This window comes from Acipenser ruthenus, chromosome 55 (genome assembly GCF_902713425.1).
Source record: "Acipenser ruthenus chromosome 55, fAciRut3.2 maternal haplotype, whole genome shotgun sequence".
Lineage (NCBI taxonomy): Eukaryota > Metazoa > Chordata > Actinopteri > Acipenseriformes > Acipenseridae > Acipenser > Acipenser ruthenus.
In genome coordinates, this window is record NC_081243.1 from 5,745,449 (window position 1) to 5,817,537 (window position 72,089).

General features: G+C 42.5%; 1 protein-coding gene across 1 annotated transcript; it reads right to left on the bottom strand.

The window, feature by feature from the left end:
• Window positions 1-40,463: 40,463 nt before the first annotated feature.
• Window positions 40,464-54,719, bottom strand: LOC117401655 (uncharacterized). Its single transcript, XM_059017116.1, has 2 exons — window positions 54,609-54,719; window positions 40,464-41,421 (listed from the first exon to the last, which is right to left on the bottom strand). Exons 1-2 carry the CDS (start codon window positions 54,626-54,628, stop codon window positions 40,464-40,466), a joined length of 978 nt encoding a protein of 325 aa, XP_058873099.1. The 5' UTR covers window positions 54,629-54,719.
• Between the last annotated feature and the right edge of the window lie 17,370 nt (window positions 54,720-72,089).

The following is a 72,089-nucleotide window of genomic DNA, read 5'->3' on the forward strand; positions in this document are numbered from 1 at the left end:
ATACAAAAGGTAACTGGCTTAACCCCCATATATAAAGGCCTAGCTTTTAGTATCAGGGCAGTTCCAATGTTTATAAATATATTAATTATATAGCATGGTTCAACCCTTACATTTAAAACACAATTTTGGATATATTTTCCAAATCGGGTACCTGTTGTAGTCTTTTGCAAAATGTTCGTGAAACTACGGAACCCAGAAAACAATGCACAATTCAACAAAAAAGGCTCTTTAGTGTGACGTCACATCAGTGGGGATTGTTGCAGGGAGCTAACTTTAATAATAAATACATCCAATAAAAGCGTGAGCTAAATAAATAACACTGAATAATCCATTGCTTTTTAAGTTAGTGCAGAAAAGTAACATTGAGAAAGCCACGCTGTTTTGAAGGAGTAGCAACAATCGCTAAGGAAGTGACGAAAGCACTAAAAATATTATTGTAACGTTTTCACGTTGGTGAAGCAGGAGTCGGGAAACAGTGTTGAGTTCTCAAAGGTTCAGTTTATTGAGAACTAAATTAGGAACAGGGGATTCCTGTGAGGCCAGAATCCACGCCAAAACAATAACAAACTCGCTCATAATCAGACACTCCACACTGCAGTCCTGTCCAGCGCGTCACTCCCTTTTACACCGCCCCGTCCTGTCCCGGCTCGACCAGTCAAGACCCTGCTGTGCACCCCACCCCCCTTTCCTGCCACTGACCAGGAGCGCGAGAGCAGGGCTCAGCGCGGGAAGCCCCGGACAGCAGCCACTCACTCATTCAGTCCCCCCTCCTTCCCATTTAACTACTGCCGTGGCCTGACCCCAGAATAATACACAGAACATATAAGGCAGGCAAGACAAACTAGACAGTCGTTACATTATTATTATTATTATTATTATTATTATTATTATTATTATTATTATTATTATTATTATTATTATTATTATTAATAAACAAAACACAACTTACTGAATCCTATAACTGGCATAAAGAGACTTTTAATTTAATCTACTACAATTATTCCTGCTTAATCAGCAAATAAAACACTAAATGCATTTAACAAATGTTAATTTGTAGAATAACTTTAATTTAGCTATCCATTTTGGGAATAGTTTTTTTCCCTCTTGCTTCATTCGCGTCCGATGTGCACCTCAACTGTCCAATTCACATAACGTTAGGTTACTTACCGTAACCCTGGTTCCCTGAAAGAGAAGATGGCCACCAAACATTGTTTATGGGATATACGCCTGCCCATTGGTAGGTGTCACTGAGCTCCTATCAAAGCTGCCTCCTCGGTCCCGCCCACCGAGGGGATAAACCCGTCACGCAGGGAAGGCTCGACCTCTTTTCGCGGTGAGACCATGATGATGACTGACGTGACCTCGCGGTTGGTGACCATATTCTCTTTCAGGGAACCAGGGTTACAGTAAGTAACCTAACGTTCCCTTTCAAGTCGAAGATGGCCACCAAACATCATTTATGGGAAAATGAATACCAGAGCCGTCACGAGGGAGGGAAGAACGGCAGCACACGAGGGACGCCTCAACCCCGCCTTACCAAAGGTCAGCGGTGCGAGCGTGCAACCTCAAGGACCCGCGTGCCCAATGAAGGCACTGAGGGATCTATCACATTAAGGCAATAGAACCTGGTAAAGGTATGTGGCGTAGCCCAGCTAGCCACATTACAAATCTCAGCCATGGAGGCACCTCTAAAGAGGGCCCATGACGTAGCCACACCTCTAGTGGAATGTGCGGCTACCCGCCCAGGCGGGGGCAAGCCAGCACCATCATGCACAGTGGAGACCGTGTCCGCAATCCAATGCAACAGTCGCTGCTTCGAGAGCTGTCCCAGGGTCCGTGTCCCATGGCAGACAAAGAGCTGGTCAGAATGATGGAATGCTCTCATCCTATCCACGTAGCATCTCAACGCCCGAACCAGGCAGAGGAAATTCAACTTCCTATCCTCCTCCGAATTAAATGGTGGAGGATGAAAGGACTCCAGTTCCACAGACTGATTAATGTGGAAAGCTGTAACCACCTTGGGGAGGAAAGCGGGGTTTGCACGCAGTGACAGTCTACTACCATCGTCCCAAATACACATGCAGGAGCTATGCACAGATAGCGCCTGCAGCTCACTAACCCGCTTTGCGGAGGTGATAGCCAAGAGGAAGGCTGTCTTCATAGACAGATGCTTCAACTCAATGGAGTGTATAGGCTCAAACGGGGCCTGCGTGAGAGCCTCCAGTACAACCACAAGGCTCCATTGGGGGAGAGCCACCCTCTAGGGGGGCGCAACCATCGAGTGCCTCGGAGAAACCGGGTAGCCAAAAAATGCGCACCCGGGGACCAGGACCCGCTGACTCCTCTGCCGTCGCAGACTGCACCCCAACCCAAGTTGGAGGCGTCCGTTATCACTACCCAACGTTTGGAATTCACTCCTATTCGGACTCCTTGGTGCAGGTGAGAGGCCGTCCTCCACCAGCGCAAGGCCGCCGAGCACGCAAGACACACTGTTAGCCGACGGTGTCTGTCGTGCCTGGGATGCAGCTGAAACGCATTGAGCCACGCTTGTAGCGGGCACATGCGCAGTAAGTCCAGCTTGATGGCTGATATCGCTGCGGCCATCAGACCCAGTAGTTTCTGGCACAAGACAAGGGGCACCCTCGATCCCTGTAAAACAGCGAGAGATGGTGCTGGAGAGCTGCTACCCTGTCATCCGACAGGTACGCGCGCATCATAGTGGAGTCCAGCCGGAGTCCCACATACGTTATGCATTGCACAGGTGTCAGCTGACTCTTGGCATCGTTGATGGTGAGGCCCAGCCGCACCAGATGCTCCGCCAGAAGCGCTGTGTGGGCCACCGCTTCCTCCCGCGACTGGGAACAAATCAACCAGTCGTCGAGGTAGTTCATCACTCTGACCCCTTGCAGCCGCAAGGGGGCCAGGATAGCGTCTACGCACTTTGAGAACGTACGGGGAGCCAGGGAGAGGCCAAACGGCAGCACGGAAAACTCGTACACGCTGCCTTGAAAGGCGAAGCGGAGGTATTTCCTGTGCTCTGGATGAATGGGAATGTGAAAATACGCATCCCGCAAGTCCACCGTGGTAAACCAGTCGCCCGGCCGGATAGACTGGAGTATGTGACGATGAGTCAGCATTTGGAACCGCCTCCGTTTCAAACACCAGTTGAGGAACCGCAGGTCCAGAATGGGGTGAAAGCCGCCGTCCTTCTTCGGCACCAGAAAGTATCTTGAGTAGAACCCCTCCACTTGAGAGGTAGGGTCCACGAGACGAATGGCGCGCTTGCGCAGCAAGGCTGCCACTTCGGTCTGGAGCACAGAGGCCTGGAGCGGGTCCGTCACGAACGTAGTTGTGATGCCTCAAAAAGGAGGAGGTCCCAAATGAAACTGAAGAGCGTAACTGTGTTGTACGGTCGCGAGCACCCAAGTGTCTGAGGTGCACTCGCACCAGTAGTGCAGCTGTTGCGCCGTAAACTGGGTCCAAGGCCACAAGCATTCAGGGGCCTTGGCGGGGCTGATTGAGGAGGCTGCCTAGGGCGATTGCCCTGGAACCGCCTTCTAGGGCGCTGCTCCGTGGACTGGCCACGGCCTGCGTGCCCCCTGCTTTGCGGGAAATTCCCGCCCCTAGCCTGAGATGAAGCCTGTAGGCAACGTCTAAGGTCACCCAGTGGGGCTGTGGGGACAGGCACCATCCTAGTGACTGTTTGCGCTGGAGGTGCGCGCCAGAGGCTCGACCCGCCCCGCGCCGGAGCGGGGGGAGGGAGCAACGTGGCCACCTGCTTAGATAGTTTTTGCTCGCGGAGAGACCGCTGCAGGATCTCCTACACCGCTGGGCCAAAAGTATGGCCTGGCGATATAGGCTCGTCAAAAGCGCAGCCTTATCCGCATCAGACACCCGCGCCTGCGACAGCCACAGCTGTCTGCGTGCGACCACCAGGCCAGCCAGGTTCCGGCCCAGGGCCTGCCCTTGCAGGCCGGATATCTGGAACAGCGTAGAGGATAACAGGCGCAACTCCGTGGCCACATGCTCTGGGAGCAGGGCATCATGTAAAATACCGTCCATGTATGCGACCAGCATACTGGACGTATTCGTCAAACGGGCACCCTGACCACCCGCTACGTACCCGCTACCTACAGGCTGGAACCCGGGCTCCGCTTTGACTTCCATCTCCTCAGGGAAGGCGGACTCCCCCCACAAGGCCGCAATGGAAAGTGCGTCCTCATCAGAGCACAGAGCTCGGTCCTCCTGCTCAGAGTACGGCGTGCACTGAGTACTGTGCAGCACCGGCGCACTTGCCTTGTAGCGGTACTGCAAGTCAATAAGCACCGTGGTACCTAAGTAGCACTGGCTGAGTCTTACACAACGCTGTATTAAAAAACACCGGGGCAGCTATGCACGGTGCCTACCCTAACCACGTGGTCACACACCTGAGCAGTGCATAGCGTACAACAGGGGGACGGGGCCGAAGCCGCGGCGGGCGATTGACTTTAGCAAGCACAATACAGAAACAACAATAATAGATAACAATATAATACAGCACTACAGATGGGGGAGAGCACTCTGTCTGTCGAATTGAAGGCCTACACCGGTGGTGAAGGCTGACACAGCCTGTGTAAGTCTCGACTCAACAAGCACGCCTTGGTGAGGAGTATACAGCTGGTCCGGCTGTAAGTAGCCACGCTGCGGCTAGTCCTCTGCGCAAGCACGGGGACGCGCAGCTACAATCAAAACAACAAGGCCTGACCGGTGGCCCGCAGGCGGCTGGAGGTAACTCTACAGCGGGGACAAGGCAAACCTCACCCCGTGCGCTCTCCCAAGCAAGAAAAGGGTGAAAACACACAGTTCTTAGCAAGAGTACTTACCGTATTACCAGTCAACTAAAAGGCGACAGTAAAGAGAAGCAGCCTGACACGCAGAGCGAGCAGGTGCTGATAGAGGGAAAAAGAAAGGCTACGAATTAAGAGCTACTGATTCTGGGAAAGCGGCGGAGCCAGCTTTCAGCACGAAGTGCAGGGGAACTAGCAGTAACTCAATGCAGCACTTTAAGAAGAAAAAAGGGCTCAGTGCAACACAGAGAGGTCTTACCGTACCAATCTTGAGAAGCGAAAAGAGGTCGAGCCTTCCCTGCGTGACGGGTTTATCCCCTCAGTGGGCGGGACCGAGGAGGTCACTGGGGGAAGGGGGCCTATCGGCGGCTTTGATAGAAGGAGCTCAGTGACACCAACCAATAGGCAAGCGTATATCCCATAAACAATGTTTGGTGGCCATCTTCGAATTGAAAGGGAACTGTGTTTTGTTTACTAATAATAGCGTACATTTGAACAAAATCCAATATCATAACCTTTAAAAAAGATGTATTATAGCTAGGGACCTACCTAAATCTCGATTTCGCGGATTTCGCGGAAATCGTGAAATTGAGGGGTCACCGCGAAATTCACCTCTTAGTGGCCAATGCATACAAACAAGTACGGAGAGGAAATAAAAGAAACCTTGTTTAAATGAACTACTGCACAACGCAAACTACGTGTCTTCCTTCTGCAGATAGCCCTTTTTTATTATTATTTATTTCTTAGCAGACGCCCTTATAAAGGGCGACTTACAATTGTTACAAGATAACACATTATTTTTACATACAATTACCCATTTATACAGTTGGGATTTTTACTGGAGCAATCTAGGTAAAGTACCTTGCTCAAGGGTACAACAGCAGTGTCCCAGACCGGGGATTGAATCCATGACCCTCCGGTCAAGAGTCCAGAGCCCTAACCACTACTCCACACTGCTGCCCTTTATTCCTTCGCCGTCCCGTGTGCATTGCACTTAAGGAAAAAACAAACAAACAAAAAATGTCCACAAGTAACATTTACAAAATAAATTCTCCAAAGCAGTTGTTTACTATTCAAATGACAAAGTTTTAATCAGCCTATCAGTGCGTCTTTACTGCTTTTATGTGACCTGTACTGTGCAGTAGGGGGTGGGACAAAGTTGGTGCTACATTGTTTTGATTTAGGTTACTAAAATCTAGTTTTCAGCATTGGAGGGAAAATAGTAGAAATGGACGACAAAAAAGCAAAGTATATTTCGGCTGATGATCGTTTTAAGATATTTCCCAAAGAAACTACATGCAGACTGAGGTAATTGTTTTCCATATCTTAATGTGTATTTGGAGAAAATACAATCAATCGCTATTTAGCTTCAGAATCACACATTAAACAAAAGGCTACCACAGAGGCTGCTGAACAGAACGTAAAATAAACAGCTTTCAGAAAACAAAGTGGAAAGTCAGCGCAGACAAGAAGTATCCCTGTCTGCAAGTTAAATAAGTACTAAAACGATCCAGCACAGCCACCTCGCTTCAACCTGCTGCTTACAGTTGGAATTTTAGACCCGAATAGCCACGTCTTCTTTGTTTTGACTCGGTACTAATAAAATAAATTATTGGATGGGACAAATAACATGACAACGAACGTGCCGCATACATTGTCTTTATTAAAGTATGCCAGATGCCCTTGTGTAACCGAGTTTTTGGGCTGTTTCTAATCGATTTCCACATCTGTATAACTTGGCAAAGCTTTGCCTTAACTTCCAACCAATTCAGTGGATGCAGACGTGCAGTCTCAATGTATGGGCAAGTCAACTGCAGGGGGATGCTGCATACTCGCCTTTAACAAATGACAGCACTCTGTTTTAGTAAGGAAGCAAGTACCACTATTTTTAGGCTTTATAGTGTTCTGAAATACTGTCTACTTAGGTGTATTTAATGTTTAAACAGGTCCCAAAAAGTTTGTTTAAAATGACCAAAAATGCAGTGAATAATGATGCACCACTACTCTCAGCAAAGGAAGGCTCTGAATTACACTTGCTCCTCACTTCCTGCAACCTGCCAATGATACCGTACTAGTACGCATGTGTTATAATTAGTACTAGTACGCATGTGTTATAATTAGTACTAGTACGCATGTGTTATAATTAGTACTAGTACGCATTTGTTATAATTAGTACTAGTACGCATGTGTTTTGATTAACCATTGAATGAATGATAATGACCTGCTAAACCAGCTGGTAGGCTTAGTAGGAACATACTGCCTCATTTAAATGGGACTGATAAATACTGATAATGTTCATTCAATGATTGATTACAATCCTATCGGGTGGAGATACTGTCGACTGATGTTAATAATGTTAAAAATAAAACAGACCCAGTAATAGCCTTCGATTGATTACGCCCTCTAGTCCCGTGGGTGGAACACGGAACTGCACGTAAACATTATATTTCATAACTCATTTGTAATATTATTACAAAAGCAAAACAGAAAAAAGCTGACTCAATATCAAAATCGTTGTTTTTCTACCGTCAAACCGCGAAGGAATTTTTCGAATCCGTCATTTCACCGCTGAGATATTCCATTCGCAATGTGTCTAGTACCCCCATGCTTCCAAAACAAATGCGATTGACTAGTTTGCGTTTTGCTGCTCTGGTCTTACAACCTTAATGACGGTAAAGTCTCCCTGATCACGTTGTAGGGGAGGTCACAAGCTTTCCATTCATACCTTTACTTTGTTTGTAGCCCAATCCATTACAGAGTAATCGATGTGCAAACAAACACACCCACCTCTTGAATGAGATAAGGGAAGAAAAAAAAAAGCCTTTCAAAGGCAAATGCATGAGGCAATGGATAGCATGTGAGGTGCCAGAAGACAACATCCCTTTTAGAACTTAGTGTATCACTGGACATAAAGATTTACAAAATGTTTATTTTTGGAGAGGTTTGGGGACCCTTGGGCTTAGCTTTGTAAAAACTCCTGTAGAATTTGATCCCTTTGTTCAAACAGTTCCAAATTTTTACCCAGTATAGTAGACATGTTGGTGAAGCACTGGAAAAAAATCTGGCTCTTTTCATATGCTACAAGTTGAAGAAATGACTATAGAACTTAAAAAAATGAAAAGCGTTTGTTGTTTTTTTATGTATTTTTTCTGGATATCTCCTTCCAGTGTGGTACTGGGTAAGACTTTTATCACACCTGAGGTTTTAGTCTTGATGCCCAAGGGGTTACCTTGAATTCAAGCCCTGAACCATGCCTGTGCTGTCTATACTTTGGAAGATATTGTGATTTATTTAAGGGCACAGCTGGGGTTTTGACAGGTTAATACAAAATAAACAATTCATTTTATACATGATCTGTCAGTGATGTTTCAGAAAAGGACACTTAAAATAAGTGTCTGGAATTCATGATGAATTAGGCCTACATATGAACAGACACAAGTGTTACCCATATGTGTAGGACTGGCAGAGATCAGCAACATGGCAGAAGAATCATAACTGGACTGATATGCAGGTTCACTTTCAAATCAGTGTATCAATATGGTAACATGTGCAGCAGTTTATAAAATTATATTTTGGGATATTTTTTTACTGCTTTAACTTAACAAACGTTATTAAATGCAAACAACATGAATGTAACCTCTTCCCTATCCTCTCTGCTCTGTGAAACGTCACTCCTTTATTTAAAGGCAGGATTCTTAAAGTTGTTTCAGTGACGGGTTTATCTGAATGCTGTCAATGCCTTTGATTTTCAAAGAGGTGGCTAATCTCGTATACCACTTCATGAACAGCTTTTGTTCTTTTGTGGTTTGGAAAAAAAAGTGTATGAGGCTTGAAAGTGTATGATGGGGAAACACCTTGGCTTTAACATTGAGGTCTATGAGAGAGAAACACCCTGGCTTTAACATTGAAGTCTATGAGAGAGAAACAGCCTGGCTTTAACACTGAGATCTATAGAGAGAAACAGTCTGGCTTTAACATTGAGGTCTATGGAGAGAAACAGTCTGGCTTTAACATTGAGGTATAAGAGAGAGAAACAGCCTGGCTTTAACATTGAAGTCTATGGGAAAGAAACAGCCTGGCTTTAACATTGAGGTCAATGGAGAGAAACAGCCTGGTTTTAACATTGAGGTCAATGGAGAAAAACAGCCTGGTTTTAACATTGAGGTATATGAGAGAGAAACAGCCTGGCTTTAACATTGAGGTATATGAGAGAGAAACAGCCTGTCTTTAACATTGAGGTCAATGGAGAGAAACAGTCTGGCTTTAACATTGAGGTCTATGGAGAGAAACAGTCTGGCTTTAACATTGAGGCCTATGGAGAGAAACAGCCTGTCTTTAACACTGAGGTCTATGGAAAGAAACAGCCTGGCTTTAACATTGAGGTCAATGGAGAGAAACAGCCTGGTTTTAACATTGAGGTCTATGAGAGAGAAACAGCCTGGCTTTAACATTGAGGTATATGAGAGAGAAACAGCCTGTCTTTAACATTGAGGTCAATGGAGAGAAACAGCCTGTCTTTAACATTGAGGTCTATGGAGAGAAACAGCCTGTCTTTAACATTGAGGTCTATGGAGAGAAACAGCCTGGCTTTAACATTGAGGTCTATGGAGAGAAACAGCCTGTCTTTAACATTGAGGTCAATGGAGAGAAACAGCCTGGCTTTAACATTGAGGTCTATGGCGAGAAACAGCCTGTCTTTAACATTGAGGTCTATGGAGAGAAACAGCCTGGCTTTAACATTGAGGTCAATGGAGAGAAACAGCCTGGTTTTAACATTGAGGTCAATGGAGAGAAACAGCCTGTCTTTAACATTGAGGTCTATGGCGAGAAACAGCCTGTCTTTAACATTGAGGTCTATGGCGAGAAACAGCCTGTCTTTAACATTGAGGTCAATGGAGAGAAACAGTCTGGCTTTAACATTGAGGTCTATGGGAAAGAAACAGCCTGGTTTTAACATTGAGGTCAATGGAGAGAAACAGCCTGGTTTTAACATTGAGGTCAATGGAGAGAAACAGTCTGGCTTTAACATTGAGGTCTATGGGAAAGAAACAGCCTGGTTTTAACATTGAGGTCAATGGAGAGAAACAGCCTGGTTTTAACATTGAGGTCAATGGAGAGAAACAGTCTGGTTTTAACATTGAGGTCTATAAGAGAGAAACAGTCTGGCTTTAACATTGAGGTCTATGGAGAGAAACAGCCTGGCTTTAACATTGGGGTCTATGGCGAGAAACAGCCTGTCTTTAACATTGGGGTCTATGAGAGAGAAACAGCCTGGCTTAGCCTGGCTAAGTGCCTTAGCTGGATGTGCCACTCAGGAGCTCTTTCCAATTCTTTCTGATATCTAAAAAATAAAGCACAGCACAACACGTTTTTTCTCACTACATTTGTACTGAAATTTCAAGTTTATTTTTTGGCTGGATTTTTTCCACATTTTTTTTTTTAGATATGTCAGGAACTTGTTGGAGGGACTTGGTTTGCGCTGTATTTGAAAAATACCACAATTGAATTCATTGGTAAGCTGACTCGTATACAGTACTATATACGAAACCCTGTTATGTGATTTTCATTCTAAAATCCAATTCAACGAATGCTCACTATTATCTTATAACAAGCCTTCATGTAGGTTAATCCCAATGTATAGTTTTCATTTTTATCTCTTGCATGAGGTTAGAGATAAGCGTCACTCATTTATTGTCTACAAAAAATGTGATATCCATTAAAACGGATGCAGAGGTTGAGAAGGTAATTTACATTAGAAATACAAAAGCTAAACACACCTGACAATCCCCTCAGACCCACCATGTAAACTCTGTACTCTTAACACACCTGGCACTCGAATGCACAGGATCTGGGAATGGCCAGACGTTAACTCCTTTTGGAGCCAGGTGATATCTATACTGTCTGGGACAATTGAGAGAGACATACCATTAGATCCAGTTGTACTATTACCTAATGATGATACAAAACTTCAGTTACTGGAGCGCCAGTGGTAAATTTGGCTTGCTGGTTTAACAGCGGCAGAGAAAATGATAGTACAGTGCTGGCTCCCTCCTCATAGACTACCTATTCGGCAATGGTTGTCATATTTCACCAACAGCCATGTTAGAACTATCTACAGCCAGAATAAATAGAGCAAAAAACTAAACTACTGTCTGAAGATTGTCATTGCATTGGATAAACTATGTGACTGTTGCGATGCATTATCCATCAGCTAAATTCTGTGTCCGGAGGGGGGGGGGAATGAGGGTAGCCGCTAGGGGAAGGAGGGAGGAGGGAGGGAGGGAGAATGTAATATGTTATGTAATATTGTTTTTTTTTGTTCTGTGTAAACCAATACAAATTTGATCGCAAAAAAAAATACAAAAGTGCATGTATTTCAGTGATTGCAAATGAATATTTTCACCGTCCAAGAAATCATTAACAAAACGTATTAAGACGCACCCAACTCTGACTAGTTACCTCTGATAAGCTATTATTCCGTAGAAATAAAACAAGTTAGTGACAGATGGCTAGTGACACATCCAGTAAAAGTGCAGGATGCGCCCTGTAGCCCAGTTATTACTGGTTTGAATCTGGGCTATTCCACTGTTGGCTGTGGATGGGAGTTCTCAAGGGGCGGTGCACAATTGGCCAGTAGTCTAGTTGGCTGGTCCTGGTCTGACAGCGCACCAGCGACTCCTGTCACCTGATCTGTGTTGTCCTCCAGTACGATAGGTCTGGTGGCTGAGCTGTGTGTTACAGTGTGATCTCAAAGTCAATGAAAAGAAACATGTGTGCTTGTCTTCTTTTCTCCCGAGTCAATAGAGGAGTTGCAGTAGCGCTGAGACAAGGTCTTAAAAACAACTGGATATTACAAATTGGGCCAAAACGGAGGTACAAACAATTGCCGATTATAAATAATTAAAATAAGTGAAGACAAAATAGGTAGAAAAAAGCCCCATTAGGAGGAGAAAAAAAGCCTTTCAAAGGCTGTCAGAGAACAATGATGCACAGCAGCAAGGCAATTGGAGGTAGATAAGTGACTCGCTGAGGTTTGCCAGGTTATATAGAGGTAGCATATATAGTTGCACAATTGATCTTAGTTAAGTGCCGTTTCTGGTTTCAGGTTATGCCTTGCAAATGTACTGTGTGTGTAGCCATGGAGTCCATGTCAAGCCAAACCAAGGAGGTTATCCGGGAAAACACAAAAACAAGAGAGGTATTTTAAAGGGGTAAATAATAAAAATAGATTTTCATACTGGAAAAAAATTTGTTAGAAGGGCCCATGCAACTGTGCTGGACTGACCTTTACCGTCAGTCCATCGCTGGGCTTCTACCAGCAAACAGAATATTTCTTACACAGCCACTGACCTGCAAACACACCAAGAAGAAGAGGTAGAAGAACTACAAGCCATATGAGTTGGTGTTGTGCTGGTGTTGTGCTGGTGTTGTGGGTTCAGCTGGAACCAGGATTAACTCAATCAGACCCCAACCAGGCTGTTTAGGAGCATAAACATCACAGCACTACATCCTGGCATCTTCCATTGTGACTCTCCTCAGCAGCAGTGATGCATCCCCGTGCTGCAGCTCAGAATCAGACATACTGAGGGGGCTGATTGGCAAGCCAGTGCTTACCATTTGCATAGATGTGGACCTCCTTGTGTGTGTCCACTCTTCTCCAGATCACAACTGACCTCTCACCCCAGCCTCCTCCAGCTGTGACATTGAAAGTGCAGTTCAGGATGCAGTCCTGCCCCACAGTGCAGTTCACAGAGCTCGGGACTTTCACAAACTCACTGACGACAACCAGCATGAGGACTGACAGCACCCCGGTAACCATGGTAACAGGGGAGCCCCGCCTCTTCCTGAACTCCATCCTGCTGCTGCTCCTTCTCTTCAAAGAGATGAACAGAGAAACACAAACACTTCAGAGACATGGAGAGAGATACAGAGAGAGTACCTACCGATTCAGACACAGACAGACAGTGTGTGCAAACTATTCTGCAAAACCACACCACATTGTGGCAGGATGACAGAGGTTGAGGCTCAGAAACAGTGTGAAGAGTTCAAAATAAAGCTTTTATTACACAAACAATACAAAATAAACCGGCACGAGGGCCAAACAAAAGGGTTTTAAACAGAAATAGATAAAGCAAACTTACAAATAAACGGTAATGCCACCAAGGCTCTTCAAACAAAAAAACAAACAGCAAACCTAAAACCTTCCTCTCCTTCTGGAACTCTTCCCCTAATGGGAGGATTAGGCCTCCTTTTATGTCAGTGGCTGGGACTGATTGTAGCAATGAGCTCAATCCCAGCCACCGGAAACCAATCTGTAGGCATGAAAGGGGATTTAACCCTGTCCCTGCCGATCTAAACTAAAACTGATAGGCAGGGCCTCACTCACCCTGCCACACGCATTTATTCAATAACAATAATGAATAAATAATAATAATAATGACAACATAAATATTACTTACAAACATATAAAAGCTATAAAATAAGGTTTTGCATATACAGAGAGAGGAAGGCCTTACTACTCAGAGAAGTCATTATTATCCGCCCCACACCCACTTCCCCTCCGCCAAAATATTGTTTGAACACGCGCAGCCAGCAAATAAATGTCTGAATAGTTTATATTGTGAACGAGCTGCATCTCACTCAGGTTCATGCCCCTTTAAAAACTATGACCCAGCACACAGAAATGGATTATTTTCGCGCTGTTGTGCTATTTTTAATAAAACACAGAAATCAAAACAAAACACAAACAAACGCCTAACTCCGTTTTTGGAGCGCTTACTATACACACTGGAACCTGACTCACTAGCAGGACGGCTAAGCCGTTTACCTGCCCCAAAACTTTTCAAAACCACACAGGTTTAAACTGTACCTCTTTTTCTCCCGACTGCTCGGAAGCAGAGCACCTCTCCTGCCTCCTTCTACTCAGCAGCCTTGAGCACACTGGCTTCCCTCCTTAAATACCCTGCACCTGGTCCTAATTTAATAGCAACCACCAGGTGCAGGGGATTAAACAATAAAACAATTAACCAATTTAAATTAAACAATAAGCAAAACAATACAACAATCAATGAACAATAAACAAATACAATTAAACTAAAACCAGTGTGCATTTTCACATGTTTTTTACTGCAGGGAGGATTAACCCTCTCCCTGCTGTCTCACAATATACACACACAGTATATATATATACACTGTACAAAACATTAGGAACACCTTCCTAATATTGAGTTACACCCCCTTTTGCCCTCAGAACAGCCTCAATTCGTCGGGGCATGGACTCTACAAGGTGTCAAAAGCGTTCCACAGGGATGCTGGCCCATGTTGACTCCAATGCTTCCCACAGTTGTGTCAAGTTGGCTGGTAGTGGATCTCTACTCCGAATAGCTCGTTCCATCTCATCCCACAGTTGCTCAATTGGATTGAGACCTGGTGACTGGGCAGGCCACTGCAGTAAGCTGAATTCACTGTCATGTTCGTGGAACCATTCCTGGACAATCCTAGCCTTGTGGCATGGGGCATATTCCTTCTGAAAAAATCCATTAGCAGATGGATACACTGCTGCCAGGGATGCACCTGATTGGCAATGATGTTCAGATATCCTGTGGCATTCAAATGTTGCTCCACTTTTATCAAGGGGCCCAATGTGTGCCATGAAAACACACCCCACATCATCACACCACCACCACCAGCCTGCAATGTTGACACGTGGCATGATGGATGCATGTACTCATGTGGTTTTCTCCATACCCTAGTCCTCCCGTCAGCATGAAACAGCAGGAACCGGGATTCATCAGACCAGGCAATGTTTTTCCAATCCTCCAGTGGTCAGTGTTTTTGTTCCTTAGCCAACTACAACTGCAGTTTCTTGTGTTTTGCTGAAAGAAGTGGAACTCTGTTAGGTCGTCTGCTGCCATACCCCATTCGTGTCAAGGTACGACAAGTTGTGCATTCTTTTATGGGTCTTTCGGCACCAATGTTGTACTGGACTGTCAGTTGACTAACTGTAACCCGTCTGTTGCTCTGCACAATTCGTGTCAGCCTCCTTTGGCGTCTTTCATCAATGAGCCGTTTTCGACCACTGGCCTGCCGTTGGCTGGATGTCCTTTGGGTGGTGGACCATCCTTGATACACACGGGAAACTGTTGAGCGTGAAAAAACCAGCAGCGTTGCAGTTCTTGACACTCTCAAACCGGTGCGCCTGGCACCTACTACCATACCCCGTTCAAAGGCACTTAATTTTTTTTCTTCTATTCTAACTACTGAATAAATGTTGACAAAAGTTAACAAAACACATTCTTCAAAGTCAGACTGATACCAAGCGTGTCAAATTCAAATGCGGTACCGATGAGTTTTGAAACAGCCGAGAAAACATAGCCTATAGGCTTCCCCTGAAAAATCACGTTTAAACTCTAAAAAAACTTTTGTAAAAATAATGTGATGTAACAATTGTAAGTCACCCTGGATAAGGGTGTCTGCTAAGAAATAAATAAATAATAATAACAATAATAATAATAATAATAATAATAATAATAATAATAATAATAATAATAATACTCTACTGCAGTGATAGTTGTGTAATACTGCGTTAGAGGCGACCATCTCTTGTTTTAGAATAATGTCAATATAAAACGTATCTATCTGTACTAAGCAATAATAACAAACAAATAAATAAATAGACGCCTTCAGGAATTTAACGAAAAAGCGCCAGAAAGTAATGAGAAATGTATTTGTCAGTACAGTAGGCTAATCTCCAATCCTATACCAATGACTTTTCAAGGTGGCATGAAAATATACCTTCTCTTTCCTCTTCCATCCTTAATTCTAACCTTATTTTGTCCCGTTTATAAAAAAAATCCGTCCCCTTTTTCTTTATTCCATACATTCTGCCTTTCATTAACTTTAAAACATGAATTTGTCACACTTTTCAAACATGTCACTGCATTTATAATTCTAAATATGTTTAGGATTTAAACAACCTGAGTAAACACTTTTCTTTTTAAACAGCTGAAGATGGGCTTTTGCCCGAAATGTCCTGAAAATAAAATATATTTTTTTAATCTTTTAAAATATGATATACATATAATTCGATTGTTCAGATGTTTATTTGACACTCAGTAAAAATAATAACTGACTGTTTCTCCTTTCATTATACTATTTACAGTGTTTTGAATACAGTCGTCAGAAAGACTGCTGCGGGGCTTCTAGGTATGAGTATATCTCCGGTCCTTCTAGTGTTAAGCCACCCCCTACCCAGGCTTGAAAAGTAAGCAAATATAATTATTGCAACCGGAGCTATATTTCAAGACCGACCTGGGGGTGGATTTCAAGTCCGACTTGGGAGGTAAGTCTAGCTTACTTGTTTATTCAAACCAGTCACAAGAGACTCAGTCTCATGAGAGAAACTTTACCAGATGAACGTTTCTGCATGTCTGCTTTCTAGGTGGGATTGGGAGGGGGATTGGGGGGTCTTACTAAACGTGAGAGTGAGATATAGTTGAAATGCATGAGATTCAGCCTCAGGATTTTAGTCAATCTGACAAATCTAAACTCACCTTTACTTTTTACTTATTAATGACATTTCCCTCGTGGTGGCCTGAACACTACCATTCCTGGTTGGGGCGGAGCGGAGGGGGCAGAATGACGCAATAGGGAGAAGGTGGAGCATGTATCAAGTTTAAAAAATTGTAATAGACATGTATCATACATACTATAACATTGACATCTGTATTATTGGATTCCTGGGTTATGCCCTGGGTGGGTGTTATAGCAAATGATAAGGTACATGTTAAGATTTTTGTGAGGACTAATTAACTGACCTGCCATGAAGTGGAGATGAGATAGTGCAGTACCACTGGTGTGATTGTGAGTGTCATCTACAAATAATATAGTGTAGCTGATGTTAAGATTTCTTACAGAGCAGACGAGCTGATAGGTGGCTTTGACATCTATTTCTGGTTGTGACTTGTAATATGATGTAATATGATGCATACTATTCACATTTCTGAAAAAAAGAAAAAAACTACATATTTCTTTAAATAGCATGATAGAAACCACAACCAAATTGCATTACTCATGTTGCCATAGTGAATATATTTTAAGTCTTCTTTTTGTAGCTTATATATTTGATGTATTAGATCTGCTCCGAATCATACACCAAGTTAATGTAATACTGCACTAAATAGCATTTGATTTTTATGCAAAATATATCAACTTATCATGTCTCTTTATTCTAACAGTAGTTTTCCACTGTTTGTATGCTATATGATATGATTATAAAGACAAAGATTATGAATGTCTTTGATAATGTAGGATAAAGGGTATTAAAGGATTGTGACAGGATAGGCGTAGTGTGGTGTAAAATAACTAGACTCCAGTCCTTTTGTAATCAAGCGCTTGGGTTTTATTTCCTTTGGAACTCCGGTTACCAAACGCACTCAAAAATAATAGGGGAAAATAAACAATAGGGACACAACATAAAGAGAAAACGGGGTTGCAATCCCAAATAAACAAACAACAAAAAAACAGTCTGTTTTCCAAGAACGGGCAACCCAGGGGAGTAACAGAACCAGCACTTCCGGGTAGTCGCTCCTCCGTTGTAATCCCGGAGCGTCCCATTAGTGCTCTAAAATACAAAGAACAGATGGGTTAGCAACAGTCCACACAACCAAACAACCCGTCGTCAAAAAACCCTTCCTCTGTTTCTCTGTTTGTTTGTTTTTTCTCTCTCTCTCTCTCTCTCACACGCACTGTACCTTGCCAGAAGGAACAGAACCCCAGACCACGCCCCCTTTTGTACGCCCCGTCCCGTCCCCATTGGTCAGCGAGGGCAACCACCGTCAACCAATGCGTGATTGCCACCGCGCTTCCCGTCCGGGTCTGTGACGTTGCGCATCGCGGCTCCACCTGCTCCTCCTCCCCAGAGTCCTCACCTGTCTGAAGGGAGATCTAAAACAAGAGTTCACTCGCTCTTTGGAACATATCCCACCACTCAGAGTGGAGCCGAAGGAACATTCGGCCAAATCTACCATTCCCATTACTCCCCCCTCCCGGGAAAAATAATCCGCATTTTGGTGATCTTTCCCTGCACGATGTACCATACGATACATGTAAGGTTGCAATGCCAAATACCACCGAGTTATTCGGGCATTGCTATCCCTCATGGTGCTTAACCATCTGAGTGGGGCGTGGTCCGTGACTAGATCAAATGAATGTCCCAGTAAGTAATACCTGAGGGAGTGAGTCACCCATTTAATGGCCAGGCACTCCTTCTCCACAACCGAGTAATTGCGCTCCTGAGGAAGCATTTTTCTACTAATGTAGAGAATGGGGTGCTCCACCCCATTAACCCTCTGGGACAAGACCGTCCCCAAACCAACCTCTGACGCGTCGGTATGGAGGAGGAATCTCTTGCTAAAGTCTGGTAATATTAGCGCAGGAGCCTGGCACAGTTTTTGCTTGATGGTCTCAAACGCCCCCTGACACTCTTCTGACCACTTGACTAAATTTGGCACACACTTCTTAGTGAGGTCTACCAGGGGATCAACCACGGTGGCATACTCTGGGATAAAGCGGCGGTAATAACCAGCCAATCCCAATAGTGACCTCACCTGGGACATGGTTTTGGGGACAGCCGCGTCCACCAAAGCCTGGACTTTGGTGGCTACGGGTTTCACCCGTCTGTTTCCCATGATAAATCCTAGGTACTGAGTTTCTAATTTAGCAAACGCAATTTTGCTAATTTTCTCAGGTTGGCTGTCAGCCGGGCAGCCCTTAGAGACTGAAGGACGGCTGTAAGTCGATTTACATGCTCTCTCCAGGTGGAGCTATATATAACCACATCGTCAATATACGCTGCTGCATACTCACGATGGGGATGTAACACCTCGTCCATCAGTCTCTGAAAGGCGGCGGGCGCACCATGTAGCCCAAACGGCATGGTTTTAAAATGGAACAGCCCACCCGGAGTTGAAAATGCCGTTTTTTCACATGAATCGCGGGTCAAAGGGATCTGCCAATATCCCTTCGTCAGGTCCAGAGTTGAGATAAACCTGGCCGTCCCCAGTCGGTCGAGGAGTTCGTCGATCCGAGGCATGGGGTATGCGTCGAACTTGGCGATAGCATTGACCTTTCGAAAGTCGACACAGAAGCGATTAGTGCCGTCCTTCTTGGCCATGATAACAATGGGACTGCACCACTCGCTTCTGGAAGGCTCAATGATCCCAAGTTCAAGCATCGCCCTCACCTCGTTCTGGACACCACTCTGCCGGCTTTCTGGGATCCGGTAGGACCTCTCCGGAACAGTGACCCCTGGCAGAGTAATAACAGCATATTATGTAAGGTTAGTCTTGCCGGGCACATCAGAAAACACATCCCCAAATTTCCCGATCAACACACGCAATTCTACCTGCTGATCCGGAAGCAACTGTTCCCCCATTGAAATCTGGCTGGGGCTAGGGGCCTCTATGCAGGGTCCTAAGTCATCCTCCAGCTCGCCTGGGGCTATGAATAAGACCTCCCTTGCCTTCCAGGGCTTTAATAAGTTGACATGGTACATTTCTGTTTTATTTCGGCGATCAGGCTGTCTAATTTCATAATTTACTAGTCCTACTGCCCACATCACTTCATATGGACCCTGCCATTTAGCACACAGTTTTGACTCCAATGACAGAAGAAGCAGCATTACTTTATCTCCTGGCCAAAAGGTTCGAATTCGCGCATTAGTATTGTAATGCTGCTGTTGCCGATGTTGAGCCGATCTAAGATTGTCTTGAGCCAATCGACCAATTAAATCAAGGCGATCCCGCAGTAGGAGCACATGCTGCACTACATTTTTAGAGGAACTTTTGTGTTCTTCCCAACCCTCTCTCAACAGGTCGAGGATGCCCCGTGGCTGCCGGCCATACAACAGCTCAAAGGGGGAAAATCCCGTTGAACTCTGAGGCACCTCTCTCACTGCGAAGAGAAGGTAAGGAAGAAGAGTAGCCCAATGTTTCTGCTCCTGACTCATAAACCGTCTCAACATTTGCTTCAATGTTTGGTTAAAATGTTCCACCAATCCATCCGTTTGGGGATGATAAACAGACGTCCTGATGGGACGTATTTTTAGGATTTTGTACACCTGCTGTAGCTTTTTTGACAAAAAGTTTGTTCCGTGATCAGTTAATATTTCTTTGGGAATCCCTACTCTAGTCATAATCTGACTCAATTCTTTCGCAATCGCAGTGGTACTAGTGGACCGCAACAGAACTGCTTCCGGGTACCGCGTTGCATAATCCACCATCACTAATATGTGCGTGTACCCGGAATGAGAAGGCAGCACTGGCCCAACTATGTCCATTGCAACACGTTCGAAGGGAGTGGATATAATAGGCAATGGGACCAAAGGGGTAGTCTAGTCTAGCTTCATCACATATCCTTCCCCCCAGCTTCAATGCCATCGGCTTGGAGCGGCCAACTCACAACCCGCATGTACCCTTGACAGGCCGTCTGCGTTTGCGTTTTTAGCTCCGCTTCTGTGTTTTATGTTAAACCTGTATTGTTGTAAGGTCAGGAACCACCTGGTAACCCGTGCATTTGTCTCCTTGTTATCTTTCATCCACCTCAAGGGTGAATGGTCAGTAACCAGGACAAATTCTCTCCCTAACAGGTAGTATTTTATGGTGTCAATAGCCCACTTTATGGCTAAGCATTCTTTTTCTACTACAGCATAATTTTTTTCTCGAGGCATTAATTTCCGGCTCAAGTACATTATGGGGTGTTCTTCTCCCTCTATTTCCTGAGATAACACTGCACCTATGCCAAATTCTGATGCATCCGTTTGCAGGACAAATGGCCTAGAGAAGTCGGGAACCCTTAGGACAGGATCATTACAAAGAAGGTTCTTTATGCCTTGGAAAGCTAGTTCATACTCTGCGGCCCATGTTATTTTGTTCGGACCAGACTTTTTTAACAGGTCTGTAAGCGGGGCTGTAATGCTTGAGAACTCGGGAACAAATCTCTTATAGTATCCCGCCAACCCCAAGAAAGATCGTACCTGTTTTTTTTTCCTTTGGGGTTGGCCAATTGTTAATGGCCTCTACTTTGCCTATCTGTGGTTTTACTCCCCCCCCCCTACTATAAACCCTAAATATTTAGCCTCTTTTAGGCCTACAAAACATTTATCAGGGTTTGCTGTGAGGGACGCCTGTCTCAACGCTTGTACCACCGCCTCAACTTTTTGTAAATGGTTCTCCCACCCTTGCGTAAAAATCACTATGTCGTTGATATAGGCGGCGGCGTATGCTTCATGTGGCTTCAACACCCGGTCCATCAGACGTTGGAAAGTCGCTGGGGCACCATGCAACCCGAACGGCATGACCTTATATTGGAATAAGCCCCGTGGGGTGGAGAACGCAGTTTTTTCTTTAGCCTCTTTGGTCAAAGGGATTTGCCAGTATCCCTTTGTGAGGTCAAGTGTCGTGATGTAATTGGCCTGTCCTAACCGCTCAATTAACTCATCTACCCTGGGCATGGGGTAGGCGTCAAACTTGGATATATTATTGAGTTGTCGGAAGTCATTACAAAACCTCCACGTGCCGTCCGGTTTTGTAACCATAACAATGGGGCTACACCAAGGACTATTGGACTCTTCTATTACTCCTAATTTTAACATTTTATCTAGTTCCTTGTGAACCTCTGATTTTTTTGCTTCTGGTATCCTATACGGTAGTACTCTAACGCGTTCCCCTGGGGCCGTTATTATGTCGTGACAAATGACCGATGTCCTCCCCGGCACATCGGAAAAAACGTCTTGGTTGGAATGGACCAAATCACAGACTTCCTGAACTTGACGTTCATTTAGTTCAGGTCCTATATTTACCATATGTACCTCGCTCCCTATTTCTGCTAGAGCATTTTCAGCCTCCCGATCCACCCACGGTTTTAATAAATTAATATGGTAAAGTTGCTCGGGCTTTCTCCGATTGGGCTGATGTACTTTATAATTAACCTCCCCAACCTGTTCTAATATCTCATACGGCCCCTGCCAATGGGCAAAAACCTTACTTTCTGGGGTAGGGACCAAGACCATCACGCGATCCCCTGGGTTGAAGGTTCTAACCCTGGCGGTTTTGTTATATTGGTATGCCTGGTTCTCTTGTGCACGTTCGAGATGCTCACGGACAATCGGCGTGACGGAATCGATTCGGTCCTGTAACTGGAGTATATGCTCGCCCACATTATGGCCCCTAAGTCCCTGGTCTTCCCACGTTTCTTTCGTGAGTTCCAAAATGCCTCGGGGGTGGCGCCCGTATAATAATTCAAACGGGGAGAACCCCGTAGACGATTGTGGGACCTCACGAATGGCAAACATGAGAAAGGGCAGGTCCCAATCCCTGCCTTCCTTGTCAGCTACCTTCCTCAACATGGACTTTAAGGTTTTGTTGAATCTCTCAACTAGTCCATCGGTCTGAGGGTGATACATGGAGGTGCGTAATGCGGTGATGCGTTGAGTTTTACATAAGTCTTTCATGAGTTTGCTGTCGAACGGGGTCCCTTGATCTGTTAAGACCTCTTTTGGGATACCCACTCGGGATATTACCTGAATTAGTTCTTTTCTTATGGTTTTGGAGGCCATATTACGTAAGGGAATGGCTTCCGGGTACCTAGTTGCGTAGTCCATAATTACGAGTATATACTCATGACCCTGCGCTGACTTAGTGAGTGGCCCCACTATATCCATGGCGATACGTTCAAATGGAATATCTATAATAGGTAGGGGCATTAAGGGCGCTCTTAAGGAGGGCCTTGGGCTAGCAAGCTGTCACTCAGGACAAGATCTGCAATACCGCTCTACAGCCTTTCGAATGCCTACCCAATAAAACCGTCTTAATATTCTCTGTAAGGTTTTCTCTACCCCTAGGTGAGCTCCGAACAGATGGGCATGTGCCAGTCGCAATACCGTATTTTGATATACTCTGGGTACTAAAAGTTGTTCAACTGGGGTTCCCTCTAGCGGTGCACATCGGTATAGCAAATCATTTTTTATTATAAAATGTTCAAGGGGCTTTATTACTACATTTTCTACCACTACCCCATTCACCTCGGTCACTCGGGTTTTGATATTAGCTAAGGTGGGGTCGTTAGCCTGTTCAGTGGCAAATCGGGTCCCCTCTGGACTAAGTGATGTGGCCCAATCCTCCAATCTATCTACAGGATCAATGGAGGTGGGGGTGTCATCAGTTTCCCCATTTATGCTTCTGAGCACTGAGTGGCAACCCCTTTCCTTTGTCGTTTAGCCGATCCCCCTTTTAATGCTATCTGGATGGGAGCCCGTCGCTGTTTGTCTACCCTCTTTTGTTTCCTTGACTTCCGTATTTTCTCAGACGGTGTTTCACAGGCCTCTAAATGAGTGAATGGGAAACCTTCGGTTGGGCTCTCTGTGGGCTCCATATTCGCCCTTAATTTTGTTGCGGGGGTTTTCAACTCCGTTTTGTTTTGTACCAGGGTTTTAAACACTGGGAAGTCTCTACCCTGGATTACCTCATGGGGTAGTTTAGGTACCACCCCTACTCGGAGGGTAATAGACTGAGCATCAAGGGTGAATTTAACCCTCGCTGTGGGGTAATATTTATTATCCCCATGGATACAGGTAATCCCGGTCTTGAGACTATAGTTCAATTGGTTGGGCCGCACAAAGTTGGGTGTCACCAGTGTTAATGCGCTACCTGAATCCATAAGGGCCTCAGCATTTTTTCCCATTTACCCTAACCTGCATCAAGTATGGGTATTTATTCTTCCCCAACTATTTAACAATAATGCTGCCAACAAATGTTTCACTCAGGCTACAGTCCATGTCCTCGGGCTGTTTACAATACTTGGCTATATGGCCTATTTTGTTACATTTATAACACCTAAAGCCTATTAGTTCCCCAATCCCAGGACTAGGTACAAATTCTTTAAACTGTCCCTTCACGGTCGGAGACCGCTCTTCACCCCCTCCCGGCATCGCCAGTTTCTTACCCACTCGTTGCGCCGGTCGTGGTCTCCACGTATTCTGGGGGGGGCTCCAGGATGCTGTTGTGGTGGGAGTGGGACGAGCTAGTTCCTCCGCGGCCAGCTGTCGTTCCACGAGGTCTATGAAATCATTAACTGTGGTGGGGTTTCCTTGCCCCACCCACTTCCGCAGGGGTGCTGGTAGGGCCCGGAGATACCGGTCCATAACCAACAGCTCCACTACTTTCTCTGCAGGGTTCACATCGGGCCGCAACCACCAGGTTGCCTGATGAATTAAGTCAAACATTTGGGAGCGAGGTGGAGTTCCAGCCTTGTACTCCCAAGCTTGGTACTTTTGTGCCCGGACAGCTGCTGTTACCCCAGCTCTGGCCAGAATTTCCGCTTTCAAGTGGGTATAGTCGTCTGCCACGTCAGCGGCCAGGTCGTGATACGCCTTCTGTGCTTCTCCTAGAAGGAAAGGCGCTAACATTCCTGCCCACTTCTCTGCGGGCCAGCCCTCCCGGGTGGCGGTTCGCTCAAAGGCCAGGAGAAAGGCTTCCACGTCGTCCTCCTTTGTAATTTTTTGGAGAACATGTGTGGACCTGATTGCGTAGGTGGGAGTCGGGGTGGTGGCCATCTTCTCTAGACGCTGAAAGATGGCGGTCCGCTCTTCTCTTGCGGCCTCAAATTGCTGTGCCTGTAGTCGGTTGGTCTCCCGCTGTTCAGCGGTGGCGGTTACCAGAGCCATCAAGAGTTCACTCAGGTCTGCCATGTTGTTGTTGTTTTTGTTTTAAGTGGGTGGGTTGAGTTTCCTGATAAATCCCATATCCCACCCTGACACCATATGTGACAGACAAGTAAGTGGGGGAGACCCAAAAACCGGAGATCCAGACAGGAGTTTCTCAAAGAATGGACTGTATGGTCCAGGTAAGTTTATTATTTACACAAAAATAAACAAACAAACAAAAAATAATATGCCTAGCCCTGTTCGGGCCTAACTGACTTTCTTCTTTGTCCCTCTCTACACAGTGAAATCAACAAACACTGCTCCACAAGGTCCAACACTTCCTGCGTTGCCGAGATGACCGTTCCAGACCTCCCAGATGTGAAGAAGGCGGGCTTTCTGGTTTCCCCTCCAGAAATAGTGTTCAACAAAATAAAGTTTCTTTTTTAAAGTCTCTCACATGTCTGTGTGGTTATTTTTATATTCAATCACAAAGTCACATGCCTTCAGGTTTACCTCTCACTCCCAGGATCCCTATTTGGCTGACTATATTAGTTTAACTTTCCCACACTGTAGCAAATTAACATTGGCGATTTCATTCATCCACCAATTTAACTAAAAAAAACACATTGCATAAACTGCAGCAGTCCTGAATCACATACCCCTTTCAAGCTTGCAACAGGCTGTGGTATTCCAGTTTTATTCCAAGCAAACTGGAGTCTGGAGTCTGTTCCCTGCGGCAACCTCCCACGAACTGCCCTGACTCCCGCAGCTTGCCTCCTTATATACCCAGGAGTACCCGCCCATCCTGTCTCTGCCACGGCGGCTCCTGGGACATGTAGTTTTTTTTTTTTTTTTTTTTTTTTTTTACTCTCGGACAGCCATTTTAACACACACTTCATCACACTTAAGAGTAGCAAATTGAGGTTATAAAACTATGGAGTAAATTATACAATGTACTGTTGTAATTGCAATGACTAACTAGATGGTAACTTTACAAGTAAAGTTGTGGGGCTTGCTTTAGTTCTATAAAAATATTTTTGTGGTAGTGGAAGAAGTTTAAAAAGTTGTACTTTTTAAAGCAAAGCAGTTACATACAGTCAAAGTTAAATTTAGTAAAATAATGGGTCTGATTACTTTGATAGACTCCTATATCAACCTTATTACTTTGGACTGTGGGGCAGTTAGATCACACATTTCATCAGACATGTACCGTTTGATTGGTAGAAGATTTTTTTTTAACTGGTTTCAGATTTGAATAGCTGAGAAGTAGAGGAAGATTTCATTTGCATTAACCCTTTGCGGTCCATTGTCGGACTGGGTCCGACATTGCAATTATTCCTCACAGGTCCTTTGTCGGACTGGGTCCGACATCATTATAGCAACGCAATAAACGGGTGTTTAGTCGTTTTTTCTCCGGAAAAAGCCGAGAAAACCATTCAATTGCCGAGTGGTAGCGACAGGAGCCGAGACAAGTCGGAAAAAAAAAATAAATAAAAAAAAGGCGTATTTCATGAATAGTCATACATGGTATCAGGTATCAGATAATGGGCGTCCATAATAAACAAGCTGGCTAAGTGCGTCAGCGCACTGAGACTATCATGGACATTTGCAGAGCTTTTTTCAGATGTTATAGTAATAAAATAATGACTTGGATCACATTATTGAGGAGTTTGGTGATAAAACGAGTGATCTGGAGATGATCGATCGGTATGTACGACTATTATTATTATTATTATTTATTTCTTACACAGCTGAACGCTATAGCAAACAAAAGGCTGGGGAGGGGCTGGAGATGCCTAGTGTGTGCTTTGTTGATATGCAGGGCCATTTAAACCCGTTTGACTGTGAAAAAAAAAACTTTTAAACAGAGCGTATAAAATTAACTGCGCATGTGAAAATTAATTAGACCTGGCGTGCCTGACGCGCGATTAATAAATGGACCGCAAAGGGTTAAGTATTTGTCTAACTTGTTGGGAAAGTGGTCAAAATGGCAGTTATTTCTAAAAGTTCACAGAAAACGTAGTTGGTGCGGTTACTAAAACAGGTGTACCTCTTGATTGGTATAAATTATTTCTGTTTTGATTTCAGATTTCAATAGCAGAGAAGTAGATGAAGATGTCATGCCCTCTAACTTTTTGTCTAGCTTGTTGGGAAAGTGGTCAAAGTAGCTGATTTGTGTCAAAAGTTAAATCATTTAAAGTAAATAATGTTGGAAGTCTGGGAGTTTTAGGATGTTGAAAAAACTCCCATTAAAGTGAATGAAGATGGACAAAAAAGGACCAAAAGCTTAATAGCTTAAGAAAGTATAAAAGATATCAAAAAGTTGTATACAAGCACACTATTCCAGACCAGTCTACAAGTTTTAAAGCTTGAACGGTGTTTCTAGCTTAAACGGTGTAAGAGGAGTAGCGTGCCAAAGAATAATAAGAAGTATGTCAAAGATTTAAAGGGGTGACTCTTGCTTTGCAAGCCCCACTAATTATGTCTTACTTGGACTGCCTACGCCAGTCACTGTCTGTCTTATTATGTGGACGCGTATTTAGTTTTTTAATTTACTATGGGATTACACATTACCTGCTGTAGATGTAATTATATTCAGATTCTTCTCAGCTTTAGCTTTTCTTATTAATTAATTTAAAAATAAGTTAAAAGTGATTGCCATGTGTATGCACACAATTTGTTCTGAAGTTAATGTGCTTTTTCTTTTTAATAAGGGGAATAAGGAGGTCCTAGTAAGATGGATTGCTCTTCGGGGTATGTATTCTTTATGACAGTAGTTCCTGCTTTTTCCCTTTTTGTTTTCCATTACTTAATGCATTTGTACCCATTTTTTTCCCCAGACACATAGCTATAGAAATGATGTCTCAATTTCTCATAGATTCAACTAATCTAAATCAGATTAAGATACATGGAGTATTTTTGATACTGATGTTGTATATTGTCACAATAGTGTATGTATGTGTGTGTATATGTATGTATACATGTATCTATTACAGATGTTTATTGGTCATATATTGTTGGTTTGTTTGTTTCAGTGGGAAGATGTGGAGAGACAGCTGGGAACCCCTGGAATTCCTACACCCAAACTAAGCAGAATTATAAATTCACCTGCCCATGTTTTCTTGTTTGTGGTTGTTTGACTGTGGTTATAGAAAATTAAATTTACAAAAAAAAAAAAAAAAAAAAAAAAAGCCTCAGGAGGTCATTTAAAAACCAGAACAGCTTTATTGAATATACCAACATGTTTCAGCCATCGAGAGACCTAAACATGGAGTCAAAGATATCGCAATCAGAAAGCATTTCATTGAGTGAAAGCACGGAACAATATCCACCTGGTGTTCTGTACACCGATGAGTATAATCTATTTTGCACAATTTGCAATTTATCTTTGGAACACACTCGAAAGTCAACAACAGACCGACATCAGAAAAACACAGAAAACGAAAGGCTGAGTGACAGCTATGAGACGGTGTCCTCCAGTAAAAAACTGAAGGGGAACGAAAATTATGAATGCCGACGAGGTGTTATTTTCGATTTGACGGAAGGCATTTGTTTGTGCTAACATTCCCCTGGAAAAAACTGATAATCCCAAACTACGTGCATTTCTGAACAAACATGTAATAGATGCGGGAGCAATTCCTACAGCAGGTGAAGGGAATATCTACCCCAAATTGCTGAGTTGCACAAGATGGAAATTGTACAACTGGTAAAGATGTCTGACAGTGTATCTGTAGTTACTGACGAGTCTTCCGGGTCGTATTTACATTTATGTGTAAAAATGACACATTTGCAGGAATAACTTTGGGATGGAAAGACCTATAACCTCCTGGCGCAATGTGCCCCACCCCTGTGTGTATTTTGGTATTGTATGTTGTATGTTGCGTGTGTTAATTGTTGGTGTATTGTAGTTGGTACACGGGATATAATGTTGGTAATGAGCACAAGTGCATTTAAAGTATTTAATAATATGTGAGCACGGGGTTGCACAGATTAGTTCACGTGCTGGGATTCAAGTGAATAATTAATTGGTAATTGAATCTCAGTACAATATATGTATATATTGATGCACATTTCATTCACTTGGGGTTGTGTGTTCAGGGCGAAGGAATGGGAGAGTGAGGAGAGAAAAATTAATAATAAATATGCAATTGCTACGTGGTGCTGGAGGACCAGCACAGTACGTGTTTGTTTAGTGTTTGTCCCTGTTTGTTAGTGTCTGTTCGTTTTGTTTGTCTATTTATTTTGGCCACAAGTGCCAGAATGTGTTTTTGTTCAGCAATTTATTTTCTGTCTGTTTTATAATAAACCGCGCAGCAGCACATTCAATTCATCACATCACCTTGCAGTACTTACTGTGTGTTTCCTTTCCTGGGTCTGACGTCACCACTCAGCCAGACTGTCACATATGGTGTCAGAACGGGATGACATCTGCCCCAAGCATCAGACCAGGGAAAGTGCGTTATTTTATTTTTTTTTTCATTTAAGTGTCCTTTTGGGAACAAAAAAAAAAGGATTACAAATATTGTTTTTGGGGGAAAAATAAATAAATAAATAAATAAATAAGGAAATGAAAGGCTGGAGAGACGGCTGCCGGGACCTGGAGGACCATCTCAGGGGCTTCGAGGACCAAGGCTTGTGCCTTGCCTGCGGGGTCTATGGACACACGGTGGTGATCTGCCCCTTCCAAGGTGAGGGGGAGGAACTGGCCCAAGAGAAGAAGGTAGGGAGAAGGAGTAGGAAGAGAAGGGGTAGAGGAAAGCTGCAACAGCAGGAGGTCGGGGATGACGGCTGTGCAGATGAGGATTCCAGTCGTCCCTCTATCGAGGGGACCCCAAAAAATCTGGATCCCAGAATTTGACCAAATATTCAGTTTTCACAACGGGTAGGTATGAGGGATCTTAGCCTTTTCATGCATCTTCAGGGGTGAATTGGACCAAATTTGGAGACAGGGGCCTCAGGGTTGTATTGGGGCCCCAAGGAGGGGCCTTGGTCCAAATTTCAAGAATCTGGGACCCACAAAATCAGAGATATGCCCCCCCCCAGTATGTTTTGGAATTTGGGGACTGTAAAAAAATGGCATTCAGGGACTGTTTCTTATGAGAAATGCAAGACAATTAGAGTATTGTCGCCTGACATAATCATAAATAGGACATTTTGGCTTTGGGGGACTGTATTTTTACTTAGTTAAACCCTTAATTGAACTAACAATTCAATTGAGGGTTCAATTAGGTATTTAAGAGCTTATTTGGAACAAAAACCAGCAGACACAGGGAGACCCCAGGACCAGGATTCAGAACCACTCTGTTATAAAACAGATTGCATTAAGTTGTTCACAGTGCTGAAGACTTAGAATTGTATTACATACACACACACAAAGTGTATACATATATGTGTGTGTGTGGCAAAGTGGTGAATGGTTACAGATGTGTGCAGTGCAGAACGGATACAAAATACACAGATAATGATTAACAGGTTCAAGGGTGTTTATTGTTTTACAATGTCCAGAGCCTTAAGGCAAACACCTGTAAATAATAAATGTTGGAAGTGATAAGGCGGCGTGTATCACATAGTTTGTAATCCTCAGGTTTGATCCGAAACCAATAACAGAAAGTCCAGTTCTTTCCTCACCCACACGTAACACAGAACACAAAGACACAGTGTTATTTTAGTGCGTGAAACGAGTGCTCATGGTGAAAATCCACAGGGAAACAGGGAAGACCTGGTGTCCGGGGTTGTTGCTGGACTGCGTCTGCAGCTCTGGATAGTGTTAGTAGTCTTTAGAAACAAAATAAACAGTTTTTACTAAGACAAAACAAACAAGCACAACACTCACGTGTTACTTATCACAGCGGTCTCCTTATAGGTTGTTCTAACCATTTACAAAGGAACAGATCACTTACGCTATATCCCCTATTTATGTCCTCGCTCATGACCCCTAGGTTAACGAGCACATCCATTCCTCCAATCCTCAGATACCACACTGTTTACCATCTGGGTCATTGAGTTTGGATACCATAGTTCTGCCCCTTTCCTAAATGACCAACTTCCACCTACCCTACGGAATAAATTGTCGTGCCATTTAGTTAAGGGTACTCTGGTCCTTTTACACAATGCCCTCACAGGTCGAGAGGGAGATCTAACACCAAGAATCATTCAATTTCTGTCACAGTGTGTAATACAATTATAAGTCTTAAGCACTGTGAACAACTTATTCATAGGCAGGTATCATTGAGTTGAAGACACATCATTTACCTTTACACCTAACATTGCCCAGTGTACAGTACTTTGATCAACCTAATTTACCCACCAATAAATTACTCGTAACCACCAGTGTGCCATTTCCTATTTTTACTGTTAGTATTATTATGATTATTAAGTCCTTATCTAGGCCAACTTACAATAATCTTAGGGCCCTGTGACAGAAATATAATGAATCTTGGTTGTAAATCTCCCTCCCAACCTTTGGACGGGCTGGCCTGCCAGTTCTTTCCCAGGGTCGGGAAGTCGGTCAGTCTGGAAGAAGGCGAGACTCCGTTGCAAGAACGTATTGATCCGGAAGGGAAACAATGTAGCAGCCGCAGATTGTAAAGGCAGCTGCATTCGTTTACTGAGGGGTCATGCGTGACAGCATAAAGGGGATGGAGAATCGTAATCGGGTCCTTTGAATTGGTTTTTAATGAGTAAAGAGCCAGAAAGACGGTACACCAATTTAAAGTCATCGTGAGTGTTGTGTTTTTGTTTGTTTGAAATTGTCTTGTCTTGTACATTACCAGACAGTTAACACAGTTCCGGAGCTGTCGCCAGGGGCCAGCACGAAAACGGACAACACTGCATAAACAAATAAACCTGTATCACCCACCACGAGCACTACTGCACGCACCCAGGACTGGTGACCGTGTTAGTATATTGTGGGATGGATATTTGTATTTATTATTTGGGACTGCAACCCTGTTGTTATTCATTCATTGCACTATACATTGCTGTGTATTGCCGGGGATTATTATTTGGTCACCAGACCTGGATATAAATAAAAACTGTTCCAAACTGGATTATAACTCTCTGTGTTTCATTACTGCATCACCCCTGCACGTGCACGTACTACTTACCACTTTGCCACACTTGGTTTGAAGATCTTGACTGATCATGGAACCAACTTTCTGTCTAACACGCTACAGCAGGTATATAAAATATAAAAAAAAGTCCCATCAGGACGTCTGTTTATCATCCACAGATGGACAGTTTGGTGGAACGCATTAATCAGACCTTGAATTCGATGCTGAAATGGTTTGTAACACAAGAGCAAAAACATTGGGCATCGCTTCTTCCCTACCTCCTTTTCGCAGTGAAAGAGGTCGGTCGTTTGGCCCCAGACATCCTCTAATTGGCACCAACAACAGCAGCCTTACAATAAAAATGCATTAACCCTTTGTGGTCCTATGTCGGACCTGGTGCGACATCGCATTTTTCCCGTTCCGGTCCAATGTCGGACCCTGACATCATCAAAAAGATGCAAAAAACAGTTCTCTAGTTGTTTTTTTCTCTGGAAAAAGCTGAGAAAACCATTCAATGGCCGAGTGAGACCGATAGGAGCCGAGAGAAGCCGAAAAAAGGGTGTATCTCATGAATACTGATAGACCTGACACCACATAGATAACACAGACATAAACAAACAATATAGCTGCTTCCGCATCCAGCGCTCAAAGAACATCACAGACTTTTGCAGACCTTTTTTTAGATGTTACAGTAATAAAATAACTACTTGGATCACATTATTGAGGAGTTTGGTGATAAAACGAGAGGAGGTAGAGCCAGTCTTCTAGTGCAGGCGGAGCGGAGAGGTCGAGTGGGGTTGTAGGGAGAGATGAGGGTCTGGAGGTAGCTGGGTGCAGTCTGGTCAAGGCATCTGTAGGCTAGTACAAGAGTCTTGAACTGGATGCGAGCGGTGATCGGGAGCCAGTGGAGTGAGCGGAGTAGTGGAGTTGCATGGGAGAAGCGAGGCAAGAGAACACCAGGCGGGCAGCGGAGTTCTGGATGAGCTGGAGTGGACGGGTGGCGGACGCAGGGAGGCCAGCCAGGAGGGAGTTGCAGTAGTCTAGGCAGGTGAGTACCAAGGCCTGGACCAGGAGCTGGGTGGCGTAGTTGGTGAGGAAGGGTTAGATTCTTCGGATGTTGCTCAGGAAGAATCGGCAAGTGCGTGCCAGAGTGGAGATGTGCTGGGAATAAGAGAGGGGTCCAGGGTGACTCCAAGGTTCTTAGCAGAGGAAGAGGGAGAGAGTGTGGTAGATTCCAAAGGAACAGAGATCAGAGGAGGGGAGGAGGAGGGAAATTAAAGGAGGTCAGATTTAGAAAGGTTGAGTTTGAGGTGATGCGAGTGCATCCAGGAGGAAATAGCAGACAGACAGGTAGAGATACGGGAGGAGATAGTGGAGTCAGAGGTGGGGAAGGAGAGGAAAATCTGAGCATCATCAGCATAGAAATGGTATGAGAAACCATAGGATGTGATGAGGGGGCCCAGGGAGCGGGTGTAGAGAGAGAACAGGAGAGGACCCAAGACTGACCCTTGGGGGATTCCTGTTAAGAGAGGGCGAGGTGTGGAGGTTGCTCCACGCCAGGTTACCTGGTAAGTGCGGTTGGAGAGGTAGGAGGAGAACCAGGCCAGAGCAGTGCCAGATCCCCAGGTCAGCGAGAGATGATACTAGAATAGAGTGATCAACAGTGTCAAAGGCAGCAGAGAGGTCGAGGAGAATTAGGACAGAGGAGAGAGAGGCAGCTCGGGCAGACTTAAGTGAGTTACAGACAGGAGGCCGGTTTCAGTGGAGTGAGCAGAGCGGAAGCCAGATTGGAGAGGGTCGAGCAGAGAGTGGTTGGCCAGGAAAGCAGAGAGCTGGTGGTGTACAGTCCGCTCGAGGGTTTTGGAGAGGAAGGGTAGGAGGGAGACAGGACAGTAGCTCTGGAGGGAGGTGGGGTCGAGGGTAGGTTTTTTAAGGAGGTGAGTGATAGAGGCTTTTTTGAAGGCAGAGGGAAAGAGACCAGAAAGTAGAGAGGTGTTGAGAAGGGAGGAGATGAAGGGAAGTAGAGCAGGAGCAGCAGCTTGAAAGAGGTGAGTGGGGAGGGGGTCCAGGGCACACGTGGTGGGTTTGTGACCCTGGAGCAGGGAGGAGAGGTCAGAGTCTGAGAGGGGAGAGAAGGAGGGTGAGTTAGTAGGGATTGCAGTGGGTGTAGGGGTTGGAGCCGGAGGGGGTGCAGGGGAGGGAGAGGTGTTAAAGAGTTTGCGGATATCTGAGATTTTAGAAGAGAAGAAGGAGTCAAAATCATCAGGGGAGATAAAGGAGGGAGGAGGAGGGGGGAGGGTTTAGGAGGGAGGAGAAGGTAGAGAATATTTTACGTGGGTTGTTAGTGGAGGCTTGGATTACAGATTGGAAATAAGTGCATTTAGCAGAGGAGAGAGTAGAGGAGAAGGAGGAGAGGAGAGTGCGGTAAAGGTCTAGGGCAGCAGGGAGTTTGGTTCTCTTCCATTTCTTTTCAGCAGATCGCAGTGTGATTCTTGCTGAGCGGAGCGTAGAGGAGAGCCAGGTTTGGGGAGGGGAGGGGCGAGCAGGTCGGGAGATGAGGGCACAGAGGGAGTCGAGGGAGGAGGTGAGGAGGAGAAGAGGGTGGAGGTAGCAGAGTCTACGGAGAGTTGTGAAAAGGAGTTGATAGGAGGGAGGTGAGAGAGAGCAGTGGAGGATAGGACTGAAGGGGAGAGAAAGCGGAGGTTACGGCGAGAGGTGACAGTGGGGGTAGGAGGAGCAGGGAGAGAGGGGAGAGACAGAGAAAAAGAGATGAAATAGTGATCAGAGAGGTCCAGGGGGGTGACAGAGAGATTGGAGGGGCAGCAGGCCCTGGAGAAGGTGAGGTCCAGTTGACGGCCAGCTTTGTGGGTAGGAGGGGACGGAGAGAGACAGAAGTCAAAGGAGTGAAGGAGAGGGAGGAATCCAGAGTAGCTGGGGTTGGAGAGATGGATGTTGAAGACACCTAACAGGACAGTTGGGGTAGACAGAGAGGGGAGGGAGGAGACTAGATAATCGAGTTCATCCAGAAAGTGAGTGAGAGGCCCAGGGGGGCGGTACAGTACAATGAGCAGGAGTTGACAGGGAGAGGTTAGTTGGACTGCATGAAATTTAAAGGTATTAACAGAGAGTGAGGAGAGATCAGAGGGGACAGAGAAGAGTAAGGAGGGAGAGAGGAGAAGACCAGTCCCACCTCCCCGTCCAGTGAGACTCGGGGGTATGGGACAGGACGTAGAGAGAGGACAGGGCGGCAGGAGTTACAGTGTTATCAGGGGACAACTAGGTTTCAGTGAGAGCAAGGAAATCGAGAGAGAGGTGGGAGGCAAAGGCAGAGATGAAATCAGCTTTGTTAGCAGAAGAGTGACAGTTCCAGAGTGCACCAGAGAGTGTGCGGGAGGGGGGGAGAGGCAGAGAAATGAGGCTAGAGAGGTTGGAGGAGCAGCAGCGGAGAGAGGGCAGAGGACCAGGATGAGAGGACAGAACAGGGATGTGAGAGACAGTCATAGCAGGACAGGCAAGACAAAAGGCACAGTAGGAGCAGTGGGGTGGAGGATACAGACCTGACTAGTAGGTGGCTTCTTCCAGAGCGCTGCTAGGTTTGGATCTATTCCAACAGCGTCTCGGCGCAGGCCTCCCCTTGCTGGACTCCCACAGCTAGACTCCCGGCTCTTTTGTTGAGGCTCTTCGGTTTGATGGCGCTTCTTGCTGGCGCCGAAATAGGCTGCTTGATTAATGTTACAGCTGCGTGGCAAAAGAACCAACTAAACTATCTTGCCTCAGACGCTCGTTACCTGTAGACTCCCACAGCTAGACTCCCGGCTCTTTTGTTGAGGCTCTTGGTTTGCTGGCGCTTCTTGCTGGTGCTGAAATAGGCTTCTTGATTAATGTTACAGCTGCGTGGCAAAAGAACAAACTAAACTGTGTGGAAACCAATCAAATAGCAAATCAACTTCTAATCAATTTAACCACTCACCTGGTACTAATCACACATTAACTCAGCGTCACAAAGACGGCCGGAGTGGGTGGCGTCAGACCAGATGCAGGAAATAAACAGACAGAGATTTGGGGTTTGGTGAAGCTGAGCGAATGCCTTCGCTCAGTATTTAATAAACAGAACAGAAAATAAAAGGTTTTAAACACAAAAACACGGGACACGGCACTTGCGCCAAAATAAACAGACAAACACAGTGAGCAGATTTAACTACTATTTCTATTACTAATATTACCTCTGTCTCCTATCCCGTTCTCCACTCACCGAACACACAACCCTGAGTGAAAGAACTGTGCATCTATATATACTGTTGTGCTGGGATTCAATTACTAATTAATTATTCACTTGAATCCCAGCACGTGAATTCATTACGTGCAACCCCGTGCTCACATATTACATTTAACCAGCACGTGAAGTGATTTGTGCCCTCCTCGTGCCTAAATACAAATCTACACTTTTTAAATCACACGTGAAATACAGACCCGTTTATATCCCGTGTACCAATGACTATACACCAACATTAACACACGCACCAACATACAACACATAACACACAAATGCACACAGGGGTGGGGCACATTGCCACACTCAGCTAAATCAAACACCGCTAATTCAAACACCACCTTACAGTGTTACCAAATGTAGTTAGTTTAAAATTACACAAAATACAATGACTTCAGTCCTAATTAGAGCAAATACAAAACACAGTATGATATGATATCAGGGCAGTTCAAGAGCAGATCACAGTGTTGATAGTTACATCAGGGTTAGATACGAGTGCAAGTGAAATACAAAATACTACAGATTGGGTTAAGTGCACGATTAAATACAGATAAGGAACAGAAAGACATAGTGCTATATTGTCCAGAAGGGGAGAGTTGAGTTTTACAGGTGTTGTCTGAAGAGGTGTGTCTTGAGGAGGCGCCGGAAGGTGGTCAGGGACTGGGCAGTCCTGACATCTGTAGGAAGATGTCAGGACATCTCCACTGCGGGGCGAGGGTGGAGAAGGAGTGGACTCTGGAGGCAGGTGAGCAAAGAGGAGGTACAGCCAGTTTTCTAGTACAGGCAGAGCAGAGAGGTCGGGTGGAGGTCTAAGGAGAGATGAAGGTCTGGAGGTAGCTCGGTGCAGTCTGGTCAAGGCAATAGAGGATAGTACTAATGGTTATGTTATCCATTTTAGGACATCCCCAGTCCTCATCCCTCAAGTCAATTGTCTCCCCTCCTCGAGTCAGTCCTCATCCCTCCTCGAATCAATCCTCAACCCTCCTCGAGTCAATCCTCACCCCTCCTAGAGTCAATCAGTATTGACAGTATTGACTCGAGGAGGGCTGAGGACTGACTCGAGGAGGGGTGAGGATTTCCTGGCCACTAGAGGTCTCTGTGAGAGCTCTATATTATTATTATTATTATTATTATTATTATTATTATTATTATTATTATTATTGTTGTTGTTCTTATTATTATTTATTTCTTAGCAGAAACCCTTATCCAGGGTGACTTACAATTGTTACACAATATCACATTATACATTATACAGATATCACATTATTTTTTACATACAATTACCCATATATACAAGATTTAATATATAGGAGAAGTGTATCAAAATTAAATGGCGGCAAGGTGGCGTGGTGGTTAGTGCTGCTGCCTCACACCTTCAGGGTCCTGGGTTTGATTCCAGCCTCAGGGGTCTGTCTGTGTGGAGTTTGCATGTTCTCCCCATGTTCGCATGGGCTTCCTCCCTCAGTCTGAAGACATGCTGACTAGGTGGATTGGACTCTCTAAATTGCCCCTTATTTGCCTTGCGATGGACTGGTGCCCTGTCCAGGGTGTATTCTTGCCTTGCTCCCTATGTCTGCCAGTTTAGGCTTCAGCTCACTGCAACTCTCTATAGGATTAACCCCTTGCGGTCCTAGGTCAGACCTGGTCCGACATTGCAATTATTCCTATCCGCTCCATTGTCGGACCCTGTCCGACATCATCAAAAAAACGCAAAAAACGGGTTTCTAGTCGTTTTTTCTCCGGAAAAAGCCAAGAAAACCATTCAATGGCCGAGTGGGAGCGATAGAAGCTGAGACAAGCCGATAAAAAACAAGGCGTATCTCATGAATAGTCATACTTGCCCCTGGCATCCCATATGGGCGGTCATAAGGAAACAAGATGGCTGTTATTGAATCAGCGCACAGACATTTGCAGAGCTTTTTTTGAGATGTTATAGTAATAAAATAATGACTTGGATCACATTATTGAGGCGTTTGGTGATAAAACGAGTGATCAGGAGATGATTGATCAGTATGTACGACTATTATTATTATTATTATTATTATTATTATTTATTTCTTAGCATATGTGAAAGCTATAGCGAACGAAAGGGTGGGGCGGGGCTGGAGATGCCAAGTGTGTGCTTTGTTGATATGCAGGGCCTTTTAAACCCGTTTGACTGTGAAAAAAAATACTTTTAAACAGCGCGTCTAAAATTAACTGCGCGTGTGAAACTAAATTGGTCCTGACGCGCCTGACGCGCACTTAATAAATGGACTGCAAAGGGTTAAGCTATAGGTTACAGATAATGGATGGATGTATCAGAGTTGTATCTGTGCTTTTCTCTGTGATGATGATGTCACTGGTGATGCATAGGAGCTGCAGTTTCTATTCTGGCCACTAGAGGTCTCTGTGAGAGCTCTAGATTTAATATATAGCAGGACTAGTGTATCAGACTGTCATCTGTATCTGTGATGATGATGATGTAATTGAAGACTGAGCCCCCTGTCACAGGCAGTGCTGCCCACTGCAGCAGTAGATTTTAGTTGTGAAATTATCCAGGACACAAAATACAGAACAACTCAGTCTGGGTAAAACACTGGCTTAAATAAGCAAGGCAGGCACACAACACATTAGTATGTGAAATAACAGAGAGTTTTAATTTCTTGTTAAAATTAACTTCACATATAACAGTGACAGTTATCCATCAAGATTTAAACAAAAATAGGAATAGTTTTTTTTTTCAGAGGAGTTTGAACTGCAGTGTACAGAAATGAAGGTTGATAGAATAAATTGATAGAAGAAATAAGTTGATGTAAGTTATCAAAAAGATTTAAAGCAAGGCCCTTTCATACAGAGGATTTCAGCTTGTGTATTTTATACCTCTGTTACAGCTTGTACCCTCACCAGGAGAAGCGGATGGATGGATGGATGGATGTTACAGCTTGTACCCTCACCAGGAGAAGCGGATAGATGGATGAATGGATGGATGGATTGATGTTACTGCTTGTACCCTCAACAGGAGAAGCAGACTGATGGATAGATGGATGGATGGATGTTACAGCTTGTACCCTCACCAGGAGAAGCGGATGGATGATGGATAGATGGATGGATTGATGTTACAGCTTGTACCCTCACCAGGAGAAGCAAATGGATGATGGATAGATGGATGGATTGATGTTACAGCTTGTACCCTCACCAGGAGAAGCGGACGGATAGATGGATGGATGGATTGATGTTACAGCTTGTACCCTCACCAGGAAAAGCAGATGGATGGATGGATGGATTGATGTTACAGCTTGTACCCTCACCAGGAGAAGCGGATGGATGGATGGATGGATGGATTGATGTTACAGCTTGTACCCTCACCAGGAGAAGCAGATGGATGATGGATAGATGGATGGATGGATGTTACAGATTGTTTGTAATGATCTTTTTAGAGTATAACCCTTTTTCTTACTTGTTTATTGTTTTTTTCAGCGGGCTACAGTACTTTCATCATCAGTAGTTTTATCTGTTGCTTACTCTATCACTTATTGTTAACCCTTTGCGGTCCATTGTCGGACCTGGTCTGAAATTGCAATTATTCCTATCTGGTCCGTTGTCGGACCCTGTCCGACATCATCAAAAAATGCAAAAAACGGGTTTCTAGTCGTTTTTCCTCCAGAAAAAGCCGAGACAACCATTCAATGGCGACAGGAGCCGAGAGAAGCCGATAAAAAAAGTCGTATCTCATGAATAGTCATACATGCCCCTGGCATTACATAGGGGCGGTCATAAGGAAACAAGCTGAATGGTACTGTATCAGCGCACAGAGACTATCACGGACATTTGCAGAGCTTTTTTGAGATGTTATAGTAATAAAATAATGACTTGGATCGCATTATTGAGGCATTTGGTGATAAAACGAGTGACCGTTTGACTGTGAAAAAAAAAATACTTTTAAACAACGCGTCTAAAATTAACTGCACGTGTGAAAATAAATTGGACCTGACGCGTCTGATGCACACTTATTAAATGGACTGCAAAGGGTTAAAAATGACTACATCGATTATAGGCTGATAAAATGATTACATTGATTACAGGGTGCTAAACTCACTACACTGATTACAGGCTGATAAACTCACTACATTGATTACCGGCTGAGAAAATGATTACATTGATTACAGACTGATAAACTCACTACATTGATTACAGGCTGATAAAATGATTACATTGATTAAAAACAAACTTGCACCAACGCTTCACTACAGGCTAGCATTAGGTATCCTGCAGCATCATTCAGAAACTGTGTAGAGTGGAAAGGGTCTCTCTAATCTGGTGTATTATTGTTATTGTATAGGGAGGAGATTTTTAGGGTTAGGGTCTGCACGGGATGATATTTATTTATTTATATTTTCTTTTTTCTTTTTCTTTTATTTTTTACAGGATAATATATGTATACACAAGATAACAAGAGGTATAGGAATGTTTGGAAATACTGCTCTGTGATTGGTTGGTTTCTGTGATTTATAATTATTATAAACTGGAGCAGGCCGCAAACACAAAACTGCTGATACAGCAGCAGCTGCAGATCTGACAGGAAGAAAAATCTCTTCTGGTGCACCTTCCTCCATAGCCCTGTGCTGACTCACAGGCTACAAAATGTTCTTTATGTCAGAATTGACCTCCTCCAGTTTTGCTAGTTCTAATTCTTCAGTTTCCACCAGCTTGCGAATCTCTTGTGCTCTTTCAGTTGGACTCCCTTCTTGAAGTTTTTTGGCATTTATACCAATGAGCACGGCATCCCAAAGTACAAACACTCCAGAAGCAACACCTCCGACTACTCTGCCTGTGCTTTTGAGCGCCACAGCAGCAGCATCATCAAGCAGGCCTGCAGCAGCACGGCCAGCAGAAGCAGCAGCAGCCGCATCATCAATCAGGCTTGCAAGAACACGACCACCATTAACAACAGAAGCACCAACAGCAGCCCCAGCAACAGCCCCACCAGCAGCACCATTATCACTCGGGTTTGTGGTTACACCAGCAGCAGCATCAAGACTTACAGCAGCATCAATAACAGCATCTGCAGCAGCAACAACAGCATCATCAACCAGGCCTGCAGCAGCAGCAGCAGCACAAAGACATGTTTTAACAGTGCTTGTTAAATCAGCTTCCTCTATATTCCAATTACATTGTGGGAGTGCAATTTTGCACGATTTACAAAGTGCTATGATTTTAGTGTGAATTATTTCCAGTATTTCCGTTACTCTTTTATTAGCCTTGCCATCCTTTACATGCTTTCCTATTTGTGCGCCACCACTGGTGACTGCCCCAGCTACAGCAGTAACAGCCCCTGCAATGGACAGTCCAAGGGAGGCTCCAAAAGTAACAGGAGCCAAGCCTATCCCTACAATGTTCAGGACCCCACCAACTACACCAGCAGAGCTCCCTGTGGTCTTAGCAATGGTGCAGTCCCTGTCCACCTTGTCCAGTCCATCAGCAATCTCACTGAGTTCTGTGAGGAGTTTTTCAATCTCCTGCTTCTCCTTTTCGTACTCCTTGACAAACTTCCCAATGAGCTCGATTCTTCGTTGGGCCTCTTCATGCTTCATGCTGCAAAGACAGGTTCAGAATCATGTTACTTTACCGCAGTGCTGCTGAGACAAACATCCAGGGATTATTCAAACCAATATTTTATTGAAATGTATCTGAACACAGAAATCAAATGTTGGTATTTACTGAAGCATCCTAGAGCCAATGATAAAGAAAAAAAGAGCTCCTATGTAGGAACGTTTTTCATCTCCTATGTAGGACTTTTTATCTCTAGATAAAAAAGTCCTATGTAGATCCTTTTTTAATCTTCATTGGCACTAGGATGCTTCTATAGGCATTTGCCAGAAATGACTAAAATGAAAAAAAAAAAAAAAAATCAGTGGTGAATAGGATCTGCAGTTTTTATCCTGGCCACTAGAGGTCTTGGTCAGAGCTCTATATGGATTTAAAGAGGTCTTGGTCAGAGCTCTATATGGATTTAAAGAGTTCTTGGTCAGAGCTCTATATGGATTTAAAGACCCAGTTATATGGGATTTGATTTTTTCCAAAAACATGAAAAATAATATAAACAGGTCTCACTTGAACATATAATCACATTCATTTCACCAGATTTTGTTTATTCGCACTACAATTAATCAAATTATACCCAGAAATACTCAGAGGGCTATCCACATTTCCTGGTTTGGGGCTAGGACTACTGTGACATCATTCAGGGAGAAACCCATGGATTACTTGCATCTGTCAGTGTGGCTGACAGCAACATTTCCAGTGAGAGTAGCGTTATTTTATCAGTTTCTGACACATTTATGAATGTGAACGAAGTAGTAATGGTGGATCTGACAGAGGAAGAAAATGGGGATTGTCTCCCATATCAATTCAAGCCGTATGCCTCTGAATCTGAAGGGGCAAACTCAGAGAGAGACTCCCACACCACGGACTGAGTAGAGGGACAGCAGATGTCTGTGGAGAATCAGCATCTTGACAAAACAGAATGGTTAATAAAAACCCTTACGTTTTAACATTTATACATAAAATATTGCATAGAACCCAAAATTGTATAGTTATGTCCTTTGGTTCCTAAACTTTCTTAGCTCAAGCAGGCCCCTGGAAACAAATATGATTCCTGACTGAGGCCCCCACCCAATGGATCACTATTGTTAGTCTTTAAAACGCCTTTATCATCATCATCATTATTATTATTATTATTATTATTATTATTATTATTATTATTATTATTATTATTATTATTATTATTATTAAGTAATTTAGCTGCAGACATCTTGATCCAATGTGACTTAGCTACATGTTTTTTTTCCAAACAAACATAAAATCTACTACATACAGGACTACGTCACAACATTATGGTAACATCACTACCATAAATGTACTTAGCCACTGTGACAGACCCGGAGGCGATATGGTAAGTTTCAATGGTTTTTATTTAAATACACAACACAAAAATAAACAAACACACCACTCTCGACTTGCTCGACTAAAGACAGTACAATTTCCTCCCCTATATACAATGTGACGTGACTTAATCAATAAACATCCCCACATTCCAAACGTGAACAATCAACACCAACATTCACATGAGAAAACAACACAAACACACACGCACACAGTCACTCACCTCCCCCCATTGTGCGAAGCACTACATGGCCTCAAAGGCCACCTCCCCTCTTAAAAATCCAAAGTTTGGGTGAGTGGGCGGGAATGTAATTTGTTGGCTTCTCTGTCTGTGGCCGTGGAGGGGGTGAGGTTGCCGGCTCCTCCGGCAGCGGTGGTGGGGCTGGTGCTGACCACTAAGATGGAGGCTGTTGTTCCAGCTCTGCCGTGGTGCCTCACTCAGCTTCCGGGCAGCCCATTCCGCCTCCCCACAAGGGAAGGGACAGCTGGGGATTGAGTGCCCGAAGTCGGCACAAGCAATGCACTGCTTCCTGTGTTGCACTCACCAATTGGCTGAGTGAGGTGCATGCACTGATTGCAGGGAGGGGCTCGGCAGTATTCAGACAGTGCAGGCTTGTCATTCTGTCTCCCTATTGTGGACTAGACAGACAGAGATGTGCTGTTCTGTGTTTGGTTTGTCTCTACACTGTGCTTGAGTTCTACAGACTGAAGAAGGACCAGGCCGGACGCTGTTTAGCCTGGACTACCCTGCGGCCTTCTTGTTCTAAAGGACTTTGCTACTATAATCCTCGAGGAGGGAGCCCCGTTGTGAACGGTTGCATGGGAGCCAGCTGCTTGGAAGACCCGATGTCACTTCCGGGTTACATGAGGTTCACCCACGTGTTGTTTTGTTTTTTGTTTAATTGTTTTGCTTAACTATTTTCTTTTGTACTTTCAGAAATCACCCCATTTTTACTGTTAACTTTGTGCCAAGCACTCACTCTAGTAACAGGGTATGTAATCTATACTGTACGTGAAGTGGAATGTTATCATCACTCGGGAAAGAAAATCCACAAGTTGAACGATTATATATATATATATATATATATATATATATATATATATATATACATATATACATAATAGTTAAAAAAAGAAAAACATTCATATTATATATAGTTGTTTATTTTAATTGTAATTACAATTTACCCTGTTTTTGTTATGTTGCCTAATGGTATATAATTTAACCCTTGCGGTCCTATGTCGGACCAGGTCCGACATTGCAATTATTCCAATCCGGTCCAATGTCAGACCCTGTCCGACATCATCAAAAAAACGCAAAAAACGTGTTTCTAGTCGTTTGGGAGCGACAGGAGCCGAGAAAAGCCGAAAAAAGGACGTATCTCATGAATAGTCATACTTGCCCCTGGCATCAGATAATGGCGGCCATAAGGAAACAAGATGGCTGCTACTGCATCAGCGCACAGAGACTATCACAGACATTTGCAGAGCTTTTTTGAGATGTTATAGTAATAAAATAATGACTTGGATCGCATTATTGAGGCGTTTGGTGATGAAATGAGTGATCAAGAGATGATTGATCGGTATGTACGACTATTATTATTATTATTATTTGTTTCTTAGCATATGTGAAAGCTATAGCGAATGAAAGGGTGGGGCGGGGCTGGAGATGCCTAGTGAGTGCTTTGTTGTTATGCAGGGCCTTTTAAACCCGTTTGACTGTGGAAAAAAATACATTTAAACAGCGCGTCCAAAATTAACTGCGCGTGTGAAAATAAATTGGACCTGACACGCCTGACACGCACTTAATAAATGGACTGCAAAGGGTTAAGCACGAAACAAGCATTCAGGGACATTAGCAATATACACATGCAGGGTGGGAGTTTTTAAGATTTGTGTTAAACTTTTAAGCTTTACTTTTTATGATTTCACATGTAATTTTCTTTTGTTAAATCTTTTCGCATATTTGCTACAGACCCCCTGAAACTTCCCTGTAATTCAAAGTTTGGGAACCCCTGCTTTAGTTAATAATATTGATATATGAATTGCTATAATACCAACAATAATAAACCGAATGCTGCAAATTGCTGCTGACATTTATTTAACATATCTTTCTCTATATACGTATGTACAGTATAGTATATTACACTCCATCCCCTGCCAGCAGTGCACAGCAACCCCAGACAGGCACTCTGGTTGACAGCTGTGTTCTTCCCTACCTGACAGAGTGGTCTAGGACTGCAGTGCTATGGCAAGCTGAATTATCATTTAGAGATATCTCTAAATGCATTTGAAGACATCTGAAAATGATTTACAGAAATGTGTAAATGGAACTTAAATTAGATATCTAAAATGCATTTGGAGATATCTTTAATTCATTTACAGATATCTCTAAATAACTTTCTGTGAAAATGCACTACACAGTGCAAGAAAGGGGGCACTGTCACTTTAAGAAATGGTGGGTGGCATTAAACAGATACAATTCCCCGGGTGCTCAGGTTAGCGGAAGGGGTAGGGCAGCCTGGGGATAAATGGGAAGTGTGCACTCGAGTAGAGGAGAGTGTGGGGAAGGCGTTGAAGTTAGCACACAATCATTCATTTGGTGCTCATTTAGGGGGTGAGAAAACACTACAGAGGATATTAGAGGTTTTACTGGATAGGAGAAGACTGTCTAGTTTTTTTGTAAATCCTGTCCCGAGTGTCAGTTTACGAGCCCCCGACCCCACTTACCCATCATTGATGTCCCCTTTGAGAGGATCACCATGCATCTGGTGGGACCCTTAAACAAATCCACCAGAGGCCATGAGTACGTACTGGTGGTGGAAGCGGTGGAGGTGGTGGAGGCAGAGGCAGCTCCTGCTGCTTTGCTCCTGGAGGCCTAGGTTCTGGACCTATGGACTCCCCCCTTCTGGGCACTGGATGCACGGGCTCCCCCCTTCTGGGCGCTGGATGCACGGGCTCCCCCCTTCTGGGCGCTGGATGCACAGGCTCCCCCCTTCTGGGCGCTGGATGCATGGGCTCCCCGCTTCTGGGCGCTGGATGCACGGGCTCCCCCTCTTCGTATTGCTCCCCCAATGTGTGCCCATATGCCCCACAGCCAGGGCATAACTCCTCCACAAGGTTTATAACACAAACCTCCCAGCCATCATCCCCGACATCCTCCTGCTGTTGCTGCAGTTGCTGTTGCTGCTGCAGCTTACCTCTCCCCCTTCTGGGCTGTGGACGCACTGACTCCCCCCTCTTGGGATGTGGACATTCGGGCTCCTCCCACTCAGGCGCAGGAGCCTGCTTCTTTGCCTTCTTGGCACCACCACTCCTTCCCTTCTTCGGGACCAGCAGTTCCACCTCCTGCCATGGAGGGGGTTGGTTGGGTGTTTTGTACCCAACCTTGCCGATGGCAAAGCACCACTCCTCCCCTTTGAGGCAGGTGAGGCAGGTGAGGCAGGTTTCCTGCGGCGATGTTATGGCCTTCAGGTGGATCCACTCCTCCGCAGTCTCCACCTCACCTCGATCAAAGGCCTGCTCAAAGAGGGGGTCTTCATATGGGCACACCTCAGGGAGGTGCCCATACTCCAGGCAGGCGAGGCACCATGTAGCCCCTCCTTCCTTCATCTACCTCTGAGGCTCATGCCACCTCTCCATGTAGGCATCCACTTTATCCATTTTTTTCTCCAAACACAAAAAAACCACCATTCGAAAAAAAAAACAAAAAAAAAAATGGGCTGATGTCTTAAAAGAGGTAGAAAACATGTTAAAGTTAGATGTTAGTGAAGAATCCTCTAGTCCTTGGAACAGCCCCATCGTCATGGTAGCCAAGCCCAACGGAACATGGCGATTTTGCAATGACTTCCGGCAGCTAAATAATGCCTAGAAATCTGACTCCTACCCGATGCCACGGGTGGATGAGTTGATTTAGGAACTGCTAAATACCTCACCATGTTCGATTTAACCGAAGGGTTCTGGCAAATACCATTGACCCTCGATTCCAAGGAGAAAACAGCGTTTTCGACTCCTCGGGGCATATAGCAGTATAAGGTCATGCCCTTTGGGTTACATGGGGCCCCTGCGACATTCCAATGCATCATGGATAAAGTGTTGAGAACCCATGCCAGTTATGCGTCAGCCTATATTGATGACAATAATTTTTTAGAAGGGTGGGCGAACCACTTAGAAAAAGTAGGGACAGAGCCGTTTTGCAGAGCCTTAGAGAGGCGTCCCTCACTGCCAACCCTGAAAATGTGCTTTGTAGGGATCCAGTGTTGAGAGTGCTGGAATTCACAAGACACTTGTTCAGACGGATGCCTCAGAGGTCGGAGTCGGCACAGTGCTGTCTCAAATAATTGATGGGGAGGAACACCCCATCATTTATTTGAGTAGGAAATTACTACCAAGGGAAACGAGGTATGCGGTAGCAGAGAAAGAGTTTCTGGCAGTTAAGTAGGCCACAGAAGCCCTAAAATACTACCTGCTAGGAAGGGAGTTAACGTTAGTTACAGATCATTCTCCAATAAAATGGATGAAAGAGAACAAAGAAAAGAATGACAAAGTAACTAGGTGGTTCCGAGCTCTGTTTCCTGGACCCTCGGTGGGGTGGGGCGTGTGTTGTGGAGCGCTGTACTCTACCTGTAATCCCCCGCCGTCTCCAGTAGAGGGAGACAACGGACCAGGACTGGGAAATACTTAAATGTTGCACCTACCATCTCAAGCAGGGGGAGACAACGGACCTTGGGATTGTTATCTGTTACACCTGCAGTCTCCAGCAGAGTGAGACATTGTACCAGGTGCTTACCAGTGTGGGAAACACCTGAGGAACAAAGCAACTGTTTAAATCCAGAAGCAAACTAAGACACACATGAACTGTGTTAATGAACTGTGAGTCAACTTACCTGTGGGACACTCTCTTGGAGAGATATTTGTTTTGTTATTGGTTTCTTTATAGTTTTCCCAGTCTAGAGAGGGACAAAAAGTGAGTTGGGTAATGCCCGTTGAGGGTTAGGTATTATTTTGTTTAATTGGTTATTTACACTACTTGTGTAATGAAAGTCAATGTTTTTTCAGATGAAAAAAAGACATCTTACCATTACACAAGGAATAACTGTACCCGGGTCACGTCTGTCCAGTGAAGTCAAGATCCACACACAAACAGGGCTTTTAGCTCACAACAGGTATACTTCCAGTTTGAAATACACCATTTTCCTCAGGTTGTTTGAATTTGTTTCTCACATATAAGCTGCATACTTAGATTTTGTCATTTATTAACCTGCTTGGAACAACCGGCTACAATACAAATATGAGGCATTCTAAGATTAAACAGCGGCCTGTCTCGGTCAAAATATATTTCTCTGTACGTATACCTTATCTCTGTACGTATCTTCCAGCGGCTTCAAAACCGAGAAGGGAAGTTGCACCTGCCACATTAAAATGTGCATTTTATTTAAAAAAAAGAAAACTAGATCATTGCCAACTATTTTAAATCTCGTTTGGGAATACTTGTTAGTCATACATTATGTTTTTTAAAAGTGGTTCGGACCATGTCAGTGGGTCTTTAATATATAGCAGGAGTGTATCAAGGTGAATATGTAAGAGCTCAAGGAAGAGCTGTGCGTTTCTCTGTGATGATGATGTCATTCATGGGGTTTCCATGCAAGTCTTTTTTTTTTAACTCGATACATTTACACGAGAAAAATGTCTCGTGTAAAATGCTTTTTTGGGTTTCCATTCGCTCAGTTTATTTCACTCGAGTAAACCGGGCTTTTCACCCGATGTCATGCAAATGAATGGGAAAGTTGGGGGTTGATATGTAAAGTACTTGTGCTGTTTTTGAAGATTACTAGTGAAATTGTGTGAAAAATGCACAGAGAACTGGTACACAAGTGAATCTAAGCAGCTGTAACAAAGCAAAATACCTCCTGCCTGGTTGGTTAATAATACTGCTCTTGCCCAAATTATGTTTCAAATGTCATTAGTGGGGTGTCATGTCGTTAGTAGTGAATACTGTTTCAAATAAACTCTGAGGTATAAAATGAAACCTACCAACAGGTATTGCAGATCACCATGGCTGAAAACCGGCAGAGACTTCAAATACAGTGTATATATATATAACTTTCATTCAGGCAATACAGCTTATAGGGGATCAGGTGATGCTGCGTATACTACTCTGGCTTAGAAACCCTACCCGTCCGGACGGCTGTCAGCTGCTGAGGAAGCATTCAACACCACGCTTGGGCAAATATGGGTAGTGGGCACTTGAAAGGGAGGTGGTGGATACTGATGAAACGGACTGAACTGCAGCATTAATTTGTTCCCAAAATTGCCGCTGCCTGCTGTATCCTGCACAAACTCTTGTCAACAACAAAATGAGGTGTTCATGAATCAGTGGCTGCCTGTGAGACAGAAGGGGAAGGTTACAGTCTCACGAGAGAAAAAGCGGCACTGCCTTTCACAACAAGCCCAAAACAAGCACAGCCCATGTTAGAGTATTGGTGTTTATGCAAATTACAACCCGCGACTCTAAAAAAAAAAGAAGCCCAATTCCGCTTATTATAAGCAGACTTGGCAACTGTGAAGGTTACCTCAACCACCAATTTCAATTGGTCAGGAGCGATCTGAGGCGGCTCGTGCTGTCAGAGATTCTCTCATTTCTTTTAAATTGTGCTGGATTTGCTGTTGTGTTAAATATTAATGATGCAAACAAATAAAACACAATCAATACGTTCATTTTCAATTTTATATGTTCAGTTCTGATACCGCATCAACAACGTGTTGGTTGTTTGTTGCGCTGTTTTGGGCGATCGTGCTGTCTCATGACATCCAGTTCACAAACTACATTTACTAACGTGGAGGGAAGACACGCGTTGTCTTTGGACATAGCTGGGATCAAAAACAGGACGGGAATTAATTCAGTTACATTTAAGCAGCTGACTTGCTCTTCGTGTTTAACTTTAGCGTAGTTTTTAATACTATAACAAGGGCATAACACAGTTCATGGTAAGTGGTTTATACAGATCTGTAAACCCACAAGAGATATACAACATGACAGACCAGACACAGCAAAAAACAATTTAAAAAAAGCTGTCCGCATTATCCTTAAGGTGAACTACACCACTGCGAACCATAAAATCACCCATCAGCCACAACTTTCCACAGTAACAACTGACCTGCTCCTTTGCAATATTTATAGTTAAGGATAAACATGCTCTCTAACATTTTTATGTGAAATGTGGGTTTCCATGCGAAACTGGGTGTGGTTTTCCCGTGTGTTTCGGCATTTACACGAGTAAATGAGATTTACCCTATCCCTCTCTTTGGACGTTTTTTTGGCGTACAAACCTGAATTACACAAGTAATTCTCCCAAATGTGCACGCGCATCACCATTTCACGTGTAAACTGACCAGCATGGAAACCCCATGATTGATGACACCGTGTAACAATTTTTTTTTTTTTGGTTCCTGGGTAGTAAGTATTATTTCCTAATTGCTTATGCCTCAAAAGTATAGAAAATGGCTATTATTCCCCACAAACTTTGCTTTTGTGACCAGAACAGTGATATTTTGAAAATGTACCTATTTTTCAGAACATTCCAGATAGATTCAGTGCTGAGTAAACTTGGAGTAACTTCTAGAACTTTCTAGAACTTTCCAGTAATATAAATAGTAGTATAAATACAGGGGCCTTAAGCCCACCAGTTCAGTTTAGTTCCAGCTGCCTAAGTGGATACATATCTGCATTTTTCTGAGATGGCATCAAGGTCATAGGAGACTTCAAAATGGTGGCATTCCTGATGGGTTTCCAAGGCGGTTTTACCAAGTTTCCCTGCTATCTTTGCCTTTGGGACAGCACGGACACCAAGGCGCACTACCACAGGCGGGACTGGCCACAGTGGACCGAGTTCTCTGTGGGGAAGAACAACGTCAAGTGGGAGCCACTGGTGGACCCCCGGAAGGTGCTGATGCCACCACTGCACATCAAATTGGGTCTTATGAAACAATGTGTCAGAGCTCTAGATAAGGAGTCGGCAGCCTTCAAGTACCTTCAAGACTTCTTCCCTAAGCTGTCTGAGGCAAAGGTCAAAGCCGGTGTCTTTGTCGGACCACAGATAAAGAAGATCCTGGAGTGCAATGAATTCCCCAAGAAGCTCACTAGTAAGGAGAAAGTGGCTTGGAACAGCTTTGTCGCAGTGGTTCGGGGCTTCCTGGGCAATCACAAGGCCGAAAACTATGTGGAGCTGGTTGAGACTCTGGTGAAGAATTATGGCACAATGGGCTGTAGGATGTCCCTCAAAGTCCATATCCTTGATGCTCATCTTGATAAATTCAAGGAGAACATGGGAGTGTACTCGGAGGAGCAAGGCGAGCGCTTCCACCAGGATATACTGGACTTTGAACGCCGCTACCAAGGACAGTATAACGAGAACATGATGGGAGACTACATTTGTGGGCTGATTCGTGAAAGTGATTTATAGTATAATCGTAAATCTCGAAAAACTACTCACTTCTAAATCTTTTGTAGTCATTTTTGTATTACTTTAGTATAAATACATGTTAATTTGGATTCATATGTTGTTTTTTTCTGTCTTTATGTGAACAAAAAGACACAAATTCGCCCGTTTTCTCATTGGAAATAGGTAAATTTCAAAATATCACTGTCCTGGTCACAAAAGCAAAGTTTGTGGGGAATAATAGCCATTTTCTATACTTTTGAGGCATAAGCAATTAGGAAATAACACTTACTACCCAGGAACTAAAATTGTGTATGATTGCACTGTGGTGAATTGGAGCTGCAGTTTATATCCTGGCCACTAGAGCTCCCTGTGAGAGATGTATATAGGTTTAATATATAGCAGAGTTGAATATATGTGATGATGATGATGATGTCATACATTGCACATTAATTACTGTAAAACAGGATTTTTTGATGGCCTTCAAGGCACATTTATGCGGCAACAAATTTTGTGTTTTTTCTTTTAATGTACGTTGGCACCGCGTGTATTTTTTAAATATTATATTTCACATTGGCAAATTCATTTTGCAGATTTTTGATAGATGCAAAATTTGTAAAACAAATTGCTTGTGAAATGTTCTTGTTTTCCAGTATACCAGGATTGTATCAGAGTTGAATATGTTTACATTTTAAAAAGCTGAAATGAAAAGTTATTTCGGTGTTTGTGTGAATGATTTTGCTCAAATTGTGAAATGTAAAATATTATTATTATTATTATTATTATTATTATTATTATTATTATTATTATTATTATTATTATTATTATTATTATTTCTTACCTTTGTAAGCACATCCACCGTGTCAATGTATTAGAGAGCATTGGGGGGGCACAGGTTTTGTATTTATGTGGGGAAATCATTACAGATAAACTTCAGTTTTCATATGATTGTTCAGCTCACAAAAAGTAATTCTTATTTTAGGATATTATGTCTATAACTTGCCTGGAGAACCCTAGCTGCCCGAATCACGTGACAGTGTGAACTGGTCAGGAGGGAGGTGGAGAAAATGAATGGCAATTTACATTTTCTCTTCTGGAAATCTAACCTGTCAGTATTTAAATAAAAAACAAACCTCTTCAGTTCCTCCCCCATCTTCCTTATCCGTTTCTCCTTCAGCTGCCTCAGTTTCTCCTCCATCTTCCTCCATATCGTCTCTATCTCACTCAGTGTGACCTCCGCCTCCAGTGTCTTCTTGAGCTCACATTGTTTCTTCTCAATCTCTCTCCTCTGCCTCATCCTACGCATCCACCCCATCTTTCTCAGATTCTCCTCCATCTCTCTCCTCAGTGTCTTCTCTATCACTCTGAGCCACCTCTCCTTCGCCCATTCCATCCGTCTCTCCTCCATCGTTCTCATTTTCACCCCCATCTCTCTCTGTTTCTCCTGCATCTCCCCCCATTCCTCCTCCTGCTCATCCACTCTGTTGAGAGAATCACACACACATCAATAATCCTCATCATTAATAATCATGTTGCTGTTCATTAAAAACACAACCTCCCCTGACAAGGTGAACCCCCCTCCTCCACTTCCTGTGAGTCTGATTGAAGAGGTTCTGCTGCTAAACCTGCACTTGAGTCTCATGATCAGGAGTGTTTCATGGGCAGCAGTGTAGAGTAGTGGTTAGGGCTCTGGACTCTTGATCGGTGGGTTGTGGGTTCAATCCCAGGTTGGGGACACTGCTTCTGTACCGTTGAGCAAGGTACTTTACCTAGGTTGTTCCAGTAAAAATTCAACTGTATAAATGGGTAATTGTATGTAAAATTAATGTGTAAAAAATAATGTGATACCTTGTAACAAGTGTAAGTTGCCCTGGATAAGGGTGTCTGCTAAGAAATAAATAATAATAAACTGGAGCAGGTGTGAAATTCTCAACAAAAAAGTGCAGGTACTCATATTCACAGCTGGTGTAAACATTTTAAAAAGTGAGACCATTTGAGTGCCAAAGAGTAAATACTTTTAAAATGCATACATATCGGTACATGACACATTTATAAATACAAAATAAGCCTTAAAAAATAACTGCTCAATTATAACCGATTTACCATAAACAAAGAAGCTGAACATACTGAAAGCGTTGCATCCTCTGCATGTATCACACAGACATGTACTGTAATATAACACTTAAATTAAACCTTAAATGACAAGCATTAATAGATATTACACTCTGCAGTGACTGCTGTAGAGAGGGAGTTTTGTTTCAAGATATCCTAAAAAAGGGATGATGTTATAAAAAATGGTATAAAAAACAACTGTGCTATGAAAAAAATATATACAAAAAGGTCTAGTCAAACAATGCACAATATGGACTAAAATACCCCTCAAATGTATTATGTACAGGCACTACTATGACTAATGATGTACTTGACTTGGCCATTTTAATCTGCATAGTATTCTCTGAAATCATCCCCATAATTTCCAGACCCTGGGTACTCACCTACAACAGGACCTGGCCATGCTACAATAATAGCCTTGGATTCTTATCCCCATTTCTTTTATTTAATTTGTTCTTATTACTTGTCTTACAATAATATGTTTTGCGTGCTTCTCTGTTGTGTTTCTCTGTAGATTAATTACCATGATCTATTCCAGAAAAAAAAGATTTTCAGGCAAAAACAGTATAAAAGTAGACTTTTATTTTATTTTATCCCTGGTTTCTGCTCAAGAAACAAAGTGGCAAAAACATGTTTTCATAAAGTAACATTTAACTTAAATAAACTCTTAAAAATGCTTTAGCTGTTCAAAGAAAAACACCTCAACGTTTTGGTTTTCATTTATTACAGTCCTCAACATAACAAAAAATACTAGGATCACAACAAAACAAAACGTTGATCACTGTGCTTAACGTGTACCTTGCAAGCTGGGCAAGTGTTTGAAAACCGTGAAGCACACCTCCATCTGTATCCCGATTCTGACTCGCTTACCAAATATGAAGCTGCACTGCTAATGTCTTCTCTAGTTGATCAAGGAATGAGCACTGACACAAAGCGAAATGGGTGGGGATTTGTGACTCATGCAAAATGAAATCTGATCAGAATGAAAGCTCGGCCAATGAACATGCAGTGATTATACAGATGTTAATGTTGGCCAATAGCAGCTAAGAGAAACTTAAGCAGTATGTGGAAACAGAATGCAAGCAGCATGAACTGTGCTGAATGAAAGTGAGTATGAGAAACATTGCACTACTGGACTGCATGATGCAATGCATCCGTGTTGGATGAAAAGCAGATTAAATGAATCCAGGTACCCAATACCGCCATCAAAATAAGTCCTGGTACCGAGTACTGGCAGAATTTCAGCCCTGAACTTGGAGCATTCAGAGAAATCAGAGATGGGTTTACCTGGCAGAGTTTCTAGACATGTCCGCTGGTTCAACGTCTTTACTGTTCCTTTTTTTTCCTTGGATTCCTGTCCACGTATTTTGTAGATTATCTGTTTCTCAGTTATCTGGATTTCTCCTGTGGAACACAATTTCAATCAGTCCATTATCAAAGAGCACAGAGCTTCACATTTCACTTTCTTTCTGTTTTTCATACCGCCCCTCTCATTTTCATGATGTCTTCAATCATTCAGACCATTAAGAGTTAAGAGGGGGGAAAAAAGTTTTAAAAAATTGCTACCAAACGAGTTCCATTCTTATTTACTGTATATACTAATCTATAACAAAAACAATGTAAATACTGTATAACAATGTAACACTTGTCAATGCAAAAAACAAGTTAGAAAAACGCAACTGCCGTTAAAGGGGTGATATCAAACACAAAAGCCCAAGTTAGGAGAAGCAATTGGGGCATCCTGGTCAAGCATCAAGCAAATAGGCACAATTGGAAAGGTGCTGGGGCCCAACATTCACACAATTGTTCCTTCTAACTTGGCTTCTCTTTTTGATCGCTCCACTTTACATTGAAATGCTCTTTGAAAATGTCCCTTATCATCTTGGCTGTAACCAGAATAATGATGCTGAGACACATATGTGCCAAGGAAAGTGCTCAACACAGACTGAAGTGTTGTTGATTATCCTTACAAGCACTACTACAGATAGAAAGACCTACAGGGAATGGGAGAGGCGTCATCACAGGTGCAGACAAGTATGCTTTGGGAAGACACACGGACAACATGCAGGTAAGGCACAGGTAGATCAGGGCACACATGGACAGATATTTAGCCCATACATACAAGAGTACATCATAAAGCATGAAGCAATATATTTCCAACAATGACGATGATGAACAAGACCACTAATGGCAACAAGTGCAAGGGATAATGAGAATGCAAGGTAAGTGTATTGGAAGTGACAGTTGATGGGGCAGGCTTGCAGATCCAGGGCTGGGGTGTTGGAGCATTTTTTTTGGTTGTGCATTGTCAGTGTTTTTTGTTGCAGATGTGACTTTTGAGTTGTTAAGGGAATGGTCACAATGCCCTTGAAGTTGTACAAAGAGCATTTCAATGTAAAGAGATGAAAAAAGAAGCCAAGTTAGAATCAACAATTGTGTGAATGTTGGGCCCCAGCACCTTTCCAATTGTGCCTATTTGCTTGATGCTTGAGCAGGTTGCTCCAATTGCTTCTCCTAACTTGGGCTTTTGTGTTTGATATCACCCCTTTAAATGGCTGATGCGTTTTTCTAACTTGATTTTTTTTTTACATTGACAATAGTAATGAATAAAGTGAGGGAAAGATATTCCAGAATGTGTATGGTAAATAGACAGACAGACAAGACAAGAGATTAATAAGTAGAGTAATATAAGAGAAATGAGAAAAGATTTGAATGTAAAATAATGGTAGAAGGGACTTTTGGACAGTATTGAAAGTGTAAACTTTGTATTCTTATAGTTGCATGAGTAGTGAAAACAATATGTCTATTTTGGTAGGTATTAATATATTGATATTTACGTAGGTACAAAACTACAACGTTATGAATGATTCAAAAGGTACATATGCATGTCTGTGCTAAAGGGTAGTATACTAACACATTTTAGTGCTGAAAAAAAAAAAACATTATTCTCCTTGATATAGTGGTGTTATGAACTTAGGCCAATGTAAGGCATTTGTAAAGCATTAGATCTCTTCATAAAAGGCCATATCCATGTCCTTTGCCTTTCTTGGCCATGGTTTGACTTCAATGAGTGCATCATTTGCATGCACCCATTTTCCTGTAGCACCCACAGCAAGAACAGACTCATAGTGTCCTGAAGTAACACACACACACACACACACACACACACAAAGAACACGCTGTACAGTGGCCACGCCCCCTGCTCACGTCACAGTTCTGACTGAGGTCTCAGCTGTCAGTCTCACGCGCAGGAACACCCAGAGTGTGAGCGTAGCGGAGCGAGCCAATTGTATATGGAGCGGGGGAGCGGAGCGGTGTAGTTCCTTGAGCGGACGTTTCCGGCCCGCTCCTTTACAGCACTGAGAAGAACTGAGCACAGTTTTGTTTTTCTTAAATATATGTTTGGCCATGGATTTTGGACAAATGAGGTGACAAATACAGATTCAATCACTTTACAGTATTTTCCATCATGCCTGTGCATGGTCACCATTCATTTTCCAGTTTCAAACCACAATTAGGCACTTTTATGTTTTGCAGACTTGAGAACTGCATACAAAAGCATTTATTTTTCTTTTATATTCAATGTCATTGACGTGGCACTTTATTAAGTATGATTGATATATATGATTAATGTATCTACTATAGATACTAATGAGAGAAAAACAAATACAAAAGAAAAACAAGGGAACTGCAGATCTTTTCAAGAAAGCTGAGAGACTTTGTATAAATGGATTTTATATTTTTAAATGCTGCAATAACAGTTCTGCTTGTGAAGCATCCACACTATAATTTGACAGAACAGGTGATTGAGCCCCAGAGCACTCACGGAATCACCTTCTGTGCACCTATTATTATTATTATTATTATTATTATTATTATTATTATTATTATTATTATTATTATTATTATCAGTGATTAAAGCCTGCTTTTCAAACGAACTGATTATCGCTCACCAATACTGTATTGGTATAAGAAAAGTGTGTTTTTAAAAAAAAATATTTCTCAACTTTATTTCTCAAAAAGAACTCAACTTTATTATGAATATTGTGTTATTATGTTTTAAGCAACACACTACGATATTGTTCATGATGGTAATTGTTTGTTTATTAGTTTTAAAACGTTTAGTAAAATGTGACCTATTGTTTGACCTCGTTAATACTACAGGTGTAGCACCCCAGGAGATTATTATTATTTATTTCTTAGCAGATGCCCTTATCCAGGCAACTTACAATTGTTACAAGATATCACATTATACATGTAATACATTATTTCACATTATACAGCTATCACTTTATTGACATACAATTACCTATTTATACTGTTGGGTTTTTACTGGAGCAATCTAGGTAAAGTACCTTGCTCAAGGGTACAGCAGCAGTGTCCTCCACAAGGGATTGAACCCACGATCCTCCGGTCAGGTGTCCAGAGCCCTAACCACTACTCCACAGTGCGGGCCTTCAGCGCTGTTGACTTTACCACGCATGCACACGTTAGGTGACGTACAGGACATTCACTAGCATAGCTATACCTACGAGAAACGTGCAATTGTGCACCTCTACTTTATGATATTAATATTCACATTTAGTTAACAAAGTTTACAAACGAGAGGAGGCCATTCAGCAAATCTTGCTCATTTGGTTGTTAGTAGCTTATTGATCCCAGAATCTCATCAAGCAGCTTCTTGAAGGATCCCAGGGTGTCAGCTTCAACAACATTACTGGGGAGTTGGTTCCAGACCCTCACAATTCTCTGTGTAAAAAAGTGCCTCCTATTTTCTGTTCTGAATGCCCCTTTATCTAATCTCCATTTGTGACCCCTGGTCCTTGTTTCTTTATTTCAGGTCAAAAAAGTCCCCTGGGTCGACATTGTCTATACCTTTTAGGATTTTGAATGATTGAATCAGATCGCCGCATAGTCTTCTTTGTTCAAAACTGAATAGATTCAATTCTTTTAGCCTGTCTGCATACGACATGCCTTTTAAACCCGGGATAATTCTGGTTGCTCTTCTTTGCACTCTTTCTAGAGCAGCAATATCCTTTTTGTAACGAGGTGACCAGAACTGAACACGATATTCTAGGTGAGGTCTTACTAATGCATTGTAAAGTTTTAAAATTACTTCCCTTGATTTAAAATCAACACTTCTCACAATATATCCAAGCATCTTGTTGTCCTTTTTATAGCTTCCCCACATTGTCTAGATGAAGACATTTCTGAGTCAACATAAACTCCTAGGTTTTTTTCATAGTTCCCTTCTTCAATTTCAGTATCTCCCATATGATATTTATAATGCACATTTTTATATGCGGTAATTAAAAAAAAAAAAAAAAAACTTTTCCCTGAAAGAGCTGTGGTAATGCATGCTGTGGGGTAGTTTATAATATTGCGATATCATATGATTTATTTATTTCCATTGTTTAATGTCATCATAGTGAGGTAAAATAGTAGATAATATGAGTTCATTGATTTTCCAAAATGGACCCTCCTAAATAAGTGGATGCCCCCCTCCTCCAGCACGTTCATGCTGCCGCTGGGCCTGTGTATAATGGTACCTCTGTAATAGTGTACTGAAACCAGATTATTTTGATAATAAGTATACTTGCCCTTTACTACCTTTTTCATTTTTTGTAAGTGTTGTTTGAACAGATTATTTAATAGGCTATAGGTAGGGGTTCTGATTTTAGGGTTTTACCCGATTTCTCCACCTAAAAGCTTATCTCTGCATTAGGGTTAAACTTGAAACTCCCCGGATAGAAAGGGACTTTATATGAATAAATGCATGCACAGCTGTCTGTGATTCAAACGCAATCCATACAAAAAAAAACCTGGCATTGCCGTTGACAGTAAGTACATTTTTACCCAATGATTTCTACCCATTTAAAAAAAAAAAAAATTCACCTGAATTTGGAAAAATATTTCACCCGAAGCGTATCAGAGTTGAATATGTATCACACTGTGTAACAGTCTTAGCTGTGCTTTATCGTCAACTAGAGTTCAAGCTCTTTGTATTCAAATACTAGTACAACACTCCCACCACACTGAAGCAGGTCTTCAGAACCGGAATGCACAAACTGGAACCCCACTGTTTTACTTTAACTATTTGCACAGTTACCGTGATTACCTTTTGTTGAGAGGTATGACTAAAAATAAAGCAATGAGAAGTGTTTCAACATAAGGAACATACTATAATTATATATATATATATATATATATATATATATATATATATATATATATATATATTGTAAATGAACTCACCCACTCGGGTTCGTTGCCCCTTTAAAAGTACGACCCAGCACACGAGAAATGGAGTTTTCAAGCGCTGACGCGCTAATTTTTAATAAACACAAAAGTAAACAAAACACAAACAAACACCTAACTCCCACTGGAGCGCTAACTAAACAGGATTTTCCCTTACTACCTTGCAGGATGGCTAAGCCGTTTACCTGCCACCAAACACAAACGCTAACACAGCACTTACTTTTTCTCACTGCTCGGAAGCAGAGCACCTCTCTTCTGCTTCCTTCTACTCAGCAGCCCTGTGCAGACAAGCTGCACGTCTTAAATACCCTGGTGCGGGTGATAATTAATCAATAAATAAATTAACAAAACAATAAAACAATTAAACAAAATGTGCACTTCTTTCGCAGGGAGGTATTAACCCCCTCCCTGCTGTCTCTCACAACCCTCTATCTCACATATCCCCCCCTTGTCTTTACAAGACACAGGCCACGAGACGGCCACCTCCTCTCCTAAAACATAACCACCCACCCTCAAGTCCATAAATGTCCTTTCTTGCCCTCTTCCTCGGGCAGGCTTGAGGGTGGATCGGTCCACATCCCGGCTCAGCCAGGTAAGGACCGCGCACCGACGACAAGGGGACCCAACGGTTCAACAGGGGCGACCGGAGCGTAGACCGTGGCACTGGAGGATGCATCAGTGGACAGAGATCTTCCCCTGGGAACCGGCGCAGTGATGTCCGATCACCCAGGGGAAGCGAAGCAGCGAACAGGGGGAGCGAAAGCGACGTCTGGCAGCAGCCCAGCGACGTCTGGGTGCTTGGGAAGAGCGGAGCAGGGAACCAGGGGAAAAGCTGTGGCCAGTGCTGCAGACTCCTGGGCTCTAGGTCCAGTGCAGGAAAGTCCGGGAAGACCGGCCGGGTGTCCTGGAGCAAGGGGTGAGGGACTGGACGCAGCGGTGCCGGACTGTACCGTAGGGGTGGTGGTCGGGGCTGTGGTGGAGGTATGCTTTTCACCTCCCCTCTGGGCTCCGGAAGCGGCGGCTCCTCCCCTCTGGGCTCCGGAAGCGGCGGCTCCTCCCCTCTGGGCTCCGGAAGCGGCGGATCCTCCCTTTCTGGCTCGGGAGACTGCGGAGCTGCGCTAGCCTGCTCCCACTTTTGGAGTAACAGCTCCAATTCAGTTGGCTCCCGCTCCTGTCTCTTCCGCGGTGCCAACCCCATCTCTCTCTCCCATCTCCTAAGTTGCTCTCCTTGAGCAACGGCACTCTTCGTGATCTGCTCGATCATTTGTAACAAATCCATTTTCTCTGGGTCGTAGGGGCGCCCACACTTTCTGCCACCATATGTAAATGAACTCACCCACTCGGGTTCGTTGCCCCTTTAAAAGTACGACCCAGCACACGAGAAATGGAGTTTTCAAGCGCTGACGCGCTAATTTTTAATAAACACAAAAGTAAACAAAACACAAACAAACACCTAACTCCCACTGGAGCGCTAACTAAACAGGATTTTCCCTTACTACCTTGCAGGACGGCTAAGCCGTTTACCTGCCACCAAACACAAACGCTAACACAGCACTTACTTTTTCTCACTGCTCGGAAGCAGAGCACCTCTCTTCTGCTTCCTTCTACTCAGCAGCCCTGTGCAGACAAGCTGCACGTCTTAAATACCCTGGTGCGGGTGATAATTAATCAATAAATAAATTAACAAAACAATAAAACAATTAAACAAAATGTGCACTTCTTTCGCAGGGAGGTATTAACCCCCTCCCTGCTGTCTCTCACAACCCTCTATCTCACAATATATATATATATATATATGGAAGAAAAATATAAATCATCTGTAAATGCATATGCAACATATTTCCATATATCACTCATAAGAAACGAATAACACATGTATCATTCATATACGATTTATATATTTTTCGTCCATAAGTACAGTGCACTGCAACGCAACCGGCAGAAGTAAGTTTGGAGACGCTCTTTTTTTCTTGATATATATATATATATAAATATATATATATATATATATATATATATATATATATATATATATATATGTATATATATATATATATATATATATATATTGAGAACATTATATGAAAATAACTTCTGCTGTTTTATTTCCTAGGAATGTGCTGCACTTGCCCCAGTTCACCTTGGCCAATGAGGCTTTCTGAAAAATGTCCAAACTGTCATCAGCATAGGCAGACAGTTTGACTGGAGGAGCATTACGTGTAAAAGGTATTCTCAGACCAGCCAGCTTACTCCTAAGATGACAAAGCAGAGGTTCAATAGAGAGGGCATATAACATGCCTGATAGGGAGCATCCCTGGTAAATCCCCCTGTACACCGGAAACGGATGGCTCAAGCTATTATTAATGTTCAAAACACTAAACACATTTTTATATAACAGGGAAATAAAAGAAATGAAATTAGGACCAAAACCAAAAGATTGTAATGTTTTAACAAGATATTTGTGATCCACCCTATCAAATGCTTTTTCTTGATCTGGAGAAATAATCAAGATTAAAAAGACTACTAGCAGTTAAAAAGTCTCAAATTAAAAAGATATTATCAAATATTGTCCTTTCAGGAATGTAATATGACTGGTCTTTATGAACCACAGTGTGAATACATTCCCTCAGTCTATTGGCCAAGGCTTTTGAAAATATTTTATATTCCAAACATAAAAGTGAGATGGGCACCAATTCTTTAGTTCTTTTAGATCTCCTTTTTTTGGCAACAGTGTAATCACAGCCCGACGACAGCTCAAAGGCAGCTCTCCTTCTCTAATGCACTCTTGTAAACCTGGAAAAGGTCTTCTCCAATCACTGGCCAGAGCTTTTTATAAAACTCTGCCTGAAGGCCATCAATCCCAGGGGCTTTTCTTGGTGACAGCTGAGTGACTGCCTCTGTCAGCTCCTGCATTGTCAAACAGGCTTCTAGGGGGCACTGTTCTTCTTGAGACAAGCTGGGCAAGTCCTGGTGCAGTAGAGCGATTTGTTCCTCATCACAGGGCTCGGCACTAAACAGCTGGGTGTAGAAATACACAGCTGCTCTGTTAATATCTTCTTACTGTGCACCTCCTTCCCATAGGGCAGACGCACACAAAACAGCTGCTTACTCTCCACCTTCTTCTTCTCTAAATTGAAAAAGAATTTGGTGGGTGCGTCCATGTCCTTTAGCTGTGTGAAATGAGAGCGGATGAGGAACCCCTTCACTCTTACCTCCAGTAGGCTGATCAGAGTTTCTCTTTTCTCTGTAATTGATTGGAAGATGTTTTCATCACTATCAAGAGTAATTTTTGTTTCTATTCTCAATATCTCTCTCTCTCAAGCTCTTCAACTGTCTGGTTCAAAACCATATTATTATTTTAGCAGAACCATATTGATTAACATCGTTTTCTGTTTTCTTTATAGCGGAATATAGTGAGACCTTCTTTCTACTTTGCTGGGAAGGAGGTGATAAAGTAACAGTATTTGCACAAGTAGAACCATTGCAAAGGTCTAGAATTGCTGGTGGCCCCTAACTGTAACAGTTAGTATATATGTGATTTAAAAAATAACACGTACATATAGCTGCAACAGTTTCACAACATCTATTTTTTCACAACTTTTTTGTTCTTCTTACTTACAATGATAAAAATGTCTTTAAATGTATTTAACATATTCATATATGTACATAGGCCTATATTTGATACAAAATGAATACAACGCAATTACAGTGCAAAGGCAAGCAAACACACTACCTTACAATTATGTAGTTTACAACATGTAAGGAAAAACGAGCAAACAAAGCAAAACAGTTTAGATTTTAATATTATGCAGGGTGAGTTCAAATACAGAAACCTTGATGCATTTCCCATTTTCTTCAAAAAAATGTATTCGTTTTTACATTGTGTGTCATATGCATAAATAAATAAATAAAATAAACAGAATAAACAAAGAAACAAACAGTTTCGTTTTTATGTCTGTGTTTAATTTTGGAACCTCCTGTCTTGTCTAGTGCTCTGTGTGTGTGTGTGTGTGTGTGTGTGTGTGTGTGTGTGTGTGTGTGTGTGTGTGTGTGTGTGTGTGTGTGTGTGTGTGTGTGTGTGTGTGTGTGTGTCTAAATAAGAGAGAGAAATGAAACAATGTATTCTTGCTCTAAATGAGTTGCTGCTATATTAAACTATGTAAGTGTAATTAATGCCTGAGAAAGAACGACTGAACCCTTGAAACAATGTATCGAATTGAAGTATTTGGCTGAAACGCTGCAACTAACAGACAGCACTAGTTTGTGCAATATGAGAATTGAAACGAAATTGTGTTTTAAATAAATTTGACTATTTTACATCCTTGGCATTTTTATTGTGTGTTTGTGTTGTACTTGGTAAAGACCTTATCCTCTGGCCCAAATAAAATAACCTGGTGCTAACAACATAAAATCTTTAACTTAATCTGAAGGTAGTGCCTTCAGTGGCGTAGACGGCTACCATAAATTATATTTTAAACCCAGTTTAGCCCTCGCTACAGTATGACCTTTATTGCTAATAAGTAGCGGAATGTTTAGTCATCAACGCGGTATTTACTGTTGAAGTCTAATTTAATATATGGCTTTCAAATGTGGAGCCATGCACAAAACCTGTGATTTTTAATCAATTTGCTTGGCTTTTCAGTATTAGAAAGCTATATAGGGGCAGCAGTGTGGAGTAGTGGTTAGGGCTCTGGACTCTTGACCGGAGGGTTGTGGGTTCAATCCCCAGTGGGGGACACTGCTGTTGTACCCTTGAGCAAGGTACTTTACCTAGATTGCTCCAGTAAAAACCCAATTGTATAAATGGGTAGTTGTATGTAAAAAAAATAAATAATGTGAAATAATGTATAATTGTAATGTATGTAAATAATGTATAATTGTAAGTCGCCCTGGATAAGGGCGTCTGCTAATAAATATATAATAATAATATAGATTAGAACCCCTGGGGGTTATTCTTGAGTTTTACGGTTTCTTATTGATCCTTCGAGATTTCAACGTGTATTTATGGTGGTTTAGCTTGCTGTTTAAAAAAGGTTCTTTGTATACTATTTGGAGCCCCTGAAATACAGTTTCTTGGAATAACTTTTTCAAGATTGTAAGATTTTTAAACCTCACAAATATGTTTTAGAATATTCCCAGAAGTTATTAGTCATAAATCAGACACTTAACGCAAGTGTAGCCCATCAATCAACAAAACCTTTATTATTTAACTTGCAGTACCAAACAATATTAAGCCATAGCAGACAAAACAAATGGTTATTACCTGTTCTCAATGGGAAGTTGGGTGTGGTCTGGAGTCTCTGCATCAAGCAGTTTTGTCTCTTAATTATTCATTATTATTAATTAGTCATTTTAGAAAATGCTTCTATCCAAAGCGACTTCCAGAGAGTATGGGTGAACTATGTATCACAGTCACCTCCAATAGGACCTCGGTTTTACGTCTCAAGGACGGAGCACAAGGAGATTAAGTGATTTGCTCTGGGTCACACACAGTGTGAGTTGGGATTTGAACCAGGAACCACCTGGTATGAAGCCTTTGTCTTTAACCACTGGGCCACCTTACCCAAGCTTCATCGAAGATCTTGCTAATTCACATTTTCTCGACACTCGCTCTTATGTCATTCTTAGCCGAGTGCATGACAATTTGTCTAATAATTACACTGTAGCCTATAATATTCTGTGCACAGAGGGAGCACATTTACTAATGTAACAGGAGGAGGGAGGAGGAGGCGATTTAGGCAGGGTGTGTTGGGAGCTATTATTGGAGGGAGGGAGCAATTACTGAATGGCTGGATATTGTGAGCACGGGTGTGGAGTGTGATTGTGGGGTTATCTGGGGGGGTTATTATTGGGCTTTGTCGTGGCCGCCGGGGTTTACAAATAACTTTTATTTGCTCTGAGTTCCCGTTACCTTTTTCTTATTAATTTAATAAACACTGGCTTGTGTATTCCTAAATGCTCTTCCTCATTCGTACCCACAGGGGTTGTATCTTACATTAAAGGCTAATGAAACCCCAGTCTCATCATGCCCAACACATAGGCCTACCACGTTAAAAATGAGATCCAGTTTAACAATCCGACCTACATCTCACTCGTTTTACATTGCAATCTTAATAGCACACATTTACTACTGCAGCTGTTGCATCTCACTCTAAAAACTCATCAACAACACTAGCATGTTAAAGTGAACAATCAACAATTTCTATGTGGTTACACAGTCAACATCTTAAAAATACACACACATTTTTCTTATATTATGACTCTTAAAATATGTACATCTAGTAATATAGACGAATTCTCTCTCTATTAGTGATGCATGGACCAAGAAGAAGCACATGGGAACCCAGGAGCAAGCTGATGTTCTCTAACCCCTATATTCTCATCATTCAGTCTACAACAACATCCAGTGTACGGAATGGGCAGTTAAAGGCCGGTTCGGTGGGTTTTTTCAATAGTTATGTTGTTCCCACTTATTTTCATACTCTGTGCAGCTTCGGAACCCCGTGTTCCGGACGGTTTTGTCTGTACAGCTGTTTATTGCACGGAATAGGCAGTTAAAGGTCGGTTCGGTGTTTTTTTTTTCAATAGTGTTATGATGCCCTCACTTAGTTGTATTGTGTGTATAATTTTCGTCATCTTTGCACCTTCAGAACCCAGTGTTCCGGGAGCTTTTTGGTGATAAAAAGGGTTCTGGCCCAGAACGGGTTAATGACAGCGTGTTATTAATTGGTTCTGATTGTTAAAATATTCTCCTCATATGTAACTTTTTATGCTGTTTTTTTTTAAAGCAATTGAATTCATTAAAGTACCGTTCCGGCTTTTACCACATCACCTTGATTTCTCCGCCATGTTGGCTGTGATGGACAGTGCCGACAATCAACTATGTAGGCTGCCTGAGCTACACATTTGCAGTTTTTCTTTTTTGAGCGTGAAATCACTCTCAAAAAGATTTGTAACCGTAGAGTTTCGTGCATGCGCAGAAAACACTGTAAATGTGAAAAGGGACTCGAGCGCGTGCAGAATAGAACCGTAAGTGAAAAAATTGAGAGGTTGTATTTTTTTCATTTTACAGTTACAAACTGCGTTTCTGCGCGCTCGTATTTTTGTGAGCAATTTCACTCTCCAAAGTAGTGAGCGAGCAGAAAGCAGATTTGTAAGCGTAGACTGAGTTTCGTAAGTGTAAATTAGAACCGTAATAGTATTTTACAGTTACAACCTGTACCTGCCTTGTGAAAAGTTTGGGCTGATGTGGTATTTGACAGTCCTTACAGGAGTTAAGCTTATAAACGTTAAGCTTAGGTTACTTAAAGGGGATTGATTGGTGTTATATTGGGTTAGAGTGAACTTGAGTAATCCAGTGCTTACTCTATTACCCCATGTTAATCTATTCTCATTGAATGAGGGTATCACTGGTAATAATGTTATTGGAGAGTGATTTGTTGTATTGTGAGTTTTTTGTTTTGGTGGATTATTAGGAGGCTGTGTGGTCCAGTGGTTAATGAAAAGGGCTTGTAACCAGGAGGTCCTCGGTTCAAATCCCACTTCAGCCACTGACTCATTGTGTGACCCTGAGCATGTCATTTAATCTGCTTGTGCTCCGCCTTTCGGGTGAGATCTAATTGTAAGTGACTCAGCAGCTGACGCATAGTTCACGCACCCTAGTCTGTGTAAGTCGCCTTGGATAAAGGCGTCTGCTTAATAAGCATAATAATAGTTTTGTGTGATATTCATTTGGTTTGGAGTGTCCCAGTTACTTGGTTGTAGTATCATGTTTAATTGCTATTCATTTGGTTTGGAGTGTCTCAGTTACTTGTAGTATCATGTTTAATTGCTATTCATTTGGTTTGGAGTGTCTCAGTTACTTGTAGTATCATGTTTAATTGCTATTCATTTGGTTTAGAGTGTCCCAGTTACTTGTAGTATCATGTTTAATTGCTATTCATTTGGTTTGGAGTGTCCCAGTTACTTGGTTGTAGTATCATGTTTAATTGCTATTCATTTGGTATGGAGTGTCTCAGTTACTTGTAATATCATGTTTAATTGCTATTCATTTGGTTTGGAGTGTCTCAGTTACTTGGTTGTAGTATCATGTTTAATTGCTATTCATTTGGTTTGGAGTGTCTCAGTTACTTGGTTGTAATATCATGTTTAATTGCTATTCATTTGGTTTGGAATGTCTCAGTTACTTGGTTGTAATATCATGTTTAATTGCTATTCATTTGGTTTGGAGTGTCTCAGTTACTTGGTTGTAGTATCATGTTTAATTGCTATTCATTTGGTTTGGAGTGTCTCAGTTACTTGGTTGTAATATCATGTTTAATTGCTATTCATTTGGTTTGGAGTGTCTCAGTTACTTGGTTGTAGTATCATGTTTAATTGCTATTCATTTGGTTTGGAGTGTCTCAGTTACTTGGTTGTAATATCATGTTTAATTGCTATTCATTTGGTTTGGAGTGTCTCAGTTACTTGGTTGTAGTATCATGTTTAATTCTTTAGGGTACTAATTACTTGTGTTTCCACGATTGTCCTGATTCTATGAGCTGCCTGTTTAACAGTACAGTTCTCTGTATGAAATTCAATCTTTAACGACTTCATTGATGCTAATTGTATTTGCACTGAATCCAATTTCTAATCATCCAATTGCTGGTAATTGTAGCCTACCTGTTTTGGAACCTGATTGTGGATTATTTCATTGATGTTAATTGTAATATACTCTTGTTACTTGTCTGCTATTGTGAGTTGTGTATTTTAATCATGCATGTGATCTTTTAACAGAAGCCATGTTTCATAAATAAAGTGTTATACTTTTATCTCTTCTTTGTCGCTCCCTGTCTTTGCCCAGTATAATGTTTTAATTGCCCTATATAATGAACCTGTGTATGTTGAGTGATCTGGTAAAATCTGAAGGCGTAACACCTTAAGTGTTGTAGTCTGGCTTTAGGGTTAATTGGTATACATGGTTTCCAATTGTCACTCACCAAAGGGCCCCCCACTTGCTACAATAAGCTTACAGGCCGCTCCAACATTGCCAAGAGAGACCCAAACCGGTCTTTCTGCACAGCTGGGTCAACAAATGCCTTATTTTATTTGTATAAATTAAAAAATACAACAACTTCTCTATACTTTAATTTACTGTTTTTCTGTAACAATTCGTTTTCTGAAGATCAAAATTGACAGTTGCTTTAAAACCACACACATGACCCTTAACCAAGGTAAACGTTCTGTAAAAACCACAATCATGTGACAGGAAAGGGTAGGGGCACTTCCACAATGCCCTGAGCACACTGGGGGAACTGCCAGCCACACTCCCTATTCTCTCTGTTTGTTCAGATACAGAACAAGCACTGACACTGAAAATATTTGTAGTGTCTTATTTTATTCTATCTATCTATCTATCTATGCAATGTCCATATTAGGTGAATAATTCTAAGGTAAATTATATATAAGAAATATATAAATCATCTGTAAATGCATATGCAACATATTCTAAATGTATAGTGTCTATATATCACTCATAAGAAACAAATAACACATTTATCATTCATATGATTTATATATTTCGTCCATAAGTACAGTGCACTATACAAGTTACCATACAGGCTTTGAAACTCAGTAAAAAAAATAATCTGTCATGTTGTCTAATTTGAAATGAATGCCAGCAGAATCACCTCCTCAATAATAACTTATTCTATAATGATATAGTTGTATGATATTTTGTGATGCAGGCAAAATAGGACTGACATTAGCAAAGAAATAAAATTATATATATATATATATATATATATATATATATATATATATATATATATATATATATATATATATATAGAACATATTAAATAAGCTGAAAATAACTTCTGTGACAGGAAGGGTACGTGACAGGAAGGGTGGTGGCACTTACGCAATGCCCTTAGCACACTGAGGGAACTGCCAGCCACACTCACAATTCTCAATGCTTATATATACATTCACCTAATATGGACATTGCATATATATATATATATATATACAGTGGCTCTCAAAAGTTTTCACCCCCCTTGGACTTTTCCACATTTTATTGTGTTACAACATGGAATCAAAATGGATTTAATTAGGAGTTTTTGCCACTGATCAACACAAAAAAAGTCCATAATGTCAAAGTGAAAAATAAAATCTACAAATTGTTCTAAATTAATTACAAATACAAAACAGAAATTAATTGTATTTATAAGGTAAATTATATACAAGAAATATATAAAACATCTGTAAATGCATATGCAATATATTTTAAATTTATACTGTCCATATATCACTTAAGAAACGAATAACACATTTATCATTCATATATGACTTGCATATTTTTCTTCCATAAGTACAGTGCACTGCACGCAACGCAATCAGCAGAAGTAAGTTTGCACGCCTTGTTCACCTGGTAGAGTTAACAGTGCCATGGGAGGATGCTGTAGATGAGGCGTATGAGAGGAAGAAACTGCGGTATGCTCAACTAGCCACTGAAGCGGAACAGCGAGGATGGAGAGTTCGGGTTTACCCAGTGGAAGTGGGTTGTCGAGGATTTGTGGCACACTCTACAACCCGGTTTCTCAGAGACGTCGGATTCAGTGGCCAAGAGTTGCGTCGCACAGTGAAGAACTTATCTGAAGCAGCAGAGAGGAGCAGCAACTGGCTGTGGTTGAGACGGAAAGATTCTGGCTGGGGACAGGTAAGTAAGCTGGGCTGAGTTGAGTGGGGGACGGAGGGGGGTGATGCTGGGACGCCAGAATCACCGTCGAGCCCTCTTGAGGTGTCGTGGGCTAGTCGACGAAACACTGAGGATGGAAGGTGCCCACTTGAAAACCCCAGAGATGTACCCTACTTAGCTCAATCCAGACGGTTGTCATGCTGATGCGCTGGGGAGGCCGCACTTTGGTTGATCCCCGGAGCCAGCATCGCAGCCGTTGTGTGTGCTGATGCGCCAGGGAGGCAAAATAAGCTGATCCCTGGAGCCAGCATTACACTTCAGCCATTAACACCAGACAGAAGGATATCTACATCATCATATGGAAGGAAACGTAAATGGATGGAGACACACATGGATCACATTAGTTTACTGTAAAGCTACGTCTTAGTTGGTGCTTATCTTGGCGAGAGCCGAGTTCAAATCAGCATGAAGTTTTAACATCTACTCTCGTGTAATGGAAATCATGGAGACTTTTTTTTCCTTTAGTCGAGTTTTATCTATTTGCCTTTCGTTACATTTAAAAAAAGTGTTGAAAAAATAGAATAAACTAGTTACCGTACAAGCTTTAAATCTCAGTAAAAATAAAAAAAATAAAAAGTTATGTTGTCTAATTTGAAAGAAATGCGGGCAGAATCACCTCCTCATAATAACTTATCAATCTATAACTTACAATGATATTGTTGTTTTTATGATGCAGGCAAAATATGACTGACATATGCAAAAGAATAAAATCTGTATGTATATTTAGTGCCAGATGATAAAAGTTTAGTCGTTTGTACTATTAGTCGTAACCCCCTAAAAAAGACAGAAATGTATTCATAAATACACATCATTCATTACAGACGATTAATGTGAGTTATAATATAGCATTACCATCATGCAAGTCTTTTAATAAACAAACTTTACCTGCTTCTCAAACTTGTTCTTCTTGTGCGCAGTTTTAAAGAAACTGAAAGCAAAAGATTCCCTGGGAAATGATCCGGGGGGGGGGGGGGGGGGGGGGATTTGAATGTAAGGACATTATTTGTGCGGAACTGTATTGTATTATTATGAGTATAGTACTTACGCGAAAAAAAAATCATTTATTTATTTATTCATTCATTGTTTCATTATATTACACTCTAAAACCAAAGAACGTGTGACGCGTTTAATAGCTAAATGGCATGTGTGTATGTAATAAAATCGAAGTGTTCCTTTCCTAAACAGCAGTGTTTATACGTAATTAGGTGTGACGCTGGTGTTCAGTCATGTGTAACTAAATATTGTTAAACGTTATTGGCTCTATTCTGTAAGGGGTGCAAACATCTGACACTGAGTCAAAGCACGTTTGCCCTGATATTTCGTGTCAAGGATCGATCACATTGGATGCAAACAGGTGTTGCACCCATAAAATGATTCTGTAAACACGATTTATCACTCGTCACACACTATTGCGACACCAGCAGCCAATTGCAAGCTAGCAAGCCAATATAGAAAGTGTCACATGACAAGTGTTCGTGTGGTGTTTTAGCTTGCTGAAATCATCTTCTTTAGAAACTTTATTCTTTATTTTTGATGGCGCACATTGTAAGTGATATTCTGGAAGAAGAGATTCCCTTTTCAAAGCGCCAGAAACAAGCAATCAGCAGCGACAGTGCTTCCCGGCAGCTTTTGTCGAAATTCTCTTTTTATATTTATTTTCTGTTAACATTAGTTTATGGATAATCTTGGTTGCTTTTAAACCAATTACATTGTTACAAAGAAAGACTATTCTATAGTCCATTCATTTTAATTCCGTACATGGTCTTGTTGTA

Bases quoted from the DNA above. Each gene is read 5' to 3' on its own strand.
- LOC117401655 (XM_059017116.1), bottom strand. From the start codon at position 54,628: ATGTCTAGAAACTCTGCCAG. The intron at 41,422-54,608 runs GTAAACCCATCT...CTGTCTTTGCAG, and splicing joins ATGTCTAGAAACTCTGCCAG to CATGAAGCATGAAGAGGCCC.